Raw genomic sequence first — 72,089 nt, 5'->3', positions numbered from 1 at the left:
TTAAATTCAATCCGGGCTGTAGAAATTCGATTTGTTCATATTGAGATTCTGGAATTCGACCTTTGATATATTTTCATCTGTCTATTGTCATATTCGTCTTTCATTTGTCATCAATTCATCATGTTTAGTCTATTTTGTTCACCCATGTCACTAATCAATCATTCATTCATGTAATTAATCCATCTTTAATCCGTCTCATCCATGTTTTATTGCTTTCATGACCTTTAATCGCATGTAAATAAACTGATAATCACTTTCATCCGAGTCAAGTAATCAATCCTTAAAATCATCAATTAACATTAACGATTTGCAGTTCCGGCTTCACAGCCAGAACTCACCCTTGGAACAGACGCAGCAACTGCTGCGCCTCTTCCAGAGGGCGCAGCTCTGCTGCGCCTGTTCCAGGATGAGTTCTGTCTCTGAACTCCGTTGTTGCTTAACCTAGTTTAATTAGTTTATGTATAATTAACTATTAACCGTATTATCGCCTACTGATTTGTTCGTTGATTCATTCTTTTATTCGTTTTCTCAAATTATCCGATTTGAAGGTATTTTTGACATAAATCAATAAATCCGATGTAATTATTGTAATTTTCTTTATTTTCTTTATCATATTTCTTGTATCATTTATATGTTTTCACATGTAATTGAACACTAAATCCTATTTCGACATTAATTGTTTGGTAATTAATTGTTAACCGACCTAGTCTAAATTCTCACATGTTAGGGTTAAAACTTGGATGTTGCATTGCATGCATATAATCGACGATATATCAAGTACGAATAACTTCCCTAATCATTAGTAGAGGCCGCTATCGAGGCGGGCGGGATTAGGTGTTCGATCAAAAGAGCTTCCTAATACGTACCCTCACCCCTTACTCCAGATCTCTGTGAACATCCGTGTTCATTGGCATCCACGAGAGTCATTCTAGACATAGAATGCTAAGGGTAAAGATTGCTTGGTGTTCATGTCTCTACTTTGTGTCTTGACATGGCACGAGGTATTTGAACGGTTCCAATTTCCCATAAAAATTGGTGGCGACTCCAACAAAATGCAAACGCTTGTTCTCTTCCTCCCAAGCGCCCCCGTGGGCCCCCCCGCTGTCCACAGTTTGGCGACTCCGCTGGGGATAATACACTTACGTGTAGCCAAGGGTGAAACTTGAACAAGGTTAGGGAATAGTTCGTACAAGACAATTGTCGGTTTTCATAACTCGGTCTTCCTAGACCGTTTCATTCGGCCTTCCTAGGCCCAACCCAACCCATTCGACCAATCGTCCCGTCTAAACGGTCCTAATTCTTATTTGGGCCTAAGGATGGATAGCGATTGGCGTCATCCATACCATGATGCTTACTCTTGTTTGTATCAAGGGCCTTCACTACTTGAGGAAATGGACTAGGAATCGGCCTTACTCTTGTTTGGTACGAGCCTCTCCACAGACTTCGGGTTTGATGGTTCGGTATGGCAACCCACCCTTTAAACCAAAACCCTTTTAAATGCACTCAGCATACCGTTATAATGCCTGTATATATGTTTGTACCTTACGTGATCACCATTTCTAAACAAAACCATGACGATTTTTGTAAAAATCAAAACCCTTTTTTTTAATCAAAATTTCGAAAAAGGCCATTTGATTAGCACAAAACTCAGTCAAAACTCTGTCCATTTGCCGAAACAAAATTCGGGCCACAAGCCCATTTCAAAACCTCACTTCGAGTCCACTCCTACAACTACACTATAGTTGACTAGGATACACATTTTCAAAATTTTGTCCTTTCTTCAAAGCTCACTCAACACAAGTGGCACACACCCACTTCACAAGTCAAAACATTTCTTCTTTTAGCAAGTGTGTTAGAATGGTCGATCGTGTTTTGATTCGTCATCGATCTCTTATCCAGTTTTCAAGATGCCTGGAACCAGCGAAACAAACCTCCACCAACTTCAAGATGGTAATGATCGAATCCTAGCCGCGCTAGCCCAAATCCAAGTTACCCAAGACCAAATGCATGATCGCCTTGAGACCATCGAAGGTCGGATCTACGCCGTAGAGGGGAGATTGCCTCCTCATGAAAGTGAAGTAGTAGGTGACTACGCGGATGAATCCAGGGACGAAAATCCTCCCATGGGACTGACTGTAGCTGAGAAAAGACTCCAATACTTAGAGGAGCAATTGATGTACCTTAAAGGGGATGACATTTATAGGGAGAATAATCGCAAGTATGAGGCCGTCAATTCCAAATTGCCAACCAACTTCAATATGACGGATATCCCTAAATTCAAGGGGCACGAAAACCCTTTGAACCACATCCGTGCCTTCAAGGATTACACATCTATTAAAGGCATCAAACCCGAGATGTTCTTAAGGATCTTTCCTTCATCTCTTGACACCATCCCAAAGCAATGGTTCTATTCTTTAGAACACAAGAAGATCGCTACTTCGGAAGAATCCGCGATCGAGTTTGCTAAGCGATATGCGGATAATGCCGAGATCCAAGTTAACATGCGCACTCTAGAGGTTCTTACCCAAAATGACAAAGAAGGATTCACCGACTTCCTAAGTAGGTGGAGGAAGACTAGTACCCAACTAGTTGAACGCCCGGATGAGGCTACCCTTGTGGAGAAGTTCGTGGACAATCTCAAACCCATTTATGCCAACCATTTGAGATACCAAAACATCAAAACTTTCAAGGACTTAACCGTACTAGGGACAAGGATTGAAGATGACATCCGTAAAGGGCTCTTGTCCAAAACGGTAAGTCGAGGATATCAAGGCTCAACAAGTCGTTCATACGGCTCCACTAGCAAGACTGATGAAGTTAACCTTCTCGAGCCATCCAAGAAAAGTACCCCACCAAGGAAATTCACAAATCTTGGGGATACTTACTCCAACGCTCTAAAAAGGTTAATGAAACAAGGCAAACTCCAACCCATAGGACCTACTCCCGAACCTGAAAATAAATCCAAGTTCTAGGACGAGAACTCGTACTGTGAATACCATAGGGGTAAGGGGCATGACATAGAAAAATGCTACAAATTGAAAAATGTGCTTCAAGACATGATTGAAGATGGTCGACTACCAATACCGCCGGGAGGTAAACTCAACAACACTCAGAATCCTCTTAGAGTTCTAGTGATTACAAGCGACGAATCTACCTTAGATTGTTCACACCTCATTTCTCTAATTGAAGATGAAATCCATGCAATCGAGAATGAAGGGTTCTACTCTACTATCTCCCCTACCATTTCCGACTTCATCACATGGGCAAGGAGTGTATATAGACAAGTTTGGGAATTAGAAAATGTGGTGACAACTTTACATGATCCCAACGCAACACCCAAGAAGCATGTGCCACTAACCTTCTCTCAAAACGTTACTATGCAAGAAATAGTCGCCGTGGTTGATAAACTAGTCGACCAAATCATACGACTAGAAGATGAAATCATGAGAATGAGGGAACTAGCTACAATCAATGGAGTTTGGGCCGATGATGATGAGGACGAGTACCTCATCGAAAACTCCCTAGTCAAGGAAATAGTCCAAAATGGTGAAGACCAAGATATGGACCACCTAACTCGTTCGGGACGTCCATATCAAAGCACTACTCAAAATGGTCCAATCAACGTCGTCACACCAAATGATAACGAAAATGACTCCACTGACCATTTTCTCAAGCAATTACAGAAGACAAAGGCTGATGTTCAGTCTGGCAATTAGTAGCAAGCTCATTCCCACATCGCCAAGCTTTACTGCAAGCTTTGGCCAAACTAAATGTAGCACATAACTCGACATCCGAAGATGTAGTCCACTTGGTCTTCCAGGAATCACCGAAGCTAAGTAATCCTATTACTTTCTCAGACGAAGATTTGCCACCTTTTGGCGCTAGTCACAACTTAGCTCTTTACATCACTGTCATTTGTCTAAAGAAGAATGTGCCAATGACCTTGGTAGATGATGGCTCTGCGGTCAACGTCATACCCCTCAAAACGGCATACAAATTAGGCATGAAAGAGTCGGATTGGACCCCTACCAATCAAGGTGTTCGCGCATATGATGGTACACGACGAAAGGTGTTAGGACTTGCTAACCTAACCATAGCCACATGGCCAATTGAGCGAAAGGTCAACTTCCAAATAGTGGACATCGAAGTTTCCTTCAACATACTCCTAGGAAGACCTTGGATTCACGCTTCCAAAGTAGTGACATCCACCCTTCATCAAAAGATCAAGATCCCACTAAATGGCAAAGTGGTGACGATCACTTCGTCACCCATCAAAGCAATAATCGAAAAGAAGTCGAAAAATCAAGTCCTTGCAGATCCAGTATATGAACTTGGGGGCTTCCAAAGCATAAGTGTCATAGAAAGCGAATTGGCACCCTTATACTATGATCCCTACTCCAACTTGGTGGTCAACCACATACTCAAATCCCAGGGATAATTCCCTGGAATGCCTTTGAACCCTATTCGAAGAAACACCTTCGCACCATACAAGGAAGGCAACTCAAAGAGAATACCACTTGGACTCAGGTACAAACCCACTAAAGAGGAGGTTCTCGAGATGCTCGCTCAAGTTCAAAACCATAAGTATGTAGGAGTACAAATGCGACCCTATCTCCCTACCCTAAATGGGTACTTTGTTAAAGAAGGAAGTCTAGAACTCTTTCACGGATTTCCCGAGCCTTGGCATTATCTCGAGAGGAAGCTAGCCGGAATCGAGATCTTTCACGATTGCTACTTCATCCCTCCAGAAACGGTTCCTACCGTCAAAACCCGTCAAGCACCTTGCTTAGACGAACAAGCTGTTAGTCTATTGTTCGGAGAAGATCAATTTGTTAGAGCCGCGCAGGATGAGATCATTACCATGATACTTCAAGACGATCGCTTCAACCCCACCGCGTTAATCACAGAAACTAACGCGAGTCAGCAGAAAAGATGGAGAAAATCAATCAAGTGGACCAACAATCAAGGAAGACTCTTCAAGCTCACCACTGGAGAAGGAGAGATGTTCAAAGGAGAACCAGAAGACGATGAATTCGAGTCAGAGTCGGAGTCAGAGTCGGAGTCTAGAGAAGTCACTAGGGAGTCTCCTCCTGTCGTCATCCCCATTCCCTTTGTCTCTCCTAGCTTAGCCTCGAGTAGTCACAGTAGTTCGGGAAATGTCCCAACCACTGTCCCTTTGCCGCCACTGACCACATATCAGATGGCTTCTTTGTTTCAACTCTTCTCAAACTTTAATATGAATAAATCAGGTTCTACTTACTCTTTGTGTTATCTTGAGTGCAATTCTGTTTACGATGATACTGAGGATGACCAAGACCCAGACTTAATCGAAATACCTCCCTACGTAGCCAAAGAAATACTACAGGAAAGGGAAGGGGGGCCAGTAATAGAGGACACCGAACCCATCAATGTAGGAACCGAACTAGAACCCCAAGAACTTAGGATAGGGACTACCTTGAGCTCAACCGAAAGGGCCGATTTCATAGACCTCCTAAACGAGTTCAAAGACGTTTTTGCTTGGTCCTACAAAGACATGCCAGGGATTGACAAGGATATCGCCGAACATAGAATCCCGATTAAGCCAGGTTTCAAACCTGTAAAACAGAAGCTTCGACGAATGAGAACGGAATGGGCTCTCAATATTAAGGAAGACGTTGATAAGCAATTCAAAGCCGGGTTCATTAAAGTTTTCGAGTATTCCGACTGGGTAGCCAACATAGTACCTGTACCCAAAAAGGATGGGAGAATCTGTGTTTGTGTTGATTTCAGGGACCTAAACAAACCAAGTCCTAAAGATGACTTCCCTCTACCACACATCGACATATTGGTGGACAATACTGCAGACCACGCATTACTATCCTTCATGGATGGGTATGCGGGTTATAACCAAATTAAGATGGCCATAGAAGACATGCATAAGACCGCCTTTGTCACTCAATGGGGAACCTATTGCTATACGGTCATGCCGTTTGGGTTAATCAACGCCGGAGCTACATATCAACGCACCGCAACTACACTCTTACATGACATGATGCACAAAGAAGTTGAGGTATACGTAGACGACATGATTGTCAAATCCAAGGATAAAGAGGGGCATATTGCGAACCTTCGCAAATTTTTCGCAAGGGTACGAAAGTACAACATGAGGCTCAATCCTCAGAAGTGCGCATTCGGAGTAACGTCTGGCAAACTCCTGGGATACATCGTTAGCCAACGAGGTATAGAAATAGACCCTTCCAAGATCAAGGCTCTGATCGAAATGCCACAACCTCAAACAAAAAAAAAGTCGGAGGATTCTGGGAAAAGTACAATATATAAGTCGATTCATATCGAAACTCACCATGATTTGTGAGCCTATCTTCAAGAAGCTCAAGAAAACAGACCACACCATGTGGGATGATGATTGTCAAAAGGCATTTGACCGAATCAAAGAGATATTGGCTAAACCACCAGTGCTCATGCCACCTCAACGAGATCAACCTCTTGGTTTATATCTCACAGTAACCGAAACAGCCATGGGTGCCATGCTTGCTCAAACTGTAGGAAGTGAAGAAAGGACTATCTACTACCTTAGTAAGAAGTTCTTGGAGTACGAGTGCAAATACTCACAACTCGAAAAGACATGCCTCGCTCTTGTGTGGGCAACGAAGAAGCTACGCCATTACATGCTTAGCTATTCCGTCAAAATATACTCCAAAATGGATCCGGTCAAATACCTCTTCGATAAACCCGTCCTTAACGGACGCCTAGCAAGATGGACTTTGATGCTCTCAGAATTCAATATCAAATACGTGCCTCTAAAAGTTATAAAAGGTCGCGCCGTCGCAGAATTCTTCGCATAAAATCCCATCAATGATGCACAAACAATAGATACTTGGTCATTTCCAGACGAGGATATACTTCAAACTGATGTAGACTCCTGGGACCTTTACTTTGATGGAGCATCAAACTTAAGAGGATTTGGAATAGGAGTGTTGCTCATTCATCCTGAAGGCGAGCATACACCAATCTCTGTCAAACTCGACTCCGAGGTGACAAATAACGCTGCAGAATACGAAGCTTGTCTAATTGGACTACAAGCGGCAGTGAGCTTAGGCATTAAAAACCTCCGAGTACATGGGGATTCATCCCTGATCATCAATCAAATTACGGGATCTTGGAAAATCCGAAGCGAAAGCCTAGCACCTTATCAAGCTAGAATAGACCAAGTGGCCCAATTCTTTGATCACGTGACCTATCTACACCTACCTCGGGAAGAAAATCAATTTGCAGATGCTTTTGCAAAACTCGCATCTTTGATTAATATGCCAGATGACATGGTGGAAATGCCTTTATGCATCAAACGACGGTCAGAGCCAGCTTATGTCCACCAAATCACCGATGAAGAGGAAATCGCGCAGGAACCCTGGTTCCAAGCAATCCTAAATTTCAAGCTCAACGGTACCTATCCACCAGATATGGACAAAAGGGGACAACGTGCTATACGCCTATTAGCTTCCCAATACGTTCTCATGCAAGGAGAGTTATACAAAAGAACACCTCTTGGTGTAATCCTACGTTGCCTTGATCATTCACAGGCGCGGAAAGTGATGGAAGAAGTCCACGATGGAGAATGCGGTCCTCACATGAGTGGGCCCATGATGGCAAACAAAATCACACGCTTGGGGTATTATTGGACCACAATGGAATCCGATTGCATCAAATACGTAAGACATTGCCAGAATTAGGCATCACCACTCTTCGCCCTATAGACCACAGACCAACGGCGCGGTAGAGGCGACAAACAAAAACGTTGTCACAATTCTCAAGAAAATGATTGACAACTATCGTGATTGGCCAAGCAAGATACCCTTTGCTTTGTGGGGATATCGTACATATGTTAGGATGCCCACTGGGGCTACCCCTTTCTATTTGACCTACGGCATGGAAGGTCATGCGGCCAATCGAGCTAGAGATACCATCCTTGCGTATTTTACTCGAAAGTCAAATCCCAGAAGCCGATTGGAAGAGGGATAGATATGAAGAACTCATCCTCCTGGATGAACGTAGGCTACGCGCCTTGCATAATGTCCAAACATATCAAGCACATATCAAACGAGCTTTTAACAAAAGGGTTAAGCCAAGAAACATCAAGGAAGGTGACTTAGTACTCAAATCGGTTAGAGCTCTTTTACCTGTTGACCCACGGGGAAAATTCAAACCTAATTGTGCCGGACCATTTCTAGTCAAGTCAATACTTCCAGGAGGTGCAGTTAGAATCACAGACCTAGACGGGAATGAGTTTTCCAACCCAACAAACCTTGACCAACTAAAACGGTACTATGCCTAGAATAGGAACTAAAACGCGCCTCGCGTAACCTCGCGTGTCGCTCTTGTGGCACTAAATAAACGGCCCCTGGCCAAGCTGAAATAGGCTAATGTCACTATGCTCTTGCATTCTGACAAATTTGTCATCCTCATAACATCAAATAAACTAAACTGCACCTTCAGAGTAAGCAAAAGCTCATGCTTATTTTCTAAGTTCATTACAAGCTCTTGCTTTGAACAATTATTCTTTTACATTTACTCGAACTACGCGCAAGGGTTTGATTTCATTTTTAATGAATACGTAGGCAATCCTTCACAGGATATAACCCATTATTTTAAAATGTAAATAGAAAGATATTTGCATTGCATTTGGAATTCGACAAGAATAATAAATAGAAAAATCACAACGGTTTCATAACCATTTAACCTTTTTATTTCATTCATTTTCTAGTAATAGTACGCTACATAATAAAAATAAAAATAGGCTAGAATTCTAAAAACCCCACCTTTTTATTACAACAATAATAATAATAATAAATAATAAATAAAGACTCGGGCTATTCTTCCATCTTCCCTTTGCCCTTGTCATTCTTATCATATTTCTTGTCACGACCTCGAGCCGGACGCTCTTGCACCACTTCGGACCTAATCACCAACGGTCTTTCTCGAGGCCTAGACTTCCCATTCTTGCCAATCACCATCTCCACGACAGGAGAGGTCTTCGGTTTCTTCGAACGATAAACGACTCGAAACCCGGCTTCCTCCTCTCCCTCAGTCAGATGCTTCTCCTTCTCTTTTTCCACCTCGCGCACCTTGTAGTCGACGGGCTCGCGCTTCCTCAATCTCTCGCGCTCTTCCGGAGTAGTAGCTTTCCTCCATCGCAGATAGGAATCCGACACCCATAAGGCATTAGCAGAAGAGTTCAAGAACCATACATTTCTTTGGGCCCATTTAATGGCCCACTCCCTTCGACTCTCTCAGAGTAAGCGCCACGGCGCGATCTGCGGGGACTCGACGGTATCAAGTTTTGGGATCGTCTGTTTTAGTCCAACTGTCTCATCGGCCTTTCCGGAAGATGCACACCATAAATTCCAAGCCAGGAATGCGCACGGATCGGGTAGGATCCAAAGAAGACACTCCGGATGTGATTTGAGGTGCCACCACGGTACAATCCACCTAATCAAAGGGCCATCATCACTCTTCAGTTTGTTCTCCCAATAATTGCAGACTCGGGTGAAGTCCACCATGTAAAGCCTGGTCCTCATTGCAATTGAACGAGCATGATAAGAAGGAACATGAACTGGGGGCTCGATCAATCGAAGCCGTTCCATAAGCCAAACCTACCAAAAGCAGGTATTAGACATAAAAAAAAAACGAAAAAAAAAAGAAAAAAAAAGAAAAAAAAATGTTCTTTTACCTGCAGAATGACGGGACTTCCCAAATACGGTAGGTCGCGGTTGTCTCTCCTATTATCCAAGCCCAACATGATCTCTCCTAGACATAAACAAGCTGGGCTCCTGCGCAGCTCCATTTGCTCAACAAGGTCCAGAAGACGGGGATCACCTCTCAAGTCTTCATCAACATGCCCTTGGAAGACATACACATGCAACAAGCAAAACCCAAATGCCCTTCGCCTAGCAACATAAGAAACGGTGGGGTCGGCCCTGTTAATAAATCGATCAATGAAGTCCAACATTCGCACTCCTTTCGAGGTCACTAGACGGTCCACCTCGAGTCTAGTCAACCCAAGCAAGTCTCTAAATTTGCTCTTGTACCCTTGCGAAGTAGAAGGAATGGCAGGCAAGTGTTCAGGGTCCCACCCACCAATCGCAGCAATTTCTTCAGGAAATGGGCAAATATCGCCTCCAGGGAACGCAAAAACGTGGTAATTCAGGTCCCAATAATCAAGACAAGAATCCAAGAATGGTTTGACAACCTTGATAAGCTTCAAACTCAACAATGATCCAAGATTATAGGCGCCCATGTCATATTTCTCCTTGTTTGAAAATTCGTTGGTCCATTCTTTTAAGCGAATCTCCAAAGTATTCATGATGAGGAGATTATTTTGAGAATTTTATGTAATAAGACGAAGAAGAGACGGAAGAATTGTGTGAATAAAAGCTCTATCGACGTCTCTATTTATACTAATTTCTGTTTCCAAAAATCTGCCAGAACGGAACCACCTGGGAACAGGCGCAGCACCTGCTGCGCCTCTTCAAAGGGACGTAGCTCATGTTGCGCCTCTTCCTCAGCTAAGCTTCTGTGATTTTCCGCGTTGGATCTTTCCTAATTCCTCGACGAATAATTTCCTATTCCTACGGGTTATTATTTTGGTAAATAAGTGGAAGCTACCATATTTCGTGTTTCCTAATTCCGCGGGCACGCATCTCGAGACGACATCGACATTTTCGTCATTTTACCACACTTGCACATTTTCATTTTAAGAAATAAGTTTCATACTAATTTAATTCATTTTAAAATTTATATATTTATTTAATTTATATTTCTTTCATTTCTTTTTATATTCATTTCATTTCTAACTTATAGGTTTCTATTTTTTTTTCTTTTTTAGGGGTAACCCTCCCTACCGTCCGGTCATTTCCGGCAAAATTTTTGCATTTTTGCGTGCTTTTGAGTCATTTGTTTTGCGCTAATTCAGGCCATGTGTATATACAAATGTATGTGTTGCGTGATTTCTATGTAAATTTCGGCATCATGACGGCGTAAACCGTCACCTACCAAACCTGTTCAAAGCTAACTTGCAGATACAAGCAACACAACCCAGCAGCAAAGGCACTCAGGCCATCTTATATACAACCAAAAAGGGAAATGTACAACAAACTGGAGGCTCGAGCCCCAAACAAAATCCGAAATGTTCAAAATAAAGGTCCAAAATGTACAAATGTGCAAAATACGGCCAACAAACAAACAAAAACTACACAAAACTACTGCTGGTCGCCCTCCAGCTCCGCAACTCTTGCCCCAAGAGCAGCAATCTCGGCGTCTCAAACCTCGAGCTCCCTCAACAAGCGAGCTGTCTCCTCCCGAGACTGAGATAACTCTCGCTCCAACTCGCGGTCCCCCTGTAAACAACAAAATTGGCTCATGTCAATCATTTCAAGCAATTACAAGAAAAGTTGGAAAATCAAAATTCAAAAATGAAACAGGCACAAGGTTCATACCTGACGGCCTCGACCGCCGATAAGTGCCTCGACGGCAGTAGCTCGCAGCCGGTTGGCCACCCTCCAAAACGCCACGAACCGAGACGGCGCAACCTGCATTTTCAAAAAGAAGTTCTCAATAATTGAACAAACTCAATCAAATGTGTTCCTACACAAAAATTATGCAAAATTAGAGGCTCACCCTCCGAATCAGATGCTGCCAGTCGTCCAGGCCAGCATCCGTCACAGCCACGTCAAAGTCACGCAGCTCGGAGATCGTCGTCCTCCCAATCGTGTCAGTGTACTCGAGGGTCTCGGGGTACTCTGGGGGCTCGATGCCCGCCGTCTCAACCTCCTGCAAAACCAAATATTTCTCATTAATCGATGATCTTTCATCATAATTCTCAAAAATCAAGTAAAGAAGAAGAGTAAAGATGCTCACCACTACCGGCCAGTACGCCAACCTCCCGTAGAGGAACGCCGAGTAGTCCACGCCAGGAAGAAGGAGGGCGTCACCACTAACGCCAGCCAAGTCGGCCTCCCTCTCTGCCTCAGAAGGCTCCCTGAACATCGTCCTAGGAGGATCGATGGGAACCGTCAACACGTCCCGAGAGCACTGATGAGCCAAACGCTCGCCCAAGTATCACACAAGACCCATCGACGTCCTCAATAGCAGCCGGCTCGAGCTCCTAGGTCGAAGGACCTCAGCCACAAAAGGAGGCGCTCCAGCGTACTACGCCCAAGGCCTGGGCACCCACTGGGACAAGATAAACAAGGAATCATTCTTATGATCAATTTAAAAGCAATGAAGAAGCAAATGAATATAAGTGAGATGCTTACGCTGTCTAGCTGAAGAGCGTTCACGTCCCGCCGGTAGACACCGTAAGAAGAACGCTTGCTCTTCGTCCTGCACATCACCCAATCCCTCACCACGGGATAGGCCTTCTCCAGCGACTCCGTCCTCTTGGGCGCGAGGCCCGGAAAGTAGGAGTACACCCACGCCTGTAAAGCAAGATAGTTAATAACGATCTTTTGTGATTTGATAAAGAAAAGAATTGATTTTGGTCTAAATGAAGGTTCATACCTCCGGTGAGAGTCCAGTCCGATACGCCGGGAGAAGTCCCCTTCTCCATCAACTCCGGACGAACCATGGCCCTTATGAAGCGGATGAGGACCGCAAAACCAAAGCGGTGACACGGTCCCAACGCCCTAGGGAGCTCAGGTCAGAAAGGAAGGGAAGAAGCTTCGTCGACAGCCTCTCTCCCTTGTCTCCGAGGTAAATCGAAGACAGAAACCACCAAAGCCACAAACGAGCCCGCTGCTCAGCTGTACAGGGAAGAGGAGCCGTCTCTCTCCCGTCAATCGTCAACAGCGCCGGGATCTTTCCCGCAAAGTAGTCTCGAACGTAGGAGCTGGGCACCAAACCCGGCATTGTGACAGCCTTCGGCGACAAGTTCCAGCCGATCAACCTCCTAGCCTCGGCCGAGTCCACCCTCATGGCAATCTCCCCCACTCCACACCTCGATCCCACACGGCACACCGTAAATCATGCCGTAGTCCTCCAGAGTGACTCCCACCTCACCAAAAGGCATGTGAAAAGTGGAAGTCGTATCCCAGAATCGGTCCAAGAAAGCCCGGACCAGGCTAAGGTTAGCCCGCAACTTCCTCTTCGCGATATCCCTCCAGGCCTACACCAAGGCACCGAACGCTCCACGCTCGATCATGGCGCGCTCCTCCGCTGACAGCCGCTCGTAGCACTCCATCGCTGTCGTGTAACCCGAGAACGACCTGATATTCCCAGCCTCCTATTGTGATTTGAAACAAAAGCTATCTTTAGTTTTGAATGAAAATTGGAAGAAATATGAACAAATGAACGGAAGGACATGAATAATGAGTAGTGAATTCCTAATTACCAAGCTCTTCACCGTCCTTTAGGATAGGCGACCCTCTGCAGCCCAAAGCAGGTGCCTACTCTCCCAGGTCTCAGCCCACGCAGATGCTCCCCTCAGCTGACGACCTCCTCGTCCAACGTTGGCCCGTCTCGGGGCCTCCTCCTCCTCAACAACCTCCTCCTCATGGACCTCGTCCCCAGCAGCCATCACCGCAGCGGTGAAGGCCTGCTCCAAAGCCTCCTCGACAACAACAGCGTCTATCTCCATGGGAGATCTCCCAGAAGTAGAAGCCTCATCACCTGCAACATTAAAGCAAATTTAGGCCGCGTCACGTGACGACAAGCCTTGGTTAAGGGATTGTCGAGCCTTCGGAAGCCCTGAAATCGCTCTTTCTCGCCATCATTGGCCATATTCTCACAAACCCGATCACTAATGTGGTAATTTAGGGTCAAGTCAAGCCTAATTTGAAGCCTATTTCCGGGTTCGAGTCGAAATTTCGGCAGCATTTCGTTATAACAGCGATTATGCCCTAGAAAAGTGTCCTGAAAAACCTGTCACAAACCAAAATTCCGAGATGGTAGGGAGTTTACCCATCATCCAAAGATCCCAAATATCATGTTTCATCGTAAATGGACAATCCTAAGGCTATTTTCGAAGCAATTTACGGTTTAGCTGTGAAACCATCTCAAATTCACTCAAATGCTCAAAACTCAACGAAAATTCGAAACAAATACATGGTTATGTTCCTTATATTACCAATTATGCGTTTCTAATACCAATTTCACAAGGCAAATGCATTTGGGGGAAAAGCCCCAAATTTTCGATTAATTAGGTCATAAACCCTATTTTTTCGATCCAAAATTGAACAAATACAGAAGATTAATGCAAGAATGAGACACATACCTCGATTAGTCGTGATTAATGCGAGCTTTTGGATCAAACCTTGGCAGAAATGGTTAAGATTTGAGAGAGTATTGTGTGATTTGTGTTTCGAAACAAATGAAATAATCCCTCTGTTTATCGCGTTTTTACGCAGAAAATACACCCTTAGGAACAGACGCAGCAGGCGCTGCGCTATTCCAAGAGACGCACTCTTCTTTGCGCCTCTTCCTGGTGTTCCCTCCATACGAGTTTTCAAAAATTCGTTATGAGTTCGTTATTTGTGGGCCCATCTTTGGTGCGCCTCTTCCCCGATGCTATTTTATCTATTTGGTTCGTTTGACGATTATCTCTCATTCCGGCCCGTATTTCTAAGCCAGCAGCAGACTGTTACACGTTATTTATCGCTTCCAAGACTTGGCTTGTCACAACGAGCAGATATTCCTTCACAGGTGTTTCGACGCACCTTCATCATATTTCCCCAACGAGAGTAAGCGGATAGACTTTCCCTCTCGAGACATGGAGATTAATTCCCGATTATGTTCCCCAACGAGAGTAAGCGGATAGACTTTCCCTCTCGAGACATGGAGATCAACATCAGCCCCTATTTCTTCCGAAGTTTGTTCGAAGCTGAACACGCACAGATTTCTCCCAGCCAGCTTCCCGATCGTGTCCCGCCGTCTTTCCTCAGAATCATCGTTTCCTTTTAATCCTTCAGATACCCCTTTTCAGGATAAACCGTCATATCTTCAGACACCAAGTTATCTTCAGGCCCAAGAGTTTCGCCGAAGCACCTTCAGTCCCGTTTGGTCCAGAAGTTTCAGGTATGGTCTCTTCTTATGGCTGACGAGCCTCCTCACGTAGTCTAATGGACTTTAAACGACCCTCCCCGATAGTCGACAGACTCTAAAATGTTCCCGACGACAGGTCCTTGGCTCAGACCCCTTGAGCCGCCTCGCGTTGCCATAGTCGTCAGGTTGTAATCTTCGATTGAACTGATGGCTATACTTTGACTTTCGCCTTGTCCAAGCCTCGGTCAAAGTGGGGGCTCAGAGATACCTCATTTCGCACCTCTCGCAAACCACCCGGTGATGATTGGGCCGCATGTTTGTTACGCGGAACGATTTGTGACAGATTAAATAAGTTTATCGTCAAGTGATTGCTCAAACATTAATATCTACCTCTTAGTTGTCATCTACGTGCCGATACGGTCGTTTTGACAAGAATTAGAGTACATTTGGAGTCCGGGCCTAAAACCGTCTTCATTTTCGATAACGATAACCGTAAATCCCGCGTCGAATGTTCTGGAATGTTCCGGATATTTCTATTCCATATTTTATAAATATTTCACAATCTTTATTCTTTGGTAAACAATTTCCCGTAATATTTTACATAGGATATTAAGGAAAACCAAATTATTCCGTCCTTCTATAACTCAAACACGGAAATCTTTCTTCCGCAGGAGGAAACCACTTGGGAAGAGACGCAGCAGGTGCTGCGCCTCTTCCAAGAGACGCAGTGGCTGCTGCGCCTCTTCCCAGGTCCTTTTCTGCGTAATTTTCGTATCTTTTTCATATCTTTCCGAGATTCACTTCCAAAGACTCTCCGAAACCCTAATTCCTTCACGTGATTAGTATAAATAGGAGCCTTCGCTCCTCATATTTCTCACGCGAGTGTCCGCCCTTCTCTTCTCCCTTTGCATTCTAGACCTTTGTTCTTACTTTTTGGCGTCTACGTGCTTGAACATTCGACCACGTAAGCTCGGATCCTTCTGAGTACCAGCCTCGTTTGCATGACCGACCAATTTGACCAACTCCACATCAATCAACTTAATTAATCTAATCGTTTTCCTCTTACGAGGGCACTTTCATATTTGCATTATAGTTCGAGTCGAGCATCGCTAATCGATAACTTAGTCCTTCTCGTTTCGTCAAACATGTAAGTCTGAGGGTGTAAATCTCTCTTTATTTATTGTTATTTACCTTTTTGTATCCTCAATTGTAAGGTTCATGTCGAAAATACCAATTAAAACCGATTTCGAAAACCGTGCTTTAAAACCTCTTTTTACGGATTTTCAGAAGACAAACCGTCGAGAAAGGACGCAGCAACTGCCGTGCCTCTTCGAAGGAGCGCAGTTCCTGCTGCGCCTCTTCGTGAGGCTGCCGCAGTTCCTGCTTCCTTTCTTCTTCCTTCGTCCTCTGTAATTCGTTCGTCTTTTGTTTGTTTCGTTTGTTTCTTGTTAATTCTTTGACCATAATAGCATATTAATTTCGCATGTATATTAATTATCATCATTAACATGTTTTATCCGTCATAAGTCCGACTTAAATCCCTTATAATCTCATATTTGCGGGTTTTCGTCATTAAATTCAATCCGGGTTGTAGAAATTCGATTTGTTTATATTGAGTTTCTGGAATTCGACCTTTGATATATTTTCATCTGTCTATTGTCATATTCGTCTTTAATTTGTCATCAATTCATCATGTTTAGTCTATTTTGTTCACCCATGTCACTAATCAATCATTCGTTCATGTAATTAATCCATCTTTAATCCGTCTCATCCATGTTTTATTGCTTTCATGACCTTTAATCGCATGTAAATAAACTGATAATCACTTTCATCCGAGTCAAATATCGTAATCAATCCTTAAAATCATCAATTAACATTAACGATTTGCAGTTCCGGCTTCACAGCCAGAACTCACCCTTGGAACAGACGCAGCAACTGCTGTGCCTCTTCCAGAGGGCGCAGCTCTGCTGCGCCTGTTCCAGGATGAGTTCTGTCTCTGAACTACGTTGTTGCTTGACCTAGTTTAATTAGCTTACGTATAATTAACTATTAACCGTATTATCGCCTACTGATTTGTTCGTTGATTCATTCTTTTATTCGTTTTCTCAAATTATCCGTTTTGAAGGTATTTTCGACATAAATCAATAAATCCGATGTAATTATTGTAATTTTCTTTATTTCCTTTATCATAGTTCTTGTATCATTTGTATGTTTTCACATGTAATTGAACACTAAATCCTATTTCGACATTAATTGTTTGCTAATTAATTGTTAACCGACCTAGTCTAAATTCTCACATGTTAGGGTTAAAACTTGGATGTTGCATTGCATGCATATAATCGACGATATATCAAGTACGAATAACTTCCCTAATCATTAGTAGAGGCCGCTATCGAGGCGGGCGGGATTAGGTATTCGATCAAAAGAGCTTCTTAATACGTACCCTCACCCCTTACTCCAGATCTCTGTGAACATCCGTGTTCATTGGCATCCACGAGAGTCATTCTAGACATAGAATGCTAAGGGTAACAATTGCTTGGTGTTCATGTCTCTAGTTTGTGTCTTGACATGGTACGAGGTATTCGAACGGTTCCAATTTCCCATAAAAATTGGTGGCGACTCCAACAAAATGCAAACGCTTGTTCTCTTCCTCCCAAGCGCCCCCGTGGGACCCCCACTGTCCACACTATTCTAGCAAGAACAAAGGCATATCTCATATCATCTTGGGTGCAACTGATAGGCGAATATTATTGCGATATTGTTCTTAGGCCGATTTGCTAAGACCGAAGGTTGATTTCATAATCTCTCTATTTTGTTTATGCAAATTTCTTTTATGACTAGTTTTCATATTTATAATTTCGTTATAATCCTTATAATGTTAATGGAAGTATGCCGATATTTCCTACATAAATATGTCACCATCTCGGTTTCCCGAGGCAATGATAATCAAAAGACAATAAAGAAACAACATTTAAATACTATAAAGTTTAGTGAATACAATCCAAAACCAACTGATGAAATACGGTTACATGTTCTTAAACGAAATGTCTAACAACTAATCAAAAATGTCTGATAAGCTACTCAAACTACAGCGGAAGACTCTATCATCTCGTGGTGACACATCCCAGCTAGCCCATATGTCTCGACTCATACCTGCTCAACAACTGCTCACCATCCCCTAATGGATCACCACAGTTTTTCAAAACAAAGACGGGGTCAGTACTAATCACACAATCATATATATAATTACAATAAGACAGAAACCAACACATCTCAATCGTCACATAACCCAAACACCATAATCAACTCCTCATCACTGACTACACACTAAAGTGTGTAGCCCTGCCAGAGTACCCATCGCAACAGGTAACTCCACTCCGCCAGTGGGGGACCGCAGCAGTTCCCACCTAAGCCCCGCTCATACCATAGAGCGATAAACCCAAATTCATTAATTTGCACATCCCTTCTGTGGCGGGTTCCACAGAAGGCGAATAATGGGCGTGAAGCCACTCCCGCAAGTGAACCAACTCGGCCAAGGACGCACCCCGAAGATCACAGACAGATACAATCAATCACAACTATCAACAGTAACCAACTCCAACAACCGTCACAATACGAGTATGATATTATATAACAATCAACACATTATGTGACTAATACTGAGTAGGGAAAACCTACCTGGAATGCAACACACGCAGACGATCTCAACAGCTGTATTAAAAAGCCTCTTCTACGAATCCTCCTCCTAACACATCATCACATAATCACTAACCATACAAGAACTAACACAAATCCCCAATCCCCCAACTTAGGGTTTAAACAAACTTGACTAAATACTATAAAATCGGTACGTAGATCTTACCCTCGACGCAAGGATCACAAGGATGCAAAGAACGATGAAATCCGACCTCTCAAGCTCCGGGATTTGTCAATAACACGGATGAATGCGAAGAACGTAACTTGAATCTCTTTTTCAATGTGATTAGGTTTGTAAAAGTGTATTATGAAGATGACGGAAAGATTTATATATTAATCCGTGTTATTAACAAAACCCGACAAAACATTACCCGAAAACCGAGCTACTCGATCGAGTAACTGACGTACTCGATCGAGTGCCACTTACTCGATCGAGTTCCCAGGCTACTCGATCGAGTACCCTACATGCAGAATACTGTTTTAAAAACCAAAACGCCCTTACTCGATAGAGTAAGGCCCACTCGATAGAGTACCCAGAGACTCATAAAACCTTAGTATTACCAGGACCATTCAGGTATAAAGATGATTCCGATGTGACACCCCCATACTCCAAGTGCCTTATCAGGACCACTCAGGTATAAAGATGTCACTATCTCGGTTTTCCGAGGGAATGATAATCAAAAGACAATAAAGAACCAACATTTAAATAGTATAAAGTTTAGTGAATACAATCCAAAACCAACTGATGAAATACGGTTACATGTTCTAAAACCAAATGTCTAACAACTAATCAAAAATGTCTGATAAGCTACTCAAACTACAGCGGAAGACTCTATCATCTCGTGGTGAAACATCCCAGCTAGCCCATGTGTCTCGACTCATACCTGCTCAACAACTGCTCACCATCCCCTAATGGATCACCACAGTTTTTTAAAACAAAGACGGGGTCAGTACTAATCACACAATCATATATATAATTACAATAAGACAGAAACCAACACATCTCAATTGTCACATAACCCAAACTCCATAATCAACTCCTCATTACTGACTACACACTAAAGTGTGTAGCCCTGCCAGAGTACCCATCGCAACAGGTAACTCCACTCCGCCAGTGGGGGACCGCAGCCGTTCCCACCTATGCCCCGCTCATACCATAGAGCGTTAAACCCAGATCCATTAATGTGCACATCCCTTCTGTGGCGGGTTCCACAGAAGGCGAATAACGGGCGTGAAGCCACTCCCGCAAGTGACCCCACTCAGCCAGGGACGCACCCCGAAGATCACAGACAGATACAATCAATCACAACTATCAACAGTAACCAACTCCAACAACCGTCACAATACGAGTATGATATTATACAAAAATCACAACCAACAATCAACACATTATGTGATTAATACTGAGTAGGGAAACCCTACCTGGAATGCAACATACGCAGACGATCTCAACAGCTGTATCAAAAAGCCTCTTCTACGAATCCTCCTCCTAACACATCATCACATAATCACTAACCATACAAGAACTAACACAAATCCCCAATCCCCCAAATTAGGGTTTAAACAAACTTGACTAAATACTATAAAATTGGTACGTAGATCTTACCCTCGACGCAAGGATCACAAGGATGCAAAGAACGATGAAATCCGACCTCTCAAGCTCCGGGATTTTTCAATAACACGGATGAATGCGAAGAACGTAACTTGAATCTCTTTTTCAATGTGATTAGGTTTGTAAAAGTGTATTATGAAGATGACGGAAAGATTTATATATTAATCCGTGTTATTAACAAAACCCGACAAAACATTACCCGAAAACCGAGCTACTCGATTGAGTAACTGTCGTACTCGATCGAGTGCCACTTACTCGATCAAGTGCCCAGGCTACTCGATCGAGTACCCTACAGGTAGAATACTGTTTTAAAAACCAAAACGCCCTTACTCGACAGAGTAAGGCCCACTCGATAGAGTACACAGAGACTCATAAAACCGTAGTATTACAGTCTTCCCTCTTTAAAAAGAACTTTGTCTCCGAAGTTCAAACCACAACAAAGAAAAGACATACTACCATACTCCCGACACAACAACCAAAACAAAACTCAACACAAAACATGTTACCAACCAAACTCAACCCGACTCAAACCACTACTAACTATACCGACACAACACAAAAAGGTGCAAAAACGTTATAACAACCCGACCCACCACGGTCGTAACACAACCCAATAAGATGGGATATGTACCTTTGGGCCCATTACTTGTCCTCACTTAAGCCCAAAAGCACAAGGTCTTGTTACTAAGTGGTGGGTGGAATACCTTATAAACATATCACAACCTCCTCAATTCCCCGATGTGGGACAACCTTACTCTCAATAACTTGGGGTGTTACAATCCCCCCACTTAAAGAACACAACGTCCTCGTTGTGCCTCCAACTTAACCGCAGCCAAGCCCAAAATCCTCCCCCGCTAGGTGTGTGACCCGGGTACTCCCGACCACGGGATCACCACACGGTCGCAGGGTCGCTCTGATACCAGTTATAACAACCCGACCCACAACGGTCGTAACACAACCCAATAAGATGGGATATGTACCTTTGGGCCCATTACTTGTCCTCACTTACGCCCAAAAGCACAAAGCCTTGTTACTAAGTGGTGGGTGGAATCCCTTATAAACATATCACAACCTCCTCAATTCCCCGATGTGGGACAACCTTACTCTCAATAACTTGGGGTGTTACAATTTCGGTAAGATCATCGATCGTCATTGCCATGAAATTAACAAGTTTGAATTGAATTATGGTGGATTACACGTCTAATAAGCTTTGTATTTATACAAAAAATCATAAAGATTGAATTTAGTAATCAATCATACAAGTAAATTTGTATGGTTGATTACTAATACGTGATGCTTTGAATCGAAAATAACGAAGAAGAAAACGGCCGTCTGGGTTGAATCAACAATAACATTTTTTATTCGAAACTTCCGTTTTTAACCTTTGCATAATTGATTAATAAATAAAAATGAACTATTTATTAATTTTTTAAATATATTATTTTATTAAGGTGTTACCGAAGTCGGTAACATCCGGTGTCGCCATAGCACACCCCCCCCCCCCCTAACTTTGTTCTATTGTGAAATTAGGCCCCATAAGTTTCATTTGGAGCAATCAAGTCCCTTAAGTTGCACAAAAGTGAAATTCAACCTCATTTTCTTAATTTTCACCAAATTCTTACATTAAAATTACTTTTAATTTTAGAACTTTTAATTTATCAAATATAAAATATCATGTTCTATAATTTTAGAACTTTTATATTTATATTAAATATTGAGAATTTTTTTTTTAATTGTTATAGTATATAGACAATTTATTATATATGTATGAATGCTATATAAATTATAAACCATTTACTAAATATTAGGGTTGAGCAAAATTCCGATTATCCGAACCGATTGGATATCCGGTCCGAATCCGATCCGATTTTCTCGATATCCGATCTGAAAATTAAGTTTGGATCGGATATCCGATCCGAAACCTTTTGTATTTTGATCGGATATGGATATTAGAATGAAAACGTTTGGATATCCGATCCGATCCGAAAATATATTTTTCTAGTATTCACTGTTTTTTCTTTCCATTTATAACCATTTTTTTAATTAAATGGGCATGTTTAGATTGTAGTTTTTATACTAGGGTTTTTATAATTATCCCACGTTGTAGTTTGGACTATAATTTTAAAATCGTTCCATTTTTTTCGTTTTATATTTTTAACTTTTACCGTTGTTTTAAGTATACTTCTTTAATAGTACACTTTTATTTGATACAACAACGTTAAAAAGTACCAAAACTATGTTAGTTGTATCTAAATTTTATGTCGCGATCATTGGAGTAAGAAAACAAAAGAAAATGATAATGGAAAACGATGAAGTCGATCGATAGTGTCTTAAACTCAATTTTCAAATCTACACTCTTTAAAAAACCCAAACTCTGGTTACTGTTGCTGTAACAGTACTTTTGATACATTCTGCCCATTCTGCCCCTGCCTTTGATTCTTATCACTTCCGTGCCATTTTACCGCTATATTATATCGTTCCTGCCTTCATTTCCCCCCTTCCTTTGGTTCTGCCATCATCTACCTCTTTTCCCTCAGATAATCTTCCCCAAAATCCCTCACCACTCACCAAATAATCTGTTCTGAGCCATGCATTAGCTTTGTATCGTGTTGCTGCTTTCGGCCGATGCATTATCTTTTTAATTCAACATGTTCCTCTTCCTTATTCTCATACTATTTGCGATTTTGTTCTTTTTAATTCAACCTGCGTTTCTTCTTCAGCAATTGTTTTGGTCTTCTTGCACTCGTTTTTTTCGTCATAGGTGTGTCACATCAGAGGTTAATAACAATGGCGATCACCAATTCCATCCGGCTGATACGAACGTAGCAAGTAAGTTGCCCAATTCATTCTTGTGATTTTCTTCCTAAGGGCTTGCTTGGGATGAGAGTAATTATTAAGGGAGTAATAGAGCTAAAATAAACTAAAAATTGGAGGGAATGGATGAAGGTTGGAGGTAGAAATGGATAGAAATGAGGATAATTTAGGCCAATTTTGGGGTTGAATTAAAACGAGTGCAAGAAGACCAAAACAATTGAGGTGGATTATTGATTGTCAATTAAATTAACTATTGAGGTGGATTATTGATTGTCAATTAAATTAAATAATTTTTAGGGTTAGTTTTTGGGTTTAAATTGATTGCATGCAATAATTTTGGGGTACATTTAGTAAATTGATTGCATGCGATAATTTAGGCCAATTTTGGTAGCTATTATTCACTTTCACTGTGATGCATGAATTAGCAATTCTTGCTACCCATTACTGTTGTTTGGATTTATAATAAACTGCATTGTATGGAGTCTATACTAATTCACATTATCTTCATTACGGTACAAATTTAAATATATTTTTACATACTTATGATCGTGTCAATTTCATGTTAAGGTGTCTTTAACATGACTGATGTGTGCATAAAACGATCTATTCATAGAAGAAGTACAAGGCTGACATACATTTGGTGCATAAAACAATCTATTCGTTAATCGATTTTACCCGAGTAATTGTATAAAGGTGTTTTTTTGCAATGATTGTGAGTCATGTTTTGTTCTGTGGCTTAACTCTCTATATAAACTGGTGCAGGATGATGCATGTCCACCCGTCAGTATGAATTATTACAAATATGGTTATTATGAGCCTGTTCCAACACAATACCACGGTAATAGTCCGTCTGATGAGATCTTTGATCATTTGGTAGGAATTGATGGATACAGCAGAAGGGATAGTGAGTTTCCTTCTACATAATATTGAATATAGGTCATGACGGTGTCTTCCCTGTTTGTTGTATGTATCTTTCTGCTGGTAATCCGATTGATGTTTAAACTGCAGTACCTAAGTGAGCTGTCTTGGTGCACAAACTTTTTTTTGTTAGAAACTAGCTTGATGACCTGCTAGGGATATTGCACGAGGTTTTTAATTAGTGGTGATGACTGGTGAAATGGTGATTGTCAGCGCTAAACTGCATTTCACGAAGCGTAAGCAAATAGAAATAATTTGCTTAATAAGCCTGAATTCTGCATACTTGTACCAAAGAATACTGCCAAATGTTTTGGCTTTATGATGATGGTTGCAATATACTTTCTTGTAGAGTTCTAGGTTGTTTATTCAATCTTTGATTAGTTTGATTAATTTTTCAGGCCCCAGAAGTCACCATATTACACAAGACTTTTAGGTAAATGTCTCTCATTCTCAAGTGAATTATTGGTTTGGTGGAATATGTGCAGTATGTTATGCTCGTAGTCCCCAACTGTAAGTTTTTAGGTGTTTATGATATGCCTGCCTCCACATTTTAACTTCGTATTTTTGATTATTTTGGACTGCTATGGAACTCTGTTCTGTTGGGCTTATAAAGTTTCAGATTGCATCACTGGTGTAAAATTCAACAGCGTTTTTGATTCTCTGTCCTTGATTGCCATTCTACAATGCAGGCCATGACTTTTTCTATTGTTGATCATTATGCAAAGATCTTGGAATTTGTTGGGTAAGTCCATAATGTCACTTTTCATTCGATTTTAGGTTACTAATTGAGGTAGTTATAGCTTTAGTTTGATTTATAAGTTTCTGACACCAGATTAAGAGCATTAAAACCATCTTTCCCATAAGCAATAGCCATGTAAGAGTATCTATGCTATGTTAATTAAGATTTTATCCCATTAATATTGTCTTTAATTATGTTATATCATGTGAGACGGATGGAATTTTAACCTTCACGAGTACCGCCACTCATGACTTTATCAACTAAGTTAGAATAAAATGCAATTCGATTAGCAAGAATGTTGGAGTATTAGCATTTGAAGAGAACAGGTCATGCTGAAATTCTGTGATGTGCAATAGGATGGAGGAAGAGGTCGATGAATGGCTTCTTATGAACCCAATGCACAGTCAGGAGCACTGCATTTGAAAGAGCAAATGGAACAATCGGCTACAGTCTTCAAACTAACTCGACAGCAGTCTTTATAAGAGGCAAAATTGAAGACCCTACCACCAAATTCCAACTCCCACTTCAGCTTCTGCTTTTACTGAATGCGAAATTGCTAGATTTCTGACCAAAGGTATCGGCTCGACTTGCTTGTAGTACTGTCAGCAGTTTATTTAGCCAGTCATTTTGTTTAAATTTCATGGTGTGTTTATAACTAAGAACTCCTTTGTTGTTTGGATAATGGCCAGACCCAAATTTCAGCTGGACAGTCTCTTTCACAGAATTTGCGCACCCTCCAGCAGATCCCTTCTCAGCCGTCGAGTCCATTGGTCCAACCTTTTTCTTAGCCATTGCTATGTTTGGTTTTGTAGTGCCTTGGTAACTGAGAAAGAGCTAAAACTTAGACAGGTTTGTCTCCCTTCTAATATAGGTTTAATTATTTGTTTTGTGTTCCAAGATTTTTTTTTGTGTACCAAAAACCTTCAAATTTAGCAGGTAATATCAGTGATTAGTGATGTTTATGAGTAAAGCATTAAACTTGAATGTTTCCTTACTTCTGCCAAAACTTTTCAGGCAATGAGATCATGGGTCTCTTTGATAATGCATATTGGCTATCATGGCTGGCTTAAGAGGGCCTTATCCTGCACAACAATTTTGCAATATTGTTACTTGTGTTCTTCTTTTTCCAGTTGAACAAGGTCAGTTCCTTTTATTCATTATTTTCATACTTTGTATAGGAGCTTGTTCAGTTTGTGCACCATCCACTAACGTGTTATCTGATTTCCACCTTTTCGTGTATCTATTTCAGACAGCCTTTGCCTCTACGCTATCGGCTTTCATCAACCACACATCTTCAGCCACAATATAGGGTTATATAACTTCATTGTGGGCTTTATCATCCAGGCAAGTTCAATTCTTGTGTAATAGTCTGAACGGAAAATTACACATTATGAAAGATTCTTACATATGAGACAAACCCACTAACCACAGACAAATTAATTAAATGTAAAAAAAAGCGACAAGAGAAAATAGAACACTAGCGCATTGCCATTATAGGTATTGCGTTTCACATCATTGACATTAACCTCGCTTATGCAGATTGTGACACGATTTGGATTTCCGTACAGTGATAGGTTCGGTAAAGGGTACATGATCATATGGCTCTTCTTCCCTCCAAATTTGCTGGCCAAAGCTTTAAAGATGCTCACATATGCGACTGCAACACATCGAGACCCTGGTATCAGCTGGAGTGGTAGGACCAAATGTTCTCTGAATGACGATGATTGTATAGTTACAATGGTATGAATACAGTCCCCTTAATCTGTTAGAAATGGACTTCATTTGCTATCTAAATATTCCTTAGACTCTTTCTCTTTTACGAATCATACTCTGAATACTCCTATATTCTATTATATCAATGATGCTTAATTATTGTATTTGTAACTGCAAAACGACATCTTCATATGGTTTGTTGAATCATTCATTCTTTGGTTTGTCTTGGCTCTTTACTTGGACAACATAATCCCAAACCCATATAGAGTGAGAAAATCCGCATTTTAGGTTTTGTACCCTGCTTATTGGATTGGCAAAGCAGGGAGTAAGGTTCAAGGTACTGGTCCTTATCTACCCCCTATATTTCAGTCAATGAGCTCCACGACTCAAAATCTATCTCAGAGAGAAGACAGATGAGGTTTATTGAACAAAATGACAAAAATATATCCTTTCAATCATTTGTTTACCTAATTACATGTGCCCTGAGCTCCTGGCAAATGTACCATATTGCTAAAAATCAGTTATATGGTCACTTGGTAAGTATTATGGACACAAACCCAAAGAACTATCTTCAGATCCCATATTAGCTGATATATCTATCTGAAATGGGATACTGTAGTCAGCTGAAGGGGTTACTTTATATATATATGCTTTTTCGGTTGGGATGCTAACTCCACATAGAGTGAAGATCTCCGTTTCAGGTGCATTTGGCAATCTGATCGTTAGCAATAATATAAGATCAAAGTCTTAGTCAAAAAATGATTTCTGGTCGTCTAATTACATGAACCGTCAATCAATTAACAATAAATAACCAACAATGTTCACAAAGTAACTGAAGTGCCAGCGGAGTAAACATTTTTTCAAAATACTACAGCCAAATTAGGTGTTGATGTTTCTTAGAGTTACTTTTTGTTTCTTAATTCAGGGTGACCGTAGTTATTTTAGCCGCTTGGTGGAACTCTTGTGTTCTTGCTTTATTTTGCTCTACTTTGGAGTATTGAAGTACTACATTTCTTTCTTTCTTTTCTACCATCAGACATCATTCGTGCGTAATTAATCTAGGTTAATGCGCTTTTACATTTCCGTTTTAATTTGTAGGCAGATGTTGAAGTGTCATTCAAGGTAACCGAGTTCAAGAAGGCAGAGGAGTTGGACCCAACATGGACTAACCCACAGATTCTGTGTAGCAGGAAGGGAGCAAATGTCGAAGGTGGACTTGGACCATTTGGATTCCTAACCCTTACCTCAGATGACTTAGAAGAGTACACGAATGCGTTCTTCAGGACTTTCAAGGCCACGGATAAATATATATGTCGTGTTAATGTCCAGTGATCAAAGCAGGTCAACTGTTATAAATGTTTACCCTCTACATATATCGACTTTCTTAAGCTTATACCAGTTAGACGGGATGGACATTCAAGGTTTCCGGTTAACTTGTATGGCTTCCAATTGAAAAATTTCCTCAAGGCCTTAGAAAAATCCGTGTCCTACCATGAGACGGTCTGGTCTTATCGAGTTATTTCATTCAATGTTTCTACACTGCACTGTAGGTGGTAGTTGATAACAAATCGCTAACGTCGTTGCTCGATCTGTGATCTTTAAAATTCATATTATGAACTGTGTGTTTCTCATTTTGCAGATCAAGGCCAAGAAGGCATCTTGTAGGTGGTAGTTGATCAAGGCTTACCTGAATGAGGAGATACAACTGCCCCTGGTAAGAGCGTTAATTTGTCTCCAAAATATTTCTTTTTCATCAAATAGTCAATCAAAGTGTCTGCATATTAATTCAAGCAGTCATTACACATTGAGATGTTCCGTGTCGTGGCTTATGCATACCTGATTAAACCGTGCTTTGTTTGGGTCATTTGTATATCTGTTTCTTGGAAGTGGTTTCTCTTAGAGATTATTGTTTTTTTGAATTTAATAGATGTTGATGTTGTCGTTTATAGCTTGGAGTCATGCTATGAAAGTTGGCTTACTGCGAAGAGGGAAGGCAAGCTGCTCTTTGTACTGTGAAATGGCAGGTACTGACCAGTTCATCAGGTTTATATGCCTTGAACACCATGTTTTTACCATAAACCACAAGAGTAGTCCTTAATTTTAACCCCCTTACCCCTCCTTGCTGTAATTTGACTTTTATCATCATTAGCCGGCCAAACATTCTCGTATGTTTCAACTAATTATTATTGGAAATTTCACACCTTTGGGAGTTTTTTGAGGTAGTTAATCTAACACTTGTTGAACAAAACTTTCAGTTTAGGCTCAAGATGATACTGTAATTGTTCCAAAGCTTAATCAACTTCTTGGTGTTCCTCCTCAAAATAGTAGTCGAACTAATAATACTAAGAATTGATGTCAAATAAGTACAAGTTTTACTAAATTAATGCTACTGAAATTAGCTATTTAGCTATATCAACAACAAGAAGGATAATGACTAAAATAAATACATAGCAGCAGCATATAGTGGTGGTAGTAGTAGTAGTAGCGATAGTAGCTGCTGTTGTTGGTTTTGGATGAGTGTAAAGTTTGTGAAATTGATGAGTTAACCTAAGCTACTAATGACTTTGATGAGAAGTTTTTGGTTCAAGGTTCTGTTTATCAAGGTTCTGTTATCGCTCTCGATTTTTTACACCGGGAGATTGTTCAAACTTACGAGTATAGTGGCACAGCTTAATCTACCCACTAATGCGATGTACTGTTCGCTTATATGAAGAATACGAACACAACACATTCTCAATTTCACTTCTTTATGATTTGTTCTTTGGCTTATGATTTGGAGACGTTTTCTTCTGATAGTTGGATACATGCAGGTGTTTGAATCAATATGTTAAGATGTCTTGGTCTCTCGTGTATCTCCATTCCTCATTGCAAATTAGACTACTTTCACTTCTTATTCTTTTTTTATTTATGACAAGTGACAACAGTTAGCCTGGCCGACATTAATTAATTGTTTAGTATATTTGGAGAGGTATTTGGATATCCTTCATTACTGGTTACCAATCCAAAAACTTACTTGACCTGAACTTAAAATTTTGAAAAGAACAGCCTGAAGTGGACCCGATTTGACCAATCCAAACTACCCTTACCATAAAGGAAATGATAAAAAAATGATGCCTAATTGATTTATCTAAGAAAAAGGTGAACTCAAAATAATCCGATTTCCCAAACTGTAACAATTGAACAAAAAACGACCCGAATTTGAAATGACCAAACCCGTTACGACCACAGGTGACCTAGGAACCTTGCCTGGATGATATGATTTTCATGTCTGGTTGAGAACTTGAGTCTTATGAAGTACATTATCAAAAATGTTGGGCATTGACTTGTGTGTAAAGTTTGTCATTTTTGTTTTTTCTTTGCTTGAGCGTAGGGAAGGTGTGGTGGAAGAAGGACTCGGAAGAGATGCCATCAAACTTATGTGAGATTGATAATCATTATAATTTTGGAACCAGATTCCTTTTTAATCCGTTTGGGAAATTCTGTACGCGTGGTCATAAACAGGGTCCTGCTAAAACTTGCAGAGCTTCAACGTTCAGTCATTTAACACCATCATCTGCTAAAAGTCCCGTATCTGATTCGAAACCAGATTCCTTTTAACTGGTTCATCATATGCCAAAGAAGTCGTCACAGAACTACATGGGAGTATCTCTTATCAAGCCTTAAGCTAAGTTTTATAGCCACTTTTTATGCTTTAACAACTTGATTAGCTTTTACGTCATCTGGGTGTTTGATAATGTTACTTTTGGTTTATTTTTGACAAAAAAAGCTTTGGGAAAATATTTTGTCTATAGGAGGATGATTTTCAGTCTTTTAATGGATTTTCAGTCTTCGTGGAAAATGACTCATTAAATTCGTTGTGTTTCCTTTTGTTTTGAAGTAGCAGTCATTTGGACCAAATTACAACTCAATTCTCATAATGCTTCATCTGAAAACAGTTTCACAGAATGATACTGCATGTATTCTGATTCCTTACCCCATTGCTGAATAGAGCGTTTGCGCCAATGCGGGCATGTTATCGTAGAAGCTCGTATAGGGTTTAGAGTAATCTATCATTAAACCTCTTGCATAGTTGTACTGACGTGTTAACCTTGATCATGAAACAAGCATAATCAGTTCACTGCGCTTTATAATTTTGACCTTCCCATTTCAAAACTCGCAACTTTTTTTGAGTAATCTTGAATTTACAACTTGTTTCTGATTAATATTTTTGTTTATCAAGTACTTGGACTGCTTAGCAGCAAAAGCAGGAATAACCTCAGCATTGGAAGATTGGAGGAAGGAAGTTTCCGGGGAAACCATTTAAAACATAGAGAATCAGCAGGATGTTTTTCGATCTCACCATTGATAAGAGCTTTCAAACAAGGCATTGTCCCCTCTAAAAATAATTTAGCAAAGCTTATTATGCGTGTTATGTTTTCGTTCGTCAGCATTCATGTATTCGTTTTGTGTTGTAATCTCGGTCTTTAAGTCTCTTCGCCAGAAAAAGGCCTATGCCCTTGTGGTGATGTCATTCCATCTTCTACTTTCCGATTGTTGTACTATAATTATTTTGTAATAAATACGACGTTCTCAAGCATTTATGCCAGTTATGTAATAAATACTATGCTCGTCGTACCGCCAGATATAAAATATATAATGGACCACGCCCTTTCTATTGATACGCTACCGACTTACTTCCGCTAAGCATATCACCAAATTGGGGCACCGCGCCCGATAGGGCGCGGTGCAACAACTAGTACATTTAAAAGTATGAATATCAATAGATATCCACATCCGATCCAATTATTTTGGATACCCGAAACATTGGATATCCGAAAGATTTAGATCGGATATGGATATCTGCCTTCAAGATTTTCCAATCTGGATATCCGATCCAAACTAGCACTTGGAATCGGATATCCAATCCATGCTCTGCCTTACTAAATACTAGTATGTATGTAAAAGTGTTCTTCAATGATTAATAAATTAGGTAGAATTTCGTAAAGTTGCAATTAGTTATTTTTAGTATTTAATAAATTGTTTAATACTACTATAAATTGTTTTTGAGAAAATTGTTGATTAATGCCTTTTAAAAATCATTTTTTGGAAATTACAGGCTTGTTTAATATTTTTTTGTAAATTACATTCAGAAAATCACTTTTCTTCTAAAATTGAGCCAAGTTGAGGATTTCGGTGATTTTTTTTAAAATGTGACCGATATACTCTTATCTGATTTTAAAGCTACCCAGATTTCGCATCTCTTAAAACTCCTCATCTTTCTCAACACATGGTAATGAATCGAGAATCGATTATGAGCTACATCACCTTGTTGGAGAACACTAATTATGTAAAGAAATAATACTATTATGATTAATCTCAACATCAATCTCTAAAACTCTAAACCTTAATTTCCCAGAAATCAATCCAACATTTCCAAATTAATTAATCAGACAAAACGACAACACCACCACCAACAAAATAGACAATTGTTGCATCATCAAGAAGCCCAAATATATCAATATGGAGAAGAAAGAAAGACATATTACCAAAATTGAAGGACCCTAAATATTTTCAATTTGGAGAAAATTGATTTACAAAGTACAAAAGAGAGATGATGGAGAACATTAATTATTTTTAAGAGAAAATAAAAATAATAGAATTCAATTAAATAGATTAGGAGAGAATTTGAAGAAAAGGAGAGAATGTTGAAGGAATGAAGAAAGATGATGAGATTGAGAAATATGATGAACATAAGGGAATATAAAAGATGAAGGTAAGGGCATTTTTGTCATAAAAGATGAACTTAAGAGAAAAAAAATCAAATTTGCATCAATTTTCCACCGGAGTAAATGTTTTGGCTATAATTTCTCATCAGAAGTGATATTCTGGATGTAATTTACAAAAAAATTGTATAAGGCTGTAATTTACAAAAAATGATTTTTAAAAGGCTGTAATCAATAATTTTCTCAATGTTTTTAATTAAAATTCTTGTGAAAATTTAAAAAATAGGGTTGCATTCCACTTTTGATGAAACTTAAAGGGTTTGATTGCTCCAAATGAAACTTATGACGCCTACTTTCACAATTGAACAAAGTTAAGGGTCTTAATTACCACTTTCGCGGTTGTTTTAACATTACAGTATCAATTCATTTCCCTACGATGAATGCACTTATGCACTAGTGCAAATGAGTGATGGAGATAGCCAGTCTTCACAAAAAAAAAAATCCCGTGTAGATCACTCTTGTTGACGCCGAAGTTTAGAAGCAAAACCTCTTGATTAATAATTTTGGAGGATAAAAAATCAGAGCTACGACGGTGCGTAGAGAGAGAAAGAACAAAAAACCCCCAAATCAAAAACCCTAAAACCCTAATACTGTAACCACCGCAACCCCTTTCCGCCCACCGTTCCCCTGAGCCCATCCCTGTCGCCGGAGATGGGGCCTATGCTCTGTCTCCGGCGACCCCCACTCTTCTCTAATTATTATGGTTCCCGATCTCCTACACTTTTTTAAAACCGGTTCTGCTGCTCCCCTTTGCCTCTTCGTTTTTTCGTTGTTTGGATCGCAATCATTGTTGTGGTCGTCTTTGCGGTTCTTCTTCCTCTCCGTCGCTCTTTTTTTTTCTGTTTCTGATGGTGGTTGCCTTCGTTTGCGGCCCGTGGGTAATCCCCTTTACCTTCCCTTCACTTTCCCCACCATCAGGTTTGGTTCTTTGTCACTGTGGCTTGGTTTGTTTCTTTGGTGTCTGTTTTTTAAAAACGAGTTTCTGTCTGCTCGCTCTTTGTTGGGTTTCAGTTTTAATAAATTCCGTTTTTTTGGGTTTGTTTTCGCCAACGGTGATGTTAAGGCTCCCTCCCGAATGTAATTAATTTGATCATGAGCCTTAATGACGGGTTTGCTTGATGTGTTTGTGAGGATGCGTCCTTCTTTGTTTTACAGCTAATTTGATCTTTCTACGGGGTCGGATTTGTGAAATTCTTTCATCTTTTAACGCTTCGTGTTTTGTCGTCGGAGCTGGCTTTTAATAGGGAATTGTGTTTGCCATTCATGTTTTTCTTGGCTTTTGTTGAAGGGCGTTGGGGTGGTGGTGTTGGTTTTTGTGTGGGATTCGTTGTTGGGTTTTAATTATAGAGGAGTTCTTGTTGGGTGGGCTTAGGTTGGTTTCTTCGGTGGTGATGGTTCGGGTCAGTTGCGGGGGTTTCCCATAATCATTTGTCTGATAACACTTGTTTCCTAGCTTTACCTCTAGTCTTTCGAATCTCAAAATAATCTATTCTCATAAGAGTATTTGTGTTATTCATCACCTTTTAACGGTTTTATCTTAGTTTTCGAAGTTAGGGTGGTTTTGTGAAATGTAATGGCTACCGTTTCTATAGATGCAATTTTTCTAAAGAACTTTCTCATTGCACATGGAAATGGTGAGTTTAAGGAGGAGGACTGGGTACTTTTTAGTTCTTTCTTACCAATGGAAGGAAGTCTTTTGATTAAGGTTAAATTCCTTAAGGAGAGGGGTAACGACTTCTTTAAGTAAAATATGTTTGAGAGTGCTGGCGGCTGCTATGAAATGGCATGTTGACTTCTATGCTTGGTTTTGGAATCTATGGAGGATGGTGACGTTGACCAAGTCTTACAATTAGCAATTTCTTTGAATTTGAATCTAGCGGCATGTGCTAATAAACTTTAGGAGTATGAGGCGGCCATAAACTTCTGCTCCTTGGTTTTATCATCCTTTCCAAAAAAATGCTAAAGCTCTATTTCGTAGAGCTATAGCTTGTATGAAGTCTAATATGTTCCTGGAAGCGAAGACTGTTCTGAAAAATGCGCTAATGATTGAGCCTAAGAATAAGGATATTCTTAGAGAACTAAGTGTTGTCAAGAACCTATGGGATATTAATCATAATGGTAAAAGAAGTATTGATGATGAGTTACTATGTGAGGTGGAGAGAGAAGGTAAAAGACTTATCCCTAATATTGATAATATTGAGGACACTCCGGTTATGGATGATGGTGGGTCTTCTTGTGACTCTTGCGCTACTCCATTTTCTGTCTCCAATATCAAGGATAGCTCTGTTACTTTAGAGGATAACTCTGCTACTATTGAGTTGGAACGCAATAAAAAAGACACCCAAATGGGTGAAAATGAGCATACCCCTAACAACTCGGTTCTTGAGTTTTCAAGAAAGGGTGGAGGAAAATCACGACTAAGGATCTCCGAACAAGCTTACCAAAAAATTCTTCAAGGAAAAAAGGTGGGTTATTACCATGAAAGAGAATTGTCAATTATGACAATTCAGATCCTTAATATTGAGGTAACCAAGGAGGGAGAAATTACAAGAAACCATTATAAGAGAAAGAAGAGGAGGAGATGTTCTAAAAAGAGGAAATTTAAGACGAGGGTGGTGACTGTAACTTAGGGTAGCCATTACATTTCACAAAACCACCCTAACTTCGAACTAGATATGCAAAAAGGACGTAAGCCATAAATGTCATTCCAAACTAGATAGTGATTAGCTACACAATGTCATTCCAAATTCACATCATTTTCATACATCGCTCTGGGTTCGGGAAACAAAAGAGTGTTAACAACTTAACACACACCATGAGTTGGTCTGTTCGCTCTCAACAATGGCTGCTTGAATCTAGCTTTAACGAAACAAACTTCACCTCCTCACTGGTGGTACGACAGCCCTCCCAACAGGAGCAGCACGGCCACCAGCGGCCTGCAAAGAGATTCAACAAGTATCATTACATATTTACATTTAAGTGTATTGGGGAATTAAACGAAAGGTAACATCAATATACTTGCGCAGATACCTAATAGCTATTCCCTCCGCAATGCAATATTCTTCCTATTTGACTTTTAGAGGTAAAATTTCAAAACTTTTACTATACATATACGTAAATATATTAAACATTACAATTATGATACTAAAATACTTGCATTTGTTATAATGATAAACCTAAAATTGTGATACTAAAATACTTCCATTTGTTATATAAGAAAAATACTTTCACAAATGACCCGCATCTATAAAGCCAAAATTCTTTGGTTAAGGATTATGATAGAATGAAGAAAAATGAGTAAATGACTCGGTAAACTGGCTACACTTCTTATTATCGGAGGAAAAGACGTTTGACGCAATGCTCGATGCAATTTTCATCATGGGAAGAACACTATAATACGGAGGGCGAACATAAAAGAATGCTGCCTGAAAAGGAATGAAAAAGGCTACCTTTACTCGCATGGCTGCTGCACGACCATGACCAACTCCAAGAGAAGTGCTCTTACCCTGAGAAGTGGCAGTCAAGGATAATCAGAATATCTGCTAAGCATAGTCATCCCAGACATATGTTATGTAATAAAAAAAGAGTCGAAAATTTTATTACCTTAATTTTAGCGTCTAGACGTTTAAACATCGGAGCATTCTTTAGCATATCTGGTATGATCATAAACCTGAATAGCAATTTCACATAAGAACTGTCCCCAACATATAAAAAATTAAGCAACCACCTTACAGATACCAAAACAACAGTTACCTGACTCTGCTGCCTCGAATGAATACATGCTCTAGCTGGGCGACCTTTCCGTCCTGTAATTAAATGACCAAGTCAATAACAGAAGGAAAATCATTAATCTAGACTCTACTTAAGACCAAGTTCCTTATAATGACACTTGGATACATGTCAGTTCTCAACTACTAGCAACTGTATGAAACAAACACAATGTTGAATTGGATAATGGAAGGAGATTATCACTCTCAGGGAAATGGGTAATGAAATAGAGGAATCCTTTCATGCAACCTAATTTTGAAACCATTAAAACAAGAGCAGGTGATCATATACTATGTTACTTCAACAATTCACTTTGGCTGTATGTTGCGTGTCAAACCCTCCGATCTTCTGACCCGACACTCTGTTAACTTCATTTTTTTCCAAAACATGCAACTTTTTCACAAATAGCTGTGTCCGACACTTGATACCGTGTCGAGTCTGATTTTTGCAGCGAAGCCAGAGTAACACAGACATTCATCGATTAAACGCAATATCTATTTCACACCAGCCTTTAGTCCTATACCCTCAATACATATGATAAGACAAGTAGTCAACTACCCAAGACCATCCCTATGAATTATGAAATTATGATAACTATATTTTTTTTTTTTTGGCAGCTGTAAATAAAAACCTTACACACCCATCGAGGTAAAAAACTAAAACAAATACAATGAAAGGACGTAAGATAGGAATCGATATCCTGTAATATCCCTTAGTCATATGGTGAGGCGTCTCCACTCGAGCCAGTTGAAGAAGAACCTGAAGACAATCAGAAGAAACATCAAAATGGAGGTAATTTCGACCCATAGCCCACCGTAGAAGCTCTCTAATACCAAACGCTTCAGCTTGGCTAGCGGATTCTGCTTTAAAATTTCGAGCAAAAGAACCAACACACTCCCCCTCCGGTGAGTAGACTACCCATCCAACAGCAGCCCGAAGAGAGTCCACCCAACTAGCGTCCACTTTAGCTTTATAGGGTGAACATGTGCCTTTTTCCCCCACCAAAAAGAAAGGAAAATGATTACGAATGTCACTCCTTAAGGTGTCCATTGGATCATAAACACTAAGCCCCATAATGGAGGCTTTAGAGGAAGCGAAAGATTCAGCCTTCATAGCCACATTTGCTGCGTTAGCTTGAACATTAAAGAAGTAATCAACCGAGACTATGAAGGCTGAATCTTTCGCTTCCTCTAAAGCCTCCATTATGGGGCTTAGTGTTTATGATCCAATGGACACCTTAAGGAGTGATATTCGTAATCATTTTCCTTTCTTTTTGGTGGGGGAAAAAGGCACATGTTCACCCTATAGAGCTAAAGTGGACGCTAGTTGGGTGGACTCTCTTCGGGCTGCTGTTGGATGGGTAGTCTACTCACCGGAGGGGGAGTGTGTTGGTTCTTTTGCTCGAAATTTTAAAGCAGAATCCGCTAGCCAAGCTGAAGCGTTTGGTATTAGAGAGCTTCTACGGTGGGCTATGGGTCGAAATTACCTCCATTTTGATGTTTCTTCTGATTGTCTTCAGGTTCTTCTTCAACTGGCTCGAGTGGAGACGCCTCACCATATGACTAAGGGGATATTACAGGATATCGATTCCTATCTTACGTCAAAACCTGGCATAGTTTGAACTCTATAATACTGTCAAAAGTAGCTATTTTTAGATTTCCAAACCATCATACTTTATTTAAACAAAATTTGATGGTCTAACGAAAAGATAATTGTCAGAATTGGTAAATCCATATCGGTTGCAGAATGATTGAAAGACTTCAATATTATTCTAACAATCTAACATAGTGTGACCCACGACACTAAAAAAACAATCTATGATGAAAATATGTTCCTTTTGCAGCACCAAACAAAAATTACTATAGTGTGTATGCTTGTTTCTTACATTTTCTAATGCTATGGAAACTCTTAAAACCGATATTAAAAGTAAAAACTTAAAACGCTCCATGCTACCTTCACTGTTTGTCTACTTGTTGAGCTACCCCTACAACCATTGACAGTGTTGATCTATATTCCTGCTTTTTTTTACCATCATTGATGAGTAATGACAAAGAATCTGTGATTAGATGATGAGTAGTTGGCAAACCAAAAATCTTACAAGAAAGAAAAGCAGCAGACAGAAAGATAGAGCACAGCCTAGATCTTAGCTCGAACACTGTTCATAATAAAAACCATTATTTGTGTCCCCTAAATTATAAATCATACTTTGTGAGTCACGTAAGGAACGCTGGCAGTTAGGCAGGCCACAAGTCCACAACTCTTTTCACCTCAAGCAAAGATCGTATCACTGCAAGTCTGCAAGAATGCCTACTGAATCAACGACCCTTTGTTCTCTACATGCAAAAAATTCAAACAAAACCTCAAGGATGACCTACATAACTGGCAGGCATACTCAAAAAGTAATTGGCAAGTTGCAACTTGCAAGCATACCACCACACCGTCCTCCACCACTCACAACCCCTCAAATATGTAAGAAGCAAGCACCGATCCTCTGAAGGCATCATCCTATTTAAGCCACCCAACCTTAGCTCCTATCTAACTAAAAAAGCAATTCAAAAGCCAATTTAAAGAAAGACATAAGATTCTTGCTATAAGTTAGCACACTCTAAGAACTCTATACAAGGACAACAATGTCTCCCAATGACTCTTAAGACACTCTCGCCAGTCGCCACTACAAGGAGAGGTGGGAACTTCAGATATGCGCACCAACCCGAGCGTCTACCTCGCAATTACTTACATTAATCCTAAATCTAATCTAATTGAATCTAATTTAATTAACTACGAGCAATTCACTCACATAAGATTTGCATTCCTACAAAGCAACAACAAGAGCAATTCACTCACATAAGATTCAAGACGAAACTTGAGAGTAACCCTAAACCCTCCAAATAATCCATACCATATACACACACTAGCACAAACATGAAATATGAAACTCAAACACATAACAAACAATCCCTAAAACATGGAAAAATTAGGCTTTACACTAAATTCTAAATAACAAGAAATTGGCACATCAATTAAGAGAAAATCAAACAACCCAGATGCGAAAAACTCAAAAGAAATAAAACCCAGAAATAAAAAGAAAACCTTAGCAGTAAACGTGATGTTTTCAAGTTGACAATTCCAATTATCTTCACATTCAATCATGGTTCCTCTATAAAGTTCACCACTTTTTAATTCAACAGATACAATGTGACCTGTTGCTTCGTGCATCAACTTCACTGGTATTCCCAAGCTTCTACTCATCTTCTTCTTCTTTGATTACTGACTGTTGATTGATGAAAAAAATGCGATTTTCTCTCTCTATTCTTGTTTATCGACTGGGTTTTTCAAGACCCTAAAACCCTCTTTTGCTCCTTAAGACAAACTTGAATTAATAAGTTGCTTTTTTTAAAACAAAAAAAAAAAAAAAAAATTAAGGTAATTTTGGTGAAAATTTACGAGGTTGTTTTTAATTAGTGTAGCTCACGTGCAAATGCACGGTATTTTAGATACATATATTAGAGAATTTTACAATTAATAAAATTAATACAATTTATTTCTATTTTGAAAATGGTAGAAAATTTGCATATATAATTCAAGGAGATTGATAGGCTAAATCGCACACTTAATCAAAGATAAACCAACATGCCTAAACTAATGTAGTAGAGGTAGTCGGGATCGAATCCACAGGGAGACAAACGTGTTCTATCTGTTAAATATAGTTTGTCTAAGTAACAATTTCCAGGGGTTGATTGGTTTTGTCTATCAACTAGATTGCAAACAAGGAAGAAATAAATGCAAACAAGGAAGAAATAAATGTAGAAAAAGGGATTTATTTCAATAAAGAGATAAAGACTAGGATGTCAGGTCGCCACGGTCAACAACAATCAAAGGTAAAGTCAATGGTCGGCATAAATACGGTCTGAGGGGTAATGAAAAGGTCTTTCTAGTCCGTTATTCGCCCTAGAGTACTAATCTAGCTTTCGCTCTAATTATGATGGTCTATTGTTTGTAGCAGGTCTAACTTCTTCCAATTTTTCGATCTAGGTCAAAGCTTCCGAGTCAAATAATCAATTGCGTGCATTCGGTTAATTAAACTCTATTAAATGCTACAATTAACAACTCAAACAAATAATTATGCCAAACCTAATCATAAAACTTGGGAGAGACGGTCTCTCACTAAGTTATTGAGAGACCAATTTTTCGTACCCTTTTATTTGTATTTCGTACCCCTTTTATTGTTGATCGTGACATAGTAATTTCGTAACTATTTACATAATAAATGTACCCATTTTATCATTAATCATGATTTGTACCTATTTTATTACCTTTAGTACCACTTTTTCTTAAAATTGTACAATGGTCTCTCAATAAAGCTTATTAAGAGACCGTCTCTCAGGAGACCTATTCCCTAATCATAAAACTTGGGAGAGACGCTAAAACTTTGGAGAGACGGTCTCTCACTAAATTATTGAGAGACCAACCTTTCGTACCTTTTTATTTATATTTCGTACTCCTTTTGTTGTTGATCGTATCATAGTACTTTCGTACCTATTTATATAATAAATGTACCCATTTTATCATTAATCATGATTTGTACCTATTTTATTACCTTTAGTACCACTTTTTCTTAAAATTGTACAATGGTCTCTCAATAAAGCTTATTAAGAGACCGTCTCGTAATTAAGACCGTCTTATAACCATGGCTTCCCTAATCCCAGCAAAGGGAAATTAGCTACGCATAATTAAACTAACTAATTCAACAATAATAATAATAAGGAAGGAATTAAACATTATGACGAGATGTAAACAACGATCTAACATAAAACTCGCAATTAATAAAGAAGAACAATAATAGCAAAACAATAAAAATTAAGAACTTAATGAACGAAGGTTAATTAATTACCGAAATAAGGAAGAAAGGTTACAAAGTTGCAATCCGAAAATTCTCGAGCAAAGGTACGTTTAACAGTATTTTTAGCAAAACAAAAAATGTCCTAATATTATTCCGAGTTTCCCCTTTTATAATGATACGGGAAAATTATTAAACAAGCAACTAATGGGATAAAATAAAACTTAAACAAAACGGTCTGTTATGGATTTTAGTCGATCGACTAAAAATCTGGTCGATCGACTAAACAAACTTAAGCACAACTTCACTTTAGTCGATCGACTGAAGCAACTGGTCGATCGACTATAGTCACTGATCAGCAACGACTCTTCTGTCCAAAAGTGCTTCCTCACTTGTTCACGCGTCCCGAGGCGATAATTTCTGAGCTCTAATTCTTCCAAGTGCAATATGGGGAACAAGTTTTGGCTTGTTTAGCTCGTCTTGGGTCCAAACCTGCATAAAACACAAAGTAACCCAAAGTAGACGATTTATGGGAGAATAGTAGCTAGTCGCTACTAAATAAGCATAGAAATGCGTGCAAATGAATAGAATAATTATATGAAATAGGCACGTATCAAACCTCCCCAAACCAAGCCCTTGCTTGTCCCCAAGCAAGCAAAGACTAAGGACAAAACAACTAATGAAACGGTAGATAAACTCAGAGCTAACTATGTTTCACACGCCCAAACCAATTTAATGCAAGCAGCCAAAACCAACGTACAAAATCAATTTCAAACGAGTTATACTAATGAATCAACTACTGAACCTTCAACCTTGCAAGACTCGTATATATCGGACTCTCACGAGTCACTCATCACTCGTTAAAGAACTTGGTGAGATTATTCATTGGGAGACAAGAAGGAAATAAGACACTCACCTAACTGCAACCTATAAGAACATGCATGCAGTCTAACATGATAATTATGTCTACCGACCGTACATATGCATTCCAACCAAACAGGACCAAGACACATGTCGATGACTTACAAATATGGTGAAGTGAGGTAATTGGGTAAAAGAGGCAATAAGATTTGGAATAGTGGAGGTAAGAGCCAAGCTAGTTCCAAAACGAAACCAATAATAACAAATCCCGCTCAACAACCCAACCTTATAAGATGAAGCGATGCCAAACTGGCATAAAACTCACGCACCAAAACACACAATACTCCTCAGATAATATGGAATAACAACATAGGAGTGAAACCATCTTCTTTCTTTTTTATTCAACTTCTTTTTTTTCACGTTTTTTTTCTTTTCATTTTCATCCAACTTTTTTTTCTATTCCTTTCTTCCATTCAAACCCATCCATAACAAAATAGAATGCCAAGATTGACAAAAACACACGTACCTAAAATTATTAACTGTACTAGTTTGACTAAGGTAGGCTATATAGGAATGTGGTTAACAATTGGGTCAAAACAAGTCAATTTGGCTTATGTAAGGCTCGAGGGTAAAATAGGGGAAAAAAAGGATGCCTCTCCACACGTGACACCGCCACTAACCGAATGCATACAGGTACTAAGAGACAAAATGTCATGCTTATGCAATTTGATGTTACATATCTTATAAGGAGTACTACTCACATCCTAAATGAAACTGATCATGAATATCATTATTTATTAAGCTCTATACCTTAGAAAGTTTGAGTAGGTTGCCGATATTAAGTCAAGTCTGTTCGTTCAGTAAAGTTAATCAAAAACTCGTAGACTATGCAACGAATGTACATAAAAGGCATTGGCAATGCAAGACTTGGGCTATAAATAAAAGCACAGACGCGGTTTCATCATTATTACCTAGCCGTTCCGACTCGACCTAATATGCAAAATAAAACATGTTTTTGTAAATTTTTTTAAAAATTTTCAAATTTTTTTTATTATTAAAGGAAGAAACAATGCATACGGCAATGCAAGAAATATGCAAACTAGAATGCAATAAAAATGCAAATGGATGCAAACAAACAGATGCATACCCTCTCCCAACCAAATCACACAATGCCCTCATTGTGATCAACAAATCACCAGCAGCATCAAAATATATGGGAAAAGGGTACGCAAAACGAAATGCAAAACAAGTAAAGCAGAAAAGGAAGAAGAACTCACAAGATAGGGCGCACAAAAGGACCTCCCCAAACCAGCCAACAACAAGAGGAGGTCGTAACCAGCTCCTACTAGTCGCCGCCCGCAAGGTAATCATCATCGTCCTCCTCCCTCTCTCAGGAGCGTGAAGCAAGCCAATCGCGGTACCTCTCCTCCACCTAAGCTGTGTCCTACTCAGTAGTAGCAGTGCCAGCAGTGGCAGGGTAGCCGCCCTTTGGGTAGCGGTAGTAAGACGGATGTGGCCACCCAGTTGGTGGCAACCATCCGGAACGGGCGTAGCGGTTGTAAATAGGGAATCCGGCTAAAGCCTGGTTCAGCTCCATCCTAGTTGTACGGCTGCACATATCAAGTAAAAGGTAATCACGCCCCCTCCTGATCCATGACCAGTGGGGGCTCAAAAGGAGTGAGACAAATAAAGTGAGCCAGGTATACCGGATGAGGTTCAGTCTCCGTAGTAAAGAAGGGTGCAGTGCGTGGAGAAGCATGAGGAGAGACACGTGGAGCTCTAGAAGACTGACCCACTTCCCTAGTAGTGTGGGAAGTCGGCCTCAACCCAACATTAGATGCCCTCGGCATAGTTTAATGCAAGTGGTAAGAGGGTGTCTCTGATCGAGGTGCACCACGTGGGACCTCAGAAAGAGGGAAAAGTGGGGGTAGAGTGGAGCAAGATAAGGTCACAAAAAGTGACGTGGAGATCTTCCACGTATAGTGAGGTAGGTGATAAGTAGAAATCTTAGTCGTTATTTCCTACTATAAAAACAATTTATAAACTCCGATAAAAGGGTAGTATCTATCGGGTGTCGAATACGACGATGGTGTGGATTTCTACTCAATTCGTTCTAGGTCTATTTTAGTCGAACAATAAAAGGGTTTGAAGTTTATGCAACTAGTTGAAGCAACTAAAATGATGATAAAGCTAAGGATGTAGACGATTTATATTAAACTAGGGTCTTCGGGTTCCCCTAAGTGGGTAAAGGTAAACAAGGGTAAATAAACGGGTTTGGGTAGTGATTAGTCTAGGTAAGAGACTCAATCTCTTGGTCTCCCTAAAGATGGACACATAACCATCATTAATCATCATATCTTAACTTAATCATGCTATCAAAACACCCTAAAAACTTTCATATATAGAGCATTTAAGCAAATAATGAAGTAAGGTATGAGCTTTCACTCACACACTCCCACAAACACCTTATGTGCATGAACAAGTAGACTAACAATTCTACCCAAAACCCAATAATTAATCCCCCAATTATACCTTTAAATACCACTTAGGATCCCCCTAAACCCTAGGGGGTCACTACTCACTCATCATTCTTAAGCAATTATAAACAATTGATGAAACATAAACAAGTAAGATGGAAAACATGAAATAATTTATAACAATAACAAAGAGAGAAATAGAAATGTAAACAATTGATGTAGAGACTAGAAAATATGAGAAATTATACCAACATAAATGAAAGGTTGAGTCTTTGATTAGATAAGAGAAGAAATTCTTTAAAATCTTCTATTACAATCCAATACCCAAATGTAAACTATTGAGTAAAACTAAATTAATACTAATTAACTAGAGGATTAATGTTTAATTAAGGAAAGATTAAGGCTTGATTAACAAAGTTTGAATAAATATTAGGTGCTTGAAAATATCTAGGGTAGTGTGTCCAATGATTTAAAGAAGAGGGGTATATATATGATCTCCAAAAATTAAGCTACAAATGAGGTTGGTGGGTAGGAATGCGTGTAGAGAGGTCCTCTACCGGCTGACCGGCTGCCGGTGCCCATACTGACAGCGAGATATTGTCCAGTTAATTCAATTCTTGAGTCTTCAATAGCGGCGGGGGGGTTCCGGCCTACCGGTAGGGAACACCTATTTGCCTTCTTTTCTTCATTTTCATGATCTTCAGGATCTCTCTACCGGGAGGCCGGCTACCGGTAGCGAGATATTTGTCATTTGGCACCAATTCCGTCTTCAAATTTTACTAAGGCATAGGGGGGAGCTCTCTACCGGTTGCCGGCCTACTAGTAGAGAGTCCTTTCTCAGCAAACTCCTCCTCTTTTCCTCCTTGCTTTAACTCGAATCTCTTTATTTCTCGCTTCCTTCATCCAATTTCGGCTCATTCCTACACAAACGAGTAAAATAGTGAAAGTACGGGATCAAGGGCACAAAATAGCGAGATAAGGCTCGTGGAGCACCTCTAAATGAGCCAAAAAGCAAGGAAATAAAGGGAAAAATAGTACGAAATTGGCACGCATCAACTTCCCCACACTTAAGACTTACTCGTCCCAGAGTAAGTAACCTAAACAGTATCAAGACCCCTATTAATACTAACCATTTTTCACACTTTATTCACAATAGCCGAATCGGGTTTAGCTTTACCCGGTGCCCTTTCAACTCGCAGTTTGGCACTTCATGAGGGGAAGTGCCTTATTGTAAGGCAAGTGAGGTCTTGCTACAAAATTTTGATTCAAAATGGTGCTTAACCACCAATAGAGCATGAAGATGAACCATTCAAAATGCATATACACTTGCCTCATTCAAGTAGTATTTCTTCGAAAACGGGACAAAAAGGGTCAATAGTGGAGGATGCCGACTCAAAGTCTTACCGGGGTGTCAACCCCCTAATTTTAGCTCAAGTAACCAACATAGACAGCACGGATACCTAAGAAACAAATTCTAGGCGATAAAGTGGAAGTACATAGCTATACTCCCAAGATTGACACGATAAACTCAAGATTCGACTTCATATCGAGCCTTTGACCAAAAAGGGACCTAAGTTGGACTCTTAGGGTTTCACTAGTCACTCAAATGAAAGAACTGGGAGATTTTTGTGATAAAAAGTAACCAAAATCACTCTTCCTATCTCGACTTGCGAAGTATGCCCGCAATCTAATATGGCACACTATCCAATAACCACAAGAGAAAATGTTAAATGATGCACATTGTAGATACCTGGTATCTGCTGAGACTCCAAAAAACACCCGATGATTATCGGACTACAACATGCTTAGGAATCGCAGCGTCTGATCGACAGTTTGTGTACAACTTTACGTCGGAAAAGTTAAAATGATTTCGAAAATAAAACATTTCAAAACTTTTCAAAAGTACCTAGAGTGTTTAATGCATGACGACGGGGTCACAATGACACTAACTAGAGTCAAAACCGACACCAGACCAAAAAACCAACTCAAAATTCAAATCCCGACTCTAACAACGAGTCAAACCGAGTCAAACACAAAAAACAAACCATTCAAATGCTTCTATATTAAGATTTCCCGGAATCTTACATAGTCAAGAACCACATGTTCATCCAAATCCTAGGATAGAACAAATCATGATTGCCTTCGTGTGATAGTGACAAGACACCTCGAAGACGTGCGACATGGCTCGCGCCTCTTTGAGCAGCCCAGGTGGCCACGTCGCTCAAAACTCACACAACCACTCATTTTCCTATAAATACCCCTCAAATGCCACCATTTGAGAGTTACGCGAGTGTCCGCCCCCTCTTTTCTCCCTTAAAATTCTCGACTCGACTTCCTCAGTCACAATCCGACACGTGTTTACGACCTACCGATCATAAACACAAGCCTTACACATTGTTTAGTACCGTCATCGTGCATTAAATCACTTGACTGACCATCTCGACCACTACACCATCACTAAACTTAACAAAACACTCTTTTTACTTACCAAAACGGTTTTAAACCGAGTTTTCTGACCAAACGAGTTGATACACTTATGTTAATTTTTCGCCATAAGCCTAGCATGTAAATATGAGGGTGTAAAAATATTCTTTTATCATGTTTTCATATGTTTCATAATTATAACATGCTAAATCATGCATAACATGGTCCAAAACATGAGAAGATTGAGCCAAAACCGGACTTTTGGTTGAGGTAGAGGCTACTTACGTAGCAGATAGGCTCGCGCCTAAAGGACCCTGCCCAACCTTAAGTCCAAACTGTGTTTGATCTCTTCATCTCCTTTATTTTTATTTTCATATTTGTAATCGGTTTTTACCATTTCAAGTATTTTCAAATCATTTTTACAAATTTTTAACCATAAAACATTCTTCACCCTGGGTTCTTAATACCATGACGGTTTAATCCGTGTTTCGGTGATAATATTTGGTTAATTACATTTTAAAAGGTACTTTAAAGCCTTTTATTTCATTTCTTTACAGTTTCAAACAAATGTATTAGTCACCAATACAAAGTCATCCTTGGTTCCATATACCATGTCGGATTTTAACCCGAGTACGATGATGAATATTGACTAATTATATTCAAATGAACTTAAAACAATTAGTTCATATTCATTTTCAAAACCATTCATGTAAAACTTGCAAAGTCAAACCCGACATCGAATATTGTCAAAACAATGACGATTATTCAAGTCTCGTTCTTCAAATCAACACAAAAGCGGTCTAAACGGCCTTTTCAAAAAAACAAACGGGTTCAAATACCCCTTTTTCAACAGATTTTATAAATATTTTTCAATGGTTAGAACACGTCTTCCATCGTTGACTGACCCGCGCCTAAACATGCCACTCTTTTTTCTATTTTTCAGACCAGGAGAGACCCTCTAGCATCGCCAATAGGCTCGCGCCTCTTCTGGCTGCCTGATGCAGGGCCTGTTCCCTTTCCAGCACTAGTCTAGGATGATCCCGACTTCGGCCAACCCGAATACAGGGCGGATCAGATGACTAATTTGCTCATTCAAACACCGTATTTGCAAAACGCCTTACTAAGACAAATGGATCACGTTATGCACCATAAACCTAATTTGGTAAATGGATGTTTAATTTCCGTCTTGAATGCAAATCAACATTAAATCCAACCCGACATCTTATACTTGATACTTGGATTGAATCAACCGACATACAAAGCTCTCACATGTTAGGTTTAAACCAATGGATGTGCATTCATGCCTTTAAACCGTTTATCAACTTTTGCATTCAACCAACCAAGATCGATCAGTAGAGGCCGCTACCGCGGGCGGGATTGAGTGTCTGATTAAAGGGCTTCCCAATACGTACCTTCACCTCTTACTTAGAAACTTTGGATAGTGGATGACCTTATCCAGGGCGTACGAGTGTCATTCTAGAGATAAAATGCTAAAGAGGGACGATTCCTTATCTTTAGTATCTATGTCAAACCCTACTTTGTGCTTCGTTTGACCGAGGTATAAAGTGGATTCGAACGGGTTCCAAGCATCCCACAAATGCTTGGTGGCGACTCCGAACATCTCCAATCGTTTCGAGACCCTTACCGAGACAAAACCGACCGATCTAAAATGATCCGGTCAAAAGCATTCCTTACGCCGCCGAGCATGGCTTTCAAAAAGACCGTTGTACGTCTGCAGATTGGCTGGGCGTGTAGGTGGGCCTACGTCCACAGATTGGCGACTCCACTAGGAAAAAGTAGGACACTTGTGTCTTTGTGATCCCTAGATGGTGAGACTCAAACGAGGTCTTTGTTGAAATGCATTAACTGATATTACGGTCACGGTCGGGTTCCTTGTCCGGGCCCATAACCTAACCCTTTTCGACCAATTGGCTCATCTCTTCGGAGTGAGTTTTCCTCATCACCGCGTTTTGAATCCCGATTATGTCAAGCATACCGTTGACGTTACACATTTCTGTTTCGTCAAAGAGCTGTCATCACCTTCGAGCACGAGGCTAGGGCACCCTCCTTACACATTTTGTTTGGATTGGTATCCCTCTCGCAAATCGGCGTTTGATTGCTTGGTGTGTAACTCATCCTTTTAAGCCAAAACCCGTGTCAGCATCATGCATAATATAATGAAACTGTGAGTGCTTATGTGCTATGTGATCATAAGTCCTTCTATGTCATCTTTCAAACTTTCAAAAACATCCTTTTGCGCCGTTATAATGGCCGTTTCAAGCCTCGGTCTTTCACCGACCCTTGCTTTTCAACACACCTTTTTAGGCCGTCGTAATGACGATTTTCAAACCCGGTTTTTTACAACCATTTCAACACGCCTTTCTAGGCCGTCTTAATTACGATTTTCAAACCCGGATTTCTACAACCATTTCAGCACACCTTTATAGGCCGTCGTAATGATGATTTTCAAACTCGGTTTTTTACAACCACTTCAAAACACCTTTTTACGCCGTTATAATCGCCGCGTCAAGACACAGATTTTAACCCGTCTCACGCCGAGAATGGCTCTTTCAAAACCCGAGCAAAGCACACACCCTTTTCTCGAGACACTTTCGAGATCCCGAGGACCATGCAACGTCCCCGAGACCTTTTCAAACATTTCAAAACCCGATTTTCAAAACATACAATTTTGAATTTCAAAAACCGCCTTGGGAAACAGTACAATGTTTTCCGAGCCGACTCAAACTCAAACCGTCTTTTGCAAACAAACTTAAGAAGACCCTTTCAACTGACCGACTTGCGTAGATCCCTATCTTCGGAAGCCGTCCAAAAGAGACAAACGAATCTTTTTGAAAATCTCTATTTTCGAAAACTTCAGTCCACCATTCCAATTCCGCCTCGTGTCTATTGAGTCAGAGTAAACGTACTTATGGGTCTTTACTTATGAGTCGTCTCACCACGAGACACGTCCAACGGCGTCACGCCACTACGTTGGACGCGAGTCAAAGTCCGGTCAACACCGTCACGTTATAAATCGAGTCAGCACTGAGGTACCACACACGGTCACCCTCGTCTTGTTAAGTCCGATCTTTGTTCCGTCCTTTGTGTTGTCTGCTTTCAGTCTTTGAACCGTGTTGGATTGAGTTGTAATGTGAGCCGTTTTTCAGCCTCAGAACCATGGCCCCGTCTTCAGCTTCGTCCAACAACAACGACAATAGAGATGTCACAACCGCTCAGCTAGCCAGCCTACTCACTGCTCTTAAGGTCACCCTGGACCATGTCGAGACCCGTATCGACACCCTGGAAAACAAGGAAACTGGAGAACACAACACTCCGCCCTTGACTGAAACTGAGAAAAGACTCAAGCTCTTCGAAGAACAACTCCTAGCCTGGGGTAACAACATCCACCTTGAGAACAATCGAAGGTTTGAACCCGCTGGGGATCAATTACCCGACAACTTCACCTTGACTGATGTGCCTAAATTCAAGGGGGTGGAGGACCCACTCAATCACATCCGAGCCTTCAAAGACTACATGGCCATAAAAGGGGTCAAACATGAACTCTTCACTACCCAGATCTTTCCATCATCCTTGGAACCGATCCCTCGCCAATGGTACTACTCCCTTGACCCTTGAATCTCACTACCTGGAATGAGGTTGCAGTTGAATTTGCTAAGCAATATGCTGACAATGTCGAAATCCAGGCCAATACCCGTACTCTTGAGGTCCTAACTCAAAATGATAAGGATACCGAATTCTTAACCCGTTGGAGGAGAGTAAGCACTCAGTTGGTCAGCAAGCCAAGTGAGTCAACTTTGGTGGAAAAGTTTGTCAACAATCTCCGCTCGGTATATGCCAACTTACTGAGATACCAAAACATCAAGACATTCCAGGATCTGCAAATCCTCGAAACCCGCATTGAAGACGACCCCCGAAAGGGTGTCCTGGCCAAAACCACCGGTAGAGGCTACCAGGGATCCACATCAACCGGATCTCGCCCTTATGGTCAGACAAAAAAAATTGACGAGGTCAACCTCCTCGAGCCAACCACCAAGAGAGCTGAGCGCCCTCAAAGAGTATTAACCAACATAGGGGCAACTTATGCAAGCGCCCTAAAAAGGCTTATGGACCAAGGGAAATTACAACCAATCGGACCCACCCCGGATCCGTTTGATGCTAAGAAATCCCGGTTCTGGAACCCTAATGCCTACTGCCAATACCACCAAGGGAAAGGTCATGACACGGAAACCTGTTTCAAGCTCAAACACGTCATTCAGGACATGATCGAGAAAGGGGAATTGCCTTTGCCTCCACCAACAAAACCAAACAACAAGACAAACCCTTTGGGAATCCATGCCATCTTTGATGATGAGCCGACCTTGAACTTCTCACACCTCATCTTACCAATTGATGACGAGGTGAATGCCCTGGAGAAGGATCCCTCGGATGGGGTATTTGTGTTCAGCGCCGCAACCATGCTTGCCATGTTCCAACAAGTTGAGGAGGCTATAACCAGTCTCTCCAAAAGAATTACTCGACTGGACGACGGCTAACGACAACTGATTTTCAATCCTCCAACACCACGCCCGAGGGAGGGTCCCCCAAGCACCCAAAACTACCCTCACCAGGAAGGATTGCTCCCGCGACCATTCTGGCACGCACCCCATAATAATTACCCCCACAATAATCACCCCCACAATAATCAACCTCACAAAAATTACCCTCACAAAATTACCCTCACAAAAATTACCCTCATAAAAATTTCCCTCATAAAAACTGCCCACCAAGGAATACCCCTCCAAGGTACCCTCAAGAGCCCGAAGTCAATGGTATCTGCAGAGATGATGTGGAGGATATCTATATAGTCCCAGGAAAAGAGAAACAAGCAAAGGAGATCGGTCATCTCACCCGATCCGGACTCCCCTATCAAAACTTGAACAATTCGACAGTCATTCCAACAACGAATGACCAAACTGTCCCAGACATGGACACTCAACCAAAGGCTCCCAATAATTTAATCCTCAAACAACTGTAGAAAGCAAAAGCCAAAATTTCAATTTGGCAACTGATTGCTACATCCTTTGAGCATCGACAAGCTCTACTACAAGCCTTGGGAAAACTGACTGTGCCCTCTGCCTCCTCCCCTGAAGAAGTGGTGGCACACATGACAAGGGATGTCCCCGACCTGAATAACCCGGTCATCTTCTCTGATGAGGATATACCTCCCTTCGGAGCTAACCACAACCTAGCCCTGTACATCACCGTACAGTGCCTAAAAAAGAACGTACCCATGGTTCTTGTGGATGATGGATCTGCGGTTAATGTCATTCCCCTCAAAACAGCTCATAAACTAGGAATTAAAGAAGCTGATTTGGTCCCAACCAATCAAGGAGTACGCGCTTATGACGACACTCGTCGTAAGGTCGCAGGGCTTATCACTCTAACCGTCGCAACCGGACCACTGGAAAGGCAAACCAGTATCCAGGTAGTCGACATCGACGCCTCCTTCAACATGCTTCTGGGACGTCTCTAGATCCACGTCGTTAAGGCGGTTACCTCAACCCTTCATTAGAAAATCAGGGTCCCTTTCAACGAGAAGACGATCACAATTCCTGCTTCCCCGATCAAAGCCGTCATGAAAAAGGGAATAGCCTCCCAAGTCATTGAGGAGGACGACAACGAGATGTGGGGATTCCAAGTTGTGAATGCCCTAAATGATGAATCAACACCCTTTGATTGTGACCCATTTGCCAACCTCATAGTCAACCGCATTCTGATGCGCCAAGGTTACTTCCTGGGTCTACCCCTCAATCCGCTGAAGAGCACCTTACCTCCTTTGAAACAGGCTAAGGTCCCCAACACCCCCTTCGGGCTGGGCTATGAACCTACCGATGAAGATATTCAGGAGATGAACCTCCTAACTCGGAAACGCAAGCAGCATGGAGTTATCCTCCGCCCCTATCATTTGACCCTCAATGGATACTTTGTCCTCGAAGGAGAGTTCGAGCTCTACCACGGCTTTCCTGAGCCAATCTATGACTCTGTGGCCAAAGTCAGGCACCCGGGTGTAGACTTCATCCCCAACAACACCGAAGCTGCATCAACCGAGTCTAAATCATCCTCATGCCTCGACGGATAAGCTGTCACTCTCCTCTTTGGAGAGGATAACATCAAGCACCTCGACTATGAGGACATCATCAACATCGCTCTGAAGGATAACCAGTTTGACCCCACCGCCTTAATCTCTGATGCTGACCCAGAGAAAGCTACACAAGGCTGGAGGAAAACCGTTAAGTGGACCGATCGCCAAGGCCGCATTCTCAAGATTACAACTGGAGAAGGCCCTATGTTCAAAGAGGGAAGTGAAGAAGAATCTGAGTCTGAGTCGGAGTCAGAGTCTTTCTTAGCTCCTAGCACTCCTGATGTCCCAGGTCCCCTTCCCACCGTTTTATCACAAACTGGTGGCTACTTCAGAGGCTGAGTCAACTAAGGTCGTCCCCACCCCTATGGAAGGTGACAACCTGGAGCCTGTTCCAGGGGCCACCTCCTCTGCTATGTCGCCTCTGGCTGACCATGAGATGTCTGTCCTCTCCGAGCTTTTCGCTCGAGTCAACTTAATGAACTCTAAGTTTGCTTATGACTTGTCTCAATTTAACTGCAATGCAATTCTGAATGACTATGAGGAATTTGACTTGAGTGGCTACCCACCTCACCTAGCCAAAGAACTTGACAAACGGGAAACCAGGACCCTCCATCATTAAGGAGACCGAACCTATTAACGTAGGAACCGACAACACACCCCAAGAACTTAGGATAAGGACAACCCTGGACCCCTCGGAAAGACAACAGTTCATAGACCTCCTACACGAATACAAGGACGTATTCGCCTGGTCCTACAAAGATATGCCTGGGATCGACAGGGAAATTGCAGAGCATAGAATACCAATTAAGCCCAGAGCTAAACCCGTAAAGCAAAACCTGCGCCGAATGTGCCCTGAGTGGGCTTTGAAAATCAAGGAAGAAGTGGATAAACAGTTCAAGGTTGGGTTCATCAAAGTGTTTGAATACTCGTACTGGGTGGCCAACATCGTTCCTGTACCAAATAAAGACGGAAGAATTTAGGTTTGCATCGACTTCAGGGATCTGAACAAGGCAAGTCCAAAGGACGGCTTCCCTTTGCCACATGTTGACATCCTGGTGGACAATACCGCCGAGCATGCTCTCCTATCATTCATGGACGGGTATGCTGGGTACAACCAGATCAAAATGGCTGAGGAAGACATGCACAGGACTGCATTCACTACACAGTGGGGTACAAATTGCTATATGGTCATGCCTTTCGGTCTCATCAATGCCGGAGCCACCAATCAAAGAACCGCTACCATTCTCCTACATGATATGATGCACAAGGAGGTAGAGGTATATGTCGATGATATGATCGTCAAATAAAAAGAACGGGACGGCCACATCAACGCTCTCCGGAAATTCTTCGCTCGTCTGCGGAAATATATCATGAGACTAAATCCTCAGAAATGTGCATTCGGAGTCACCTCCAGAAAACTCTTGGGACATATCGTCAGAAAAAGAGGCATTGAGATTGATCCAACCAAAATCAAAGCCCTTCAACAAATGCCTCGGCCAAAGAACGAGAAGGAGATTCCGGGATTTCTCGGTCGGGTTGAATACATTAACAGCTTCATAGCCAAGCTCACCATGATTTGTGAACCAATCTTCAAGAAACTTCGCGCCTCCGATCATACCGATTGGGACGACGACTGTCAAAAAGCCTTCGACAGGATAAAGGAAATCTTATCCAAACCTCCTGTCCTCATGCCACCTCAACAATGGATTCTCTTATCTCTGTACCTGACTGTCACAGACACAGTCATGGGTGCTATGCTGGCACAAACAGTTGACGGCGAAGAACGAGCCATCTACTACATCAGCAAGAAGTTCATTAAGTATGAGACAATGTACACCCAACTGGAAAAGACACGCCTTGCCCTAGTATGGTCAACAAAGAAGCTGCGAAATTACATGCTCAGCTACACGGTCCACATCTATTCCAAGATCGACTCGGTCAAATACATCTTCGAGAAACCCGTACTAAACGGAAGGCTGTCTAGATGGACACTCATGCTATCCGAGTTTAACTTCAAGTTTTAAACCCTCAAGGTTATCAAGGGAAGGGCAGTCGCCGATTTCCTAGCAGAAAATCCCGTCAACAAGGATCCAGCAACCGACACATGGTCACTTCCTAACGAAGACATCTTTTGTGCCGACGCCGACGCATGGGACCTATACATCGATGGTGCATCTAATCTGAGAGGCTTCGGGGTATGAATCCTTCTAATATCACCAGAGGGAGAACACGTTCCAATATCGGTCAAGCTAGACTTCATCGTCACCAACAATGCCGCTGAATATTAAGCATGCCTCATCGGCCTACAAGCAGCCATTACACTTAGCATCAAGAGACTGAGGGTCCACGGCGATTCCTCGCTCATCATCAATCAGGTGTCCGGATCATGGAAAATACGAAGTGACAGCTTAGCTCCCTACCGAGCAAAAATCAATCAAGAGGCCGAGTTCTTCGATCAAGTCAACTACTTCCACTTTCCACGAGAGGAAAATCAATTTGCTGATGCCCTAGCAAAACTTGCCACGCTCGTCAACATACCTGACAACATGACATCGATGCCCCTATGTGTCGAGAGAAGGAGCGAGCCAGCTCACATCTGTGCCATCAACAACGACGAGGAAAACCATGATAAACCATGGTACCAAGCCATCCTCAACTACAAAACCAAAAATGAATTCCCTCCTAACTCTGATCCAAGAGGACAAAGAGCCATCCATTTACCAAGACCAATTATACAAAAGAACACCCCAAGGGATTCTCCTCCTTTGCATTGACCATCACAAAGCCAAAAAGTCATGGGAGAGGTTCTAGACAGAGAATGTGGCCTTCACATGAGCGCAATGATGCTGACTCGAAAAATCATGCGGCTAGGCTACTATTGGACCACCATGGAAGTCGATTGCCGTAACTACGTCAAACATTGCCACAATTGCCAAATCTTCGCCAACATAAAACACATACCACCATCCCTTTTATACACCATGACATCACCCTGGCCTTTCTCGACCCGGGGCATCAACATCATCGGGAAAGTCAACCCGATAGGCACCAAGGGGCATTGCTTCGTCCTCGTCGCCATCGACTATTTCACTAAATGGGTGGAAGCACAGTCATATGCAGTCTTGACCGCCAAACAATTGGCCAAGTTCATCCAAGACAACATTATCTGCAGATATGGGGTACCCCATGAAATCATCAGCGATCAAGGCTCTCACTTCCGGGCGGAAACACAGGCCTTACTGGACAAATACAAGATCAAACGACATCGTTCATCCCCCTACCGTCCCCAAACCAACAGAGCGGTGAAGGCAACTAACAAAACTCTTGTCACCATTATCAATAAAATGGAAGACAACTACCGCTAATGGCCGAACAAACTCCCATTCGCACTCTAGGGATACCGAACCTCCATTCGAACACCGACAGGTGCCACACCCTTCTACCTAGCATACGGTATGGAGGCGGTTCAACTGTTAGAGTTAGAGGTCCCATCTCTACGCATCTTACTGGAGAGTCAAGTTCCTGAGGCGGAATGGACCCGTCGAAGGTACGAACAACTCGCTCTTCTAGACGAGCGGCTTCTCAACGCCTTGCACAACGTCCAACTATACCAACGACGTATACAACGGGCATTCAACAAGAAGGTTAAACCCAGGAACATCAAGGAAGGCGAATTGGTCCTCAAGTCGGTCCGAGCACTTACCCGTCGATCCGAGGGGGAAATTCAAATCCAACTGGGCCGGACCATACCTGGTCAAGAAAATACTTTCGGGGGGCGCAGTGAGATTGGGTGACCTAGACGGGGAGGATTTTACAAACCCGACCAACCTAGACCAACTCAAGAAATACTACCCTTGAACCGTAGCAACCAACAACCTCACCCTAGTTTTGCAGCTAGAGACCGCCTTATCCCTTTCAAGTCAAGTTCCTCAAACGCGTTCTGATTTGAGATTGCATGTTTTAGCGAGTCTAAGTTGCGGTACCTTGCCCGTTTCGAATGCCCTTTGATCTGTCAAAGGCAACATCCATTTGCACTAAAACAAAAAAAACCCCCCTGAACTACGAGCATGGTTTGATTTCACCTCTTCAGGTAGATACGTAGGCAGTCCTTCTTATATGAGAGGGATACAACCACAAAACCTAATCAAAATTTATAAAACATTTTGAACTACGAGCATGGTTTGATCTCACCTTTTTAGGTGGATACGTAGGCAGTCCTTTCTTACATAAGAAGGATACAACCATCCCCATAAAAAAATATTCCCTTATGTTTACCTACATACAAAAAAACATCACCCTTATCAACCTTTCAAAAAAAAAAGGGAACAACATTCCCTTTCCCACAAAATTACAAAAAAGAATCCTTTCTCCCTTCCTACAAAAATCCCATTTCCTATGCGCGAGTGTTTAGGATGATTCAAATGGAATTGCCTTTACAAATGGATGGAAGAAACAAGCGTTCACAATTTTGACACGAGCAATCCTCTTATTTAATTAATAATGGGAAGGATTACAAATTCAACAACAAATAAAGCTCGGCAAGTCTACAAATTATCAAAGCTAAGGTGTCAACTAAGATACCTCACATAATAAAAACTAGCACAAAACACACAAAATATAGCTAGTACAACATAATAAAAACTCACAACACTAATACAACATAATAATAAAGTGCGTAATGGAGGTCTTCATTCTTCCATTCTACCTTTGCCTTTTCCCTCGGGGTACATCTTCCCCTTGTTCTTCTTGTTGGCTTGCCTAGCATGGACCTCCCATTCGGAACGGATCCTCAATGGATCTACAACGGCGATGGCTTTCGGTCTCTTGCAAGACCCCATGCTCGATCTAAAACGAGACCATACACGGCCCACTATATCTTTGGGAACCGAGCTTCTCCTCTTTGGTGGCCTCATCACATCCGGGCTAGCTCCATCAACATAGTCCTCAAAGAAGTCACACTTGGCCTTGCCAACCTCTCTATACTTCAAGTCCACAACCTCGTCCTTACGAGACTTGGACCTTTCCTCCAAGGATTGGGCTCTTGACCACTTGACATAAGCGGGAGTCACCCATGTCGTGGCAATGGGGTTTGGTACCTCCCAAAGCTGCCGAGTGGCCCACCACCTTTCGAAGACCTCCACGAGCTCAGAGTTTTGAAAAACGTTCTCTTGAACAAGGGTATCTTGAGCGGACACCTTTTGTTGACACCCCCTTTGCCTCATGAGCCTTTCGGGATAAATGAAGGAAGCAACCTTCAACCCCACCACCATCAAAGAACGTGGACTAACACCTGAAACGGGCAATCCCGTGAAGGACCTCAAGTGCCACCATGGCACCACCCAATGGATATGAGGACCACCCTCCTCTGCCAATCTTGCGGCCCAATAGGCCTCGGTGGAAGCAAAGCTATCCGAGTACAACTTCTTCCTCATGGTAAGGTGACAGAAAGAATAAGAAGAAGAATCAACCGGAGGTTCTACATACCTTAGCCTCTCCAATAGCCACACTTGGAGGATCCTTGGAGATCCGAACGAGGGAGCGTCTCCACACGAACCCTTCTTGTCCAAAGCTTGGATGATCTCGCTAAGCACCAACCATGATAGATCTCTACCATGCTCCATTTGCTCGACTACATGTACAACGGTCATGCTTCCATAGCATTTTGGCCCCTCCTTCTTCAAAGCATCAACAAAGAGGTATGCATGGACAAGGTAAAAGGCAAGAGCCCTCCTCCTAGCCACCTCCGAAACATTGGCATCCAATCAGTTTGAAAAAATGTTGATAAGAGCCAACATATCCACACCACGAGAAGCAAGGAGAAAGTTGACTTGACTTGTTGACAAACCCAACATCGAACTGAATTTCTCCTTATAACACAACCGAGTCGAGGGAAGTACCGGAACACAACCCGGCACCCACCAATGGCTCCTACTTCCTCGGCAAGAGGACAAATTTTGCCTTTCGGGAAAACGAAAACATGATGTTTCGAATCCCAAAACCGAGAACATGCTTCAAGAAATGAGGGTTGCACCTTGATTTGACGAAGCACCAACAATTGACCAACTCCCAAGCAAATGAGTTGATACTTCTCGGGAGGCGACAAATCCCGACACCATTGTCGCAACGCATTTTCAAAGGCATCCATGAATAATTTTGTGGAAGAAGAAGAAGGTTTTTTTGTAGGGATGTTTTTTGTGTTTCGGATGATAAAACAATGAAGCACAAAAATCCCTATTTATGCAAAACAATAAGTGCGTTTTTTTCAAAAAAAGGGAGAGCTGGCTTCTATCACCAATTAGCTCGCGCCTCTTTGGGGCTGTTCTCAGGATTCCCCCCTTGAATTGTCCCTTCCAAGTTGTGTTTTCTCCTGACACCTCAAACCTCTTGACATGCTAGTCGTATACCTATCAAAAATAACCAACTGGCTCTAACTAATATAGCTAGGGAAGTCGGGTCGATCTCCACAGGGAGGCGGTCACTATCTACTTGTCTACTCGGTCTCTCTACGGTCACAATCAGGGTTTTGAATTGTTTTGACTAAATTAACGACATTAAGGCAAGAGAAATAGAGATAAGAGAAATTAAGCAGAGGGAAAGGAAACTAAAATGTGTGGACATGGGGCCACGGGGGCGCTTGGGAACAAGCGTTTGCATTTGTGGAGTCGCCACCAATTTATTGTGGAAAATTGGAAACCGTTCGAATACCTCGTGTCATGTCAAGATACAAAGTAGTGACATGAACACCAAGAACTCATTACCCTTAGCATTCTATGTCTAGAATGACTCTCGTGGATGCCAATAAACACGGATGTTCACAGAGATCTGGAGTAAGGGGTGAGGGTATGTATTAGGAAGCTCTTTTGATCGAACACCTAATCCCGCCCGCCTCGATAGAGGCCTCTACTAATGATTAGGGAAATTATCTATACTCGATATATCGTCGATTATATTCATGCAATGCAACATCCAAGTTTTAATCCTAACATGTGAGAATTTAGACTAAGTCGGTGAACAATTAATTTAGCATACAATAAATGTCAAAGTAGGGATTTAAGCTCAATTATATGTGAAGGCATACAAATGATACAATAAAAGAAATACAATAAAATACAATAATGAAAATTACAATAATTACAATGGATTCAATTGATTTATGTCGAAAATATTTCCAAAACGGATAATTTGAGAAAGAACAAAATAAACGAATAAGCGAACATGAATTAGGCGATAATACGATTACTAGTTAATTAAATACGTAAGCTAATTAAACTAGGCCAAGGTAGAAAGGAAGTTCAGAGACAGAAATCAACCTGGAACAGGCGCAGCAGAGCTGCGCCCTCTGGAAGAGGCGCAGCAGTTGCTGCGTCTGTTCCAAGGGTGAGTTCTGGCTGTGAAGCCGGAATTGCAAATCGTTAATGTTAATTGGTGAATTTAAGGATTAATTATGATATTCAACTCGGATGAAAGTGATTTAATGTGTTAATTACATGCGAATGGGTCATAAAAGTAATAAAACATCGATGAAACGAATGCAAACGAATTAATTACATGAATGAAAGATTGATTAGTGACATAGATGAACTAAATAGGTTAAATATGACAAATTAATGACGAATAGACAGATGGAAATATATCAAAGGTCGAATTCCAGAAACTCAATATGAAAGAATCGAATCTCTACAACCCGGATTGATTTTAATGACAAAAACCCGCAAATATTGGATTACTTGGGATTTAAGTCGGGATTTAACGATGAATTATACATATTAATGATGATAAACAATATACATGTGAAATTATTGTGATATTATGTCAAGGAATTGAAGAACAAACGAAGACAAATAATGAACGACGAATTGACAGAGGACGAAGGAAGAAGAAAGGAAGATGGAACTGCGGCAACCTCACGAAGAGGTGCAGCATGTGCTGCGTCCCTTCGAAGAGGCGCAACAGTTGCTGCGTCCTTTCTCGACGGTCATCTTCTGGTAATCCGTAAAAAGGGTTTTAAAGCATGGTTTTATAAATCGGTTTTAAGAAGTATTTTCGACATAAACCTTACATTAATGATACAAAAAGTAAATAACAATAAATAGAAGAGAGATTTACACCCTCAGACTTACATGTTTGACGAAACGAGATGAACTAAGTTTACGATTAGTGATGCTCGACTCGAATGTAACGAAAGTGCCCTCGTAAGAGGAAAACGATTAAGATTAATTAAGTTGATTATTGTGGAGTTGGTCAAATTGGCCAGTCATGCAAAACGAGGCTGGTACTCAGAAAGATCCGAGCTTACGTGGTCGAAAGTTCAAGCACGTAGACGCCAAAAAGTAAGAACAAAGGTCTAGAATGCAAAGGGAGATGAAAAGGGCGGACACTCGCGTGATAAATATGAGGAGCGAAGGCTCCTATTTATACTAATCACGTGAAGGAATAGGGTTTTCGGAGAGACTTTGGAAGTGAATCTCGGAAAGATATGAAAAGATACGAAAAATACGCAGAAAAGGACCTAGGAAGAGGCGCAGCAGTCACTGGGTCTCTTGGAAGAGGCGCAACATCTGCTGCGTTTGTTCCCAGGTGGTTTCCTTCTGCGGAAGAAGGATTTCCGTGTTTGGTTTATGGAATGACGGGATAATCTTATTTTCCTTAATATTTTGTGTGAATATTACGAGAAATACTTTACCAAAGAATAAAAGATTGTGAAAGATTTATAAAATATGGAATAGAAATATCCGGAACATTCCAGAACATTCTGACTCGGGATTTAGCGGTTATTAGAAAATGAAGACGGTTTTAGGCCCGGACTCCAAATGTACTCTAATTACTGTCAAAACGACCGTATCGGCGCGTAGATGACAATTAAGAGGTAGACATCAGTGTTTGAGCAATCACTTGACGATAAACTTACGAACTGTCACAAATCGTTCCGCGTACTAAAGATGCGGCCCAATCATCACCGGGTGGTTTGCGGGAGGTGCAAAAATGAGGTATCTATAGAGCCTCCACTTTGACTGAGGCTTGGACAAGGCGAAAGTCAAAGTATAGCCATCAGGTTAATCGAAGATTACAACCTGACGACTATGGCGACGCGAGGCGGCTCAAGGGGTCTGAGCCAAGGACCTGTCGTCGGGAACATTTTAGAGTCTGTCGACTATCGGGGAGGTTCGTTTAAAGTCCATTAGACTACGTAAGGAGGCTCGCCAGCCATAAAAAGAGACCATACCTGAAACTTCTTGAGAGACGTTTCCGAGGGTTCATAGGAGCTAAGGGTAAGCGTAAGAGCTAAAGGATAAGCGTAGGAGCTAAAGGATAAGACCTAAAAGATATATAAGGACTGTACTAGGGTGTGGGACCCTAAAGGAAAGCATCAATGGGAAGGAGGCCCAAAATATAATTTCAAAATAAGGGGTAACTAAGGCTTGAGTATAAGAACCCTGCCAGTGTAATACTCCGTATTTATATGTCTTGGGGTACTCTATCGAGTAGCCCTTACTCTGTCGAGTAAGGGCAAGTGGCGAAATAAAATAGTTTCTGACCTGTTGGGTACTCGATCGAGTAGCTGGGGTACTCGATCGAGTAAGGGGGTACTCGATCGAGTACCTTGGGGTACTCGATCGAGTGTCCGGTTTACGGGGAGTTTTTCTCGGGTTTTGTTAATTACGCGATTAAGGTATTTAAACATAATCGTCATTGTTTTAAATCACTTTTACAAAACCTAAAACCCTGTTTAAGAAAGAAAGCAGCCACTTCATCTTCCTAATCGCATTCTTAGCAATTCCCGGAGTTCCGACGGTCAGTTCGTGTCATAGTTCGTATCGTTGAGTTCCTTGCGTCGAGGGTAAGCTTTTAATACAATTTTTATAATGTTTTGCTAAGTTTGGTTAAACCCTAAATTAGGGTTTGGGGGTTTTTATGAGTAGTTTGTGATGTGTAGTCTTTATGTGCTATATGATAGGAGGAGGATTCGTAGAAGAGGCGTTTTGATACAGCTGTAGATACCGTCTGCTTGTTGTGCTTTCCAGGTAGGATTTCCTACTCAGTATTAGTCCCATGATGGGATATTGGTGATGTGCTGTAGTTAGTTGTTGATATGGTGATTGTGATTGTGATTGGTTGTCTGTGGTTCTCGAGATGCGTTCTCGGCTGAGTGGGGTCACTTGCGGGAGTGACTTCACGCCCTAGTTTCGCCCTTCGTGGAACCCGCCACGGAAGGGGATGTGCACATTAATGGACAGGGTTATCGCTCGTATGATGAGCGGGGCTTAGGTGGGAACGGCTGCGTCCCCCATCGCGTAATGGTCCAGTCCATGGACGATCGGTGTTGAGATGTTGGGAGTTGGTGGTGTGTGTGTGTGTGTGTGACAGTTCAGCTGTCTGTTTATCTTACTACTGTTATCTGTATTGATTGTGTGATTAGTACTGACCCCGGTGTTATTTTGTAAACCTGCGGTGATCCATTCGGGGATGGTGAGCAGATATTGAGCAGGTATTGAGATGAGTACTGGGATAGCTGGGATGCCACGACAGATGATAGGAGTCTTCCGCTGTAGCCTTAGTTTATTTACATTTCAGTTAGAACAGTCATTTGAGAATATTGTATCGTACTTTGGTTTGGTTTTGAGGATTGTATTTATTCATTAAACTATTTACAATAAACGTTGTTTCTGTTTTGTCTATTTGATTATCATACCTCGGGCGACCGAGATGGTGATGTCCTCATACCTGAGTGGTCCTGGTAAGGCACTTGGAGTATGGGGGTGTTACAAATGGTATCAGAGCGACGATCTTGAAACCTGTAACCAATGAACTTAATGAACATAGGGAGTCAATTAAAATGAACCCGGGGTAAAAGTTGTAGGAGCTAGTGCAAAGGCTTGGGAGACGTCCTAAAGTCGCGGGGGTCGCCCTACAACTTTGAACCGGTCACATGGGAAAGTGTTCGTCGAGTCATATGTGTGCTTGGTTAACTTGTTAACAATGTGATGAAGTGTGTGATTGTTGGATGTTGAAGGAGAAGTTGAGAATGTGAAAGAAAAGTAATATATGTGTAGACTTGATGTTGGAATAACATGTTGGATGTTTACAATGTGGCTTTAATAGCATGATGAATTGATCTTGTTGATAGTAGAATAGATGCGTAACATATTTATTATGATATCATGTGGTTTTATAAAGTTTAGCATGTTAGTATATGACGTAATATGCGGGTAGCTCTTACGTATTAGTGGTACTCGATCGAGTGAGACTGACTCGATCGGGTGGGTTTTTGGCGATTTTGAGTCCAGAATCGAGTTTTGGGGCACTCGATCGAGTAACTAGGGGTACTCGATCGAGTAGGGGGTCACTCGATCGAGTAGCCTAGATACTCGATCGAGTAGGTAAGAGATCGAAGGCCTGTTTGGTTCGGGTTTGGGTACTCGATCGAGTACGTGGGGCACTCGATCGAGTAGCCCGTTACTCGATCGAGCGTGTTTGGGAACTCGATCGAGTGGGTTCTGGGCATCGTGTCTTCATGTTTTGAGGTTGAGTGCGTGTGTTTATGTTTACCCCTTTCTTATATATAGTTTCAAGATGCCGCCCAAGAGAACTGCTTTGTACGCGAGAGCTGAGCTTATGACCACAGATGACATCGTTAAGATGTTAGAGCACCAGGATGCTCTTACTGAGACCCTGAAGAGAGTGAATGAGGACAAGGATAAGAGTAAGGAGAAAGAGGTTGATCATTCAAAAATCAGCCTCTACATTGCGAGGTTTAACCCGAAAGAATACAAGGGGGTTGGGGAACCTAATCTGCTTGATAGTTGGCTAAGAGAGATGGAGAACATCTTAGACTTGGTTCATTGCCCTGATGAGATGAGAGTGGAGCAGGCTGCGTTCTATCTGAGGGAGGCAGCAGGCAAGTGGTGGGATTCAGTGAAGGTGAGTGCTAAGGAGATATACACCAACCAAGGCTTACCTGCTATACCTTGGGAGGAGTTTCGTAGGGGGGTCCGTGAGGAAGGAGTTCGTGCGGGAGCATGTGAGGAGTAAGTTGAGAGAAGAGTTTGATAAGTTTAAGATGATCACGAGATGTCGATGAGCGAGTACTACGAGACATTCAATGAGAAGTCCAGGTATGCTGAGGATATGGGTTTGAGTGAGGAGAACCTAGCATTGAGGTTTGAGAGAGGGTTGACTACCACGATTATGGATAAGTTACCCGTGGGAATCCTTACCGATGTTAAGGAAGCTTATGAGAGGGCTGGAAGAGCCGAGAGGTTGGTGGAGATGGCTCGGGAGGTTAGGTGGGGAGAAGAGGAAGTCTGAGAGCGAGGGTGGTGGGCAATCGAATCACAAGAAGGGCAACCACAATCGATCCCAAAGGATTTTCTTCCTCGGATCCGGGTTTAGTCTTTGGGGCTTCCTTTGGGCGTGGCCGTGGGAGTGTGAGTAATAGTTGGGGAGTGACTGCTTTGGTTGTGGTGGCGTAGGCCACAAGAGACATGAGTGCACGAGTGCACCGGGATCTTTCCGGAGACTGCGCGAGCTTCGCGAGCAACAAATGACCGGCCGGATCATGGCCAAACCGGGAAGTCGAGTTACCAGTGGAGGCAACCGCAACGGCGGTAATTCTTATCAGAAGACACCGGCGAACAACAACAACAATCAAGGGTCGGGTGCTAAGCCGACCGCATCAGCCAAGATCTTGTCCGGGGAGGTGGGCGGAAGACCGATGGCAAGTTGTTCATGATCGAGAAGAAGGCGGTGAGGAGGATGCGCACGTTATCACCGGTACATTCCTTGTTAATGGTATTCCTACGTTTGTTTTGTTTGATTCGGGGCTTCTCGATCGTTTGTGTCTTCGAGTCATGTAAAACAGTTGGGTTTGAGAGTATATGAGCCCGTTAGTGAGCAAGTTTTCATACCTTCGGGTGAGTCTCATCGTGTGGGAGGTTGTTTAGAGATGTATCTTTGATAGTTGGGCAAGTCGATTTCCCTGTAGACTTGCTAGAGTTTCCTTTTAACGGTTTTGAGATGATAGTTGGAATGGATTGGTTAGGAAAGTATAAAGCTAAGATAGACTGTCATCAAAAGAAAGTGTCTTTAAGAGGTCCAAAGGGTGTTAGTGTGTCTTACCGTGGGTTTCTAGTCAAACCCAAAGTTAAGTTGATTGCAAAATTGTCACCTTGAAGTCGTATCTGAGGAAGGGATGTCCTCTGATTTTGTGCCATGTGAGAGATGACCGGATAGAGAGCCCGGCAGTTGACGAGATACCAGTGGTGGGAGAGTTTGCAGATGTTTTTCCAGAGGAGATTCCGGGGTTGCCACCGAAGAGAGATAGATTTCACCGTAGAGTTGAAACAGGGACGGGGCCAATCTCTAAGGCACCGTACCGTATGGGTCCTAAGGAGATGGAGGAACTTTGGAAGCAGTTGGATGATTTGATAGAGAAGGGATACATTAGACCAAGTGTATCGCCTTGGGGAGCACCAGTTCTTTTCGTGAAGAAGAAAGATGGGAGCTTGAGGCTGTGCATAGATTACAGGGAGCTGAACCGTGTGACAATAAAGAACAAGTATCCTTTGCCAAGGATAGACGACTGTTTGATCACCGAGCGGTGCAACATCTTTTCTAAGATTGATTTGAGGTCGGGGTACCATCAGGTGAAGATTAGAGAGGTGGACATACCGAAGACAGCTTTCACGTCAAGGTATGGCCATTATGAGTACGTGGTGATGCCGTTTGGGTTGTCTAATGCGCCGGCAGTGTTTATGGATCTGATGAATAGAATCTTCAGACAGTTCTTGGACCAGTTTGTGGTGGTGTTTATCGATGACATCTTAGTCTACTCTAAGACTAAGGAGGAGCATGAGGAGCATCTGAGGATCGTGTTGCAGACTTTGAGGGATCATGAGTTATATGCTAAGCTGTCCAAGTGTGAGTTCGGTTAGAGAAAGTTGCCTTTACGGGGCATGTAATCTCTAAGGATGGGGTAGTCAGAGATCCGGCGAAGATTGAGGCGGTGACAAAGTGGGAAGCACCGAAGAATGTTCTTTGAGGTTAGAAGTTTCTTGGGTTTAGCTGGATACTACAGACGGTTCGTGAAAGATTTCTCCAAGATAGCTAGACCGATGACAGCGTTGATGAGGAAAGAGAACAGGTTTCGTTGGGATGAGAGTTGTGAGACGGCGTTCCAAACATTAAAGGAGCGTTTGGCCACAACTCCTGTCCTCGCATTGCCTGAAGGGAGAGAGAATTTCGAGGTTTATACGGATGCCTCGAAGAATGGGTTGGGATGTGTGTTGATGCAGAATGGTAAAGTGATTGCCTATGCTTCTAGGCAGTTGAAGCCTTATGAGGAGAACTACCCTACTCATGATCTGGAGTTGGGTGCAGTGGTGTTTGCTCTCAAGATTTGGAGGCATTACCTTTATGGAGCAATCTTTAAGGTATTTTCTGACCACAAGAGTCTTAAGTACATCTTCACACAGAAGGAGTTGAACATGAGGCAGAGGAGGTGGATGGAGTTGATTGGCGACTACGACATGGAAATCATCTACCATGAAGGGAAGGCCAACGTCGTAGCTGATGCTTTGAGTAGGAAGAGTGTACATTCCTTGTGTACAGCTCTATCTTTGATGAGGCTGAGGGATGAGGTAGCGAGCTTTGGGATACACATGATGCAGAAAGGAGATGCCATGGGTGATATGACAGTACATCTGGAGTTTTATGATGACATTCGGGATAAGCAGGCTTTGGATCCTAAGATAGTTGAGTGGAGAGCTGGAGTAGAGAAAGGGACAGTGTCCCGGTTTTCTATTCATACAGATGGTAGCTTGAGGTTTGATGGTAGGTGGTGTGTTCCTAATGATGAGGAGTTGAAAAAGACGATCATGACAGAAGCGCATTGCACACCATATTCATTTCATCCAGGTGGGGACAAGCTATACAAGGATTTGAAGAAAACGTTTTGGTGGCCTGGGATGAAGAAAGAGACAGCTGAGTTTGTGTCCCGTTGTTTGACATGCCAAAGAGTAAAAGGGGAACAGAGAAGACCACAAGGTAAGATTCAGTCTTTAGAGGTGCCTGAGTGGAAGTGGGAATCCATTTCCATGGATTTCATTGTGGGTTTGCCTAAGAGTCAACAAGGTAACAACATGATTTGGGTGATAGTGGATCGTCTGACCAAGTCAGCTCACTTTGTTCCAATGAAAGATACATGGACTAAGGCACAATTGGCTATGGCCTATCGAAAGAACGTGCTTAAGTTACATGGAGTCCCTAAGGACATAGTGTCTGACAGAGATGCGAGGTTTATATCGAGGTTTTGGAAGGAGTTGCAGGAATCGTTGAGAACAGCTTTGAAGATGAGTACAACATTTCATCCTGCGACAGATGGCCAGACTGAGAGAACAATCAAGACCCTTGAGGATATGTTGCGAGCTTGTGTGATGGATTTTGGTGGTAGCTGGGAGCAGAGGTTGGACTTGATAGAATTTTCTTACAACAACAAATGCTATCACACCAAAGATAGGTATGGCACCGTTTGAGGCTTTATATGGGAGGAGGTGTAGGAGTCCAATCTGTTGGGACGATCGTGCTGAGGCAGTGGTTTTAGGACCAGAGATGGTGCATGAGATGGTGGAACAGATTAAGATGATCAGGGAACGGATGAGAGCAGCCCAGGATCGACAAAAGAGTTATGCAGATCTACATCGTCGGGACATAGAGTTTCAAGTTGGGGACAAGGTTCTTTTGAAAGTATCTCCGATGCGTGAAGTTATGAGATTTGGGAAGAAAGGCAAGCTAAGTCAGAAGTTTATAGGGCCTTATGAGATCTTAGAGCGAGTTGGGGAAGTTGCTTATCGTTTGGCTTTACCGACTGCGTTGGAGAGAGTGCATAATGTGTTTCATGTATCGCAGCTGCGGAAGTATGTGAGTGACCCGTCACATGTGTTGGAGGCAGAGAGCTTAGAGCTGGATGAGTCTTTATCATATCTGGAGGTGCCTAAACAGATTCTAGACCGAAAGGTTAGAAAGACCAGGAGTGGTTAGACAGTTTTGCTAAAGATCCTTTGGTCTTACCACGAGACTGAGGAAGCTACATGGGAGGCAGAGGATATCATGAAAGAGCGTTACCCTTTCCTTTTTGATCAGGTATGTATGGTTACGGGGACGTAACCTTGTTTCTTTTAGGGGGGTAGGAGATGATCGCGAGAGTTTTTTTAAGAGTTTTATACACCTTTTTATATGTTGTGTCGGGATGTTTGTCGAAATAAGTTGGGTTAGTATCATGTTTTATGTTCGGTTGCTGAGTCGGGAATGTTAGGGAGTACCTTTGTTTAGTAGTGGTTTGAACTTCGGGGACGAAGTTCCTTTTAAGGAGGGAAGACTGTAATACTCCGTATTTATATGTCTTGGGGTACTCTATCGAGTAGCCCTTACTCTGTCGAGTAAGGGCAAGTGGCGAAATAAAATAGTTTCTGACCTGTTGGGTACTCGATCGAGTAGCTGGGGTACTCGATCGAGTACCTTGGGGTACTCGATCGAGTGTCCGGTTTACGGGGAGTTTTTCTCGGGTTTTGTTAATTACGCGATTAAGGTATTTAAACATAATCGTCATTGTTTTAAATCACTTTTACAAAACCTAAAACCCTGTTTAAGAAAGAAAGCAGCCACTTCATCTTCCTAATCGCATTCTTAGCAATTCCCGGAGTTCCGACGGTCAGTTCGTGTCATAGTTCGTATCGTTGAGTTCCTTGCGTCGAGGGTAAGCTTTTAATACAATTTTTATAATGTTTTGCTAAGTTTGGTTAAACCCTAAATTAGGGTTTGGGGGTTTTTATGAGTAGTTTGTGATGTGTAGTCTTTATGTGCTATATGATAGGAGGAGGATTCGTAGAAGAGGCGTTTTGATACAACCAGATACCGTCTCGCTTGTTGTGCTTTCCAAGTAGGATTTCCTACTCAGTATTAGTCCCATGATGGGATATTGGTGATGTGCTGTAGTTAGTTGTTGATATGGTGATTATGATTGTGATTGGTTGTCTGTGGTTCTCGAGATGCGTTCTCGGCTGAGTGGGGTCACTTGCGGGAGTGACTTCACGCCCTAGTTTCGCCCTTCGTGGAACCCGCCACGGAAGGGGATGTGCACATTAATGGGACGGGGTTATCGCTCGTATGATGAGCGGGGCTTAGGTGGGAACGGCTGCGGCCCCCATCGGCGAGGCTGGTCCAAAGGACGATCGGTATTGAGATGTTGGGAGTTGGTGGTGTGTGTGTGTGTGTGTGTGATTCGGTTCAAATTGTCTGTTTATCTTACTACTGTTATCTGTATTGATTGTGTGATTAGTACTGACCCCGATGTTGTTTTGTAAACCTGCGGTGATCCATTCGGGGATGGTGAGCAGATATTGATCAGGTATTGAGATGAGTACTGGGATAGCTGGGATGCCACGACAGATGATAGGAGTCTTCCGCTGTAGCCTTAGTTTATTTACATTTCAGTTAGAACAGTCATTTGAGAATATTGTATCGTACTTTGGTTTCGTTTTGAGGATTGTATTTATTCATTAAACTATTTACAATAAACGTTGTTTCTGTTTTGTCTATTTGATTATCATACCTCGGGCGACCGAGATGGTGATGTCCTCATACCTGAGTGGTCCTGGTAAGGCACTTGGAGTATGGGGGTGTTACAGCCGGTCTGGGAACCTCTGGAGAACGACACCTTTATCGCACTCCGTGGGGAAACAGGAAATATTGCGGGTAGCAGGACACAGGCGGGAACTGCTGGGAGAAATCTGCTTGGGTCGTCTTCAAACAAACTTCAGAAGAACTCGATGAGGACGATTGTATATCGTGAACTCTCGTTGGGGAAAACCTTATCAGGAATTTATCTCCATGTCTCGAGAGGGATTGTCTATCCGCTTACTCTCGCTGGGGGAATATAATGAAGGCGTGTCGAAACACCTGTCAAATAATACCTGCTCGTTGTGTCAAGCAAGGTCTTGGAAGCAATAAATAATGTATGATAACGTGCCATTGTCTTAGAAATGCGGGTCTGAACGAAGAATTATCGTCAAACGGACCAAAAAAGATAAAATGGCATCGGGGAAGAGGCGCACCAAAGATGGGCCCACAAATAACGAACTCATAACGAATTTTTGAAAATTCGTATGAAGAGAAGCTAAGGAAGAGGCGCAGCAAGAGCTGCGTCTCTTGGAAGAGGCGCAGCACCTGCTGCGTCTGTTCCTGGAGGTGTCTTTTCTGCGTAAAACACGACGAAACAGAGGGTTTATTTCATTTGTTTCGAAACACAATTCATCAATTTCTCTCTCAAACTTCAACCATTTCCGCAAAATTTGATCCAAAAGCTTGCATTAGCCATGACTAATCGAGGTATGTATATCATTCTTGCATTAATCTTCTATAACGGACGAATTGGATCGACAAAATTTAGGGTTTTCAACCCTAAAATGTCGAAAATTTGGGGCTTTTCCCCCAAATGATCTTGCCTTGTAAAATTGACCATGTAAATGGCCAATTGGCAGTATAAGGATCATAACCATGTATTTGTTTCGAATTTTCATTGAGTTTTGGGCATTTGAGTGAAATTGAGACGATTTCACAGCTAAACCGTAAATTGCTTCGAAAATGGCCTTAGGATTGTCCATTTGCGATGAAACTTGACATTTGGAATCCTTGAATGATGGGTAAACTTCCTATCATCTCGGAATTTTGGTTTGTAACGACTTTTTCAGGACACTTTTCTCGGGCATAATCGTCGTTATAACGAAATGCTGTCAAAATTTCGACTCGAACCCATGACTAAGCTTCAACTTAGGCTTGAATTGACCCAAATTACCCCATGCGTGATCGGGTTTGTGGGAATACGGCCAAAGATGGCGAGAAAAGAGCGACTTCGGGCTCCTAAAAACTCGGAAATCCCCTGATCAAGGCTTGTCGTCACTTGACGCGACCTAAATATGCCCTAATTTTGTAGGTGACGAGGCTTCTACTTATGGGAGAGCTCCCATGGAGATAGACACTGCTGTCGATGCTTCTCATGCTCTCGAGGAGGCTTTTGCTACGGCTAGGGCAGCCGGGGAGGTTGCTGAGGACGAGATCCTCGAGGAGGAGGTTGCTGAGGAGGAGGAGGCCCCGAGACGGGCCAACCTGTCCTATAAGACGATGAAGAGCTTGGTAATCTTGAATTCATCACTCATCACTCATCTTCTTTCGTTTCATTCGCTCAAATTTCTTTTCCAATTTTATTCAAACTAAAGATAGCTTTTGTTTCAAATCACAATAGGA

General features: G+C 41.6%; 1 protein-coding gene and 2 long non-coding RNA genes across 5 annotated transcripts; 2 read left to right on the top strand and 1 right to left on the bottom strand.

The window, feature by feature from the left end:
• Positions 1-22,787: 22,787 nt before the first annotated feature.
• On the top strand, positions 22,788-26,148 carry LOC141602604 (uncharacterized). 2 transcript variants are annotated; one of them, XR_012524555.1, is made up of 9 exons: positions 22,788-23,167; positions 23,915-24,056; positions 24,161-24,306; positions 24,469-24,503; positions 24,760-24,812; positions 25,166-25,383; positions 25,499-25,658; positions 25,824-25,948; positions 26,063-26,148. It is a non-coding gene; the product is annotated as an uncharacterized LOC141602604 (long non-coding RNA). The 2 variants fall into 2 exon arrangements; XR_012524554.1 differs by having other exon boundaries at positions 26,059-26,148.
• A 200-nt stretch (positions 26,149-26,348) lies between these two features.
• On the top strand, positions 26,349-31,163 carry LOC141602602 (uncharacterized). Of its 2 annotated transcripts, XR_012524553.1 has the most exons (6): positions 26,349-26,549; positions 27,621-27,863; positions 28,162-28,236; positions 28,472-28,546; positions 29,893-29,940; positions 30,044-31,163. It is a non-coding gene; the product is annotated as an uncharacterized LOC141602602 (long non-coding RNA). The 2 variants fall into 2 exon arrangements; XR_012524552.1 differs by having other exon boundaries at positions 29,893-31,163.
• A 3,703-nt stretch (positions 31,164-34,866) lies between these two features.
• Positions 34,867-39,439, bottom strand: LOC141599600 (small nuclear ribonucleoprotein SmD3b-like). Its single transcript, XM_074419667.1, has 5 exons — positions 39,143-39,439; positions 36,038-36,090; positions 35,888-35,954; positions 35,734-35,790; positions 34,867-35,220 (listed from the first exon to the last, which is right to left on the bottom strand). Exons 1-5 carry the CDS (start codon positions 39,299-39,301, stop codon positions 35,161-35,163), a joined length of 396 nt encoding a protein of 131 aa, XP_074275768.1. The 5' UTR covers positions 39,302-39,439; the 3' UTR covers positions 34,867-35,160.
• Positions 39,440-72,089: the final 32,650 nt, after the last annotated feature.

Source organism: Silene latifolia, chromosome 9 (assembly GCF_048544455.1).
Source record: "Silene latifolia isolate original U9 population chromosome 9, ASM4854445v1, whole genome shotgun sequence".
Taxonomy (NCBI): domain Eukaryota; kingdom Viridiplantae; phylum Streptophyta; class Magnoliopsida; order Caryophyllales; family Caryophyllaceae; genus Silene; species Silene latifolia.
The sequence above is the reverse complement of the archived record's forward strand: the minus strand, read 5'-3'. Positions and strand labels throughout refer to the sequence as shown.

Bases quoted from the DNA above. Each gene is read 5' to 3' on its own strand.
- LOC141599600 (XM_074419667.1), bottom strand. From the start codon at position 39,301: ATGAGTAGAAGCTTGGGAATACCAGTGAAGTTGATGCACGAAGCAACA. The intron at 36,091-39,142 runs GTTTTCTTTTTA...ATTTAATTACAG, and splicing joins ACATCACGTTTACTGCTAAG to GACGGAAAGGTCGCCCAGCT. The intron at 35,221-35,733 runs GTAGCCTTTTTC...ATCTCTTTGCAG, and splicing joins CAGCAGCCATGCGAGTAAAG to GCCGCTGGTGGCCGTGCTGC.